We start from the raw sequence: 64,558 nt of genomic DNA, 5'->3' as shown, positions 1-64,558 counted from the left end.
GAAATTAAAGTTAGTACAAGTACTTAAAACCATACTTTACAAATGTAGTTTACAATTTAATTATTCATTAATTTAGTAATGAGATTGAGATTTCTTTCACATTGTAGTAGGCTACTGACAATTGTCATTAAAATAGTCACAACGCCAAAAAAAAAAAAAAAAAAAAAAAAAAAACCCAAGGCTTCATTTTCATTCATCACAAATTCTTATTTTCTTCTATTAATTTTGGAATAAAATATGACCCAGATGTTTCTTTATTCAGCACATTTTAAAGAGTTTTGACAAGGATTGTTCTTGGTATAAATGAAGTTCCTTCCTCATACCAAGTATCTCCAAAATGGGTGATAGGAAGTGGACTGCATCAATCGCCCATCAATTGTCCACAGAAACAAATTCCTGTCTCAGTGAAACCAGAACATTGAGTTGACCAGTGTCAAAGAACCCTCTCAGCTCTGCTCCCACTCACCCCCAACACCATGTTCCTATCAATATTCATATGTCTCACAGCTGTAGGGACGTTTGTGACTGAACAAACATCCAGTTCTCCTATAATATGCACACTGGAATCTAACGCCCCTCACTAGATTAAACTGTACAGTGGCTTCCTTTATGATGGGCAGTTTGTAGACATTGAAGTCTTTGTTTTCAGCACATAGAGATGTTCGGTTTTGCAGCATCGTGGCTTGCAACAATCATATTTTATTCAACAGTCCTCTGACCCAGCCGGAGTGAAGTCACACAGTTTCTGAATAGTTTTTCCATGAGACAATGGAAGAACAGCAAGGACAATATCAGACATGATTTTGGGATCAACAATTGATGAAAATGAATTCGGTTCATAATAGTAGCAGGTTGAGTTGTGTCAAGCTACAGTTTCATCAGAATCTATTTATTAGGCAAGTTACGAGCATTTAAGAGGATGTTGCTCCCAAGGTCAAAATAAACTTACCATATATGCAAATATATGTGCAGTATAGAGTTACAGAAAGTACAAATGGCAGCAATGTAACAAATGCTGAATATCTAAATAATTTTTGCATATTATAGAACAGAATAAAATGAAAATACACAGAACTAAAACTTCAACTATTCTAATATCCATACTGTATTAACCGTGACATACAGAGGCCTAAATGCCATTGCTTAAGATAATATAAAACCATAATCAGCGACAAGAGCAGTTCAGTATTTCAGATGTTGCATTTTTCCCTCTAACATTACATTTTTACTCCACTGATGGTTAGGTTTAGGGTTTGGGTTGGGGGGTTCTGTTTATAAAACATACATTCCTCTTCACCCTTTTACAGCCTGAACAGCTGAAAACAACTCACTTTACAACTCACTTTTGGCGCCCCTCTGTGGACATTACAAAAGGAAAATGGAGCTCACACGTGCCTATACGCCCAACAACAGTTACTGCTTTGGCCACTAGGGGCAGTATTTTACATTTTGGTAAGCAAAACCGATTTTAGAATAAAAAAAAGTCAACCTACTGTTTCCGATTTCACTGTACACCACACAGACAATGGATTGAGTTTATTAATCTGCTAAAGCTGTTTGAAGAATATATATTAACCAACCTCTCCCTCTGGATGTATGTGAGTATGCTGAGTGAGAAATCACTCCTATCCACAACTCACTTCATACTGTCCACTTTCTCAGAAACCTGCAGCATCTTCACATACTTTGGGCATGTCCAGCAGGAAGAGGAATAACAACAGCAGACAAGTCAAAAATGTCTCAGAATAGGACTTCCTGTTTAAGGTTCATGGGCAATTAGCACTTTTACTTAAGCTGCCAGAGTTTCTCATATTAAACACAACATGTTTGATGTATTTGGTAGCTTGGCAACTTAAGGTAAAGGTGAAAGTCAGCACACTTCAATTTTGCATTTGATAATGCAGCTGAGTAGTAACTGTTTTTTTTGGCAACCTGTTATCAAACACACGCATTCACTCCCTGTTTGCTTGCGTCAAAAACCCTTGTGACGGTGTTTCACTCTCTGATAGCAGGAGAATCTGAAGTGGACTGAAAGGTACAGACAAAACACAAGGCTTGGTGGCTAGATAAACAGACATGCAAGTTCAATGGACTGGATGTTAAGATCTCTCTCTTTATAGTATTTAAATGACTTAATATGAATGCCTTTAACAAACCAGATTGTTTAAATGCTCTCATATAAAGCAAGGTTTCAATGTGATAGACCAAAAAGGCTGAAATATCGGCTAAGCTGATACATTTTGAGATTGCCCTGATAGCACACTTACATCATCCAGACGTTTATTTGATGAGCGTGCTTACATCTGGTAGATGTATTTTTTGAGTAGTTTGCTCACCTGCAATACGTCTATAAGACGATTCTTCTTGGAAGTCAATAAGACATTATGATTTAGAATGTTTGAAAATCGGATCTTTTTAAGATGTTTAGCAGATGTTAATTAGAATGTGATGCTTTCCAGATGAAACGCTCTTAAACAGACATCTCGGAGACGAACGTGTGCAATCTGGGTGGCTGATAGCTGTGCCAGCTCGGCCAATAAGCAGGATTGGTAGTTCCCTTTTGTGTCAATTTCAAAATCTAATGATGCCATCTATTTTGTGAAGTGCACCAGTCCCTCCTGCAGCAAAGCACCCCCACAACATGATGCGGCCACCCCATGCTTCATGGTTGGGATGGTGTTGTTCAGCTTGCAAGCCTCACCCTTTTTCCTCCAAACATAACAATGGTCATTATGGTCAAACAGTTAATTTTTTGTTTCATTAGACCAGAGGATATTTCTCCAAGATCTTTGTACCCATGTGCACTTGCAAACTGTAGTCTGGCTTTTTTATGGTGGTTTTGGAGCAGTGGTTTCTTCCTTGCTGAGCAGCCTTTCAGGTCATGTCGATATAGGACTGACTTACTTAGGTTTTACTGTGGATATAGATACTTGTCTACCTGTTTCCTCCAGCATCTTCACAAGGTCCTTTGCTGTTGTTCTGGGATTGATTTTCACTTTTCGCACCAAACTACTCTGATCTTTAGAAGACAGAATGCGTCTCCTCCCTGAGCGGTATAATAGCTGCGTGGTCCCATGGTGTATACTTGCGTACTGTTGTTTATATAGATGAACGTGTTACCTTCAGGCATTTGGAAATTACTCCCAAGGATGAACCTTGGTCTTGGCTGATTTCTTTTGATTTTCCCATGATGTCAAGCAAAGAGGCACTGAGTTTGAAGGTAGGCCTTAAAATACATCCACAGGTACACTTCCAATTCAGTACACCTCCTATCAGAAGCTAATTGGCTAATTGTCTAAAGGCTTGACATAATTTGTCTAAAAACCTGACATAATCTGCTTAAAAGGCACAGTTAACTTAGTGAATGTAAACTTCTGACCCACTGGAATTGTGATATAGTCAATTAAAAGTAAAACAATCTGCCTGTAAACAGTTGTTGGAAAAATTACTTGTGTCATGCACAAAGTAAATATCATAAACGACTTGCCAAAACAATAGTTTGCTAATATTAAATCTGTGGAGTGGTTAAAAAATTAGTTTTAATGACTTCAACCTAAGTGTATGCAAACTTCTGACTTCAACTGTAGTTCTGAAGGTGGGTTAATGGAGGGACATGTCATCCCTAATGTTAACATGAACTAGTTCAATGGCAGGTTCCATTGTGACAACTTACTCCATATAGTGTGACAACATGCCCTGCTATAGGGGCAAAATGTGTTCAATTAACTTTTTTTTTTCTTGGCAAAAACTGTGAAAATCTTCATATCTTTTTTTTGTAGCCTAGATTTCAAGTTATGTGGTTATGCAGAAATTGACTTGCACTAATAAACTTACCCTGCGAGATTTATCAGTATTAGATCAGATATTAGCATAAGGCACTGAAAACCCAATATCACTCCACCAGTGTTTCAAACACTTTAAAAAAAAGTAAGCTTTAAAGCACTGACTTTCTTAAGTGTATTGTGAGTGACAGCAAGCAACTTATCCAGTAATTTCTAAATGAAATCCTCACTCAAGTTTCTCATTTAATAGGACATTTATTTTCATGTCAGCAAAAACATAGTGTGTAACACAGCTACACCTGAAAAGCAAAAAAACTAATTCAATGCTGTCGGCACAGTAATCTGTTTAAAATCGTGGCAAACTTGCAATATCACCAAATAAAGAAACATTCTATGTGTTGTAAAGTTTACAATATGCATATGACATATAAATGTATAGGCCATATTCAAATGTAGGACAAATGACCAAAATTTTTCCTTCTGTAAAAAATACATCTATCTGTGAGTTAACATACATGTTTGGAGGAAGAAGAAAAAAAAAAGTATAAAGAGATTGTAAATGCTTTTTATTACAACAAAACATAAAAAAGCAGTATTAGAATTGCACCAACTCCAAATGTATATAACCTTTGTTATAACAAAAGGAGTTCAAAAAGCACATAGGGTAAATGTTCTGTCAAATTCATCCGTTAGAGAATTTTCTGACAAACAAGCTCTCTATACAAAATGTACATGATCAAATATAAATTTGGCAATCAGTTGTAAAAAAAAAAAAAAAAGTTTTATATAATATATATCTATGTATACATTACTTTTTGTTATCATAACCTTGCCCTCCATCCCAAACCATAATTACAGAAATGGAGGTTTAAAAATTCTCAGCAAGACGCTCTGTATCGCATAACAGATCATAAATTCTGGTCCTAATTGATAAGAAAGGACTCCAGCATTGATTCAGTACAGAAATTACTTAACTACAGCTAGTTTAGCCAGCTAATTATTTTTATTTTTATTTTTATTTTTTTTAAAGCAGGTTTACATGTAAAACCACAGTTTAAGTCCATTGTCTATGTGGATGTCACAAAAGGCAGCCATTTTTGTTTATTTCTTTCCATTTGTTAAAACCATCAAGAGCATTCCCTCATCTCACAGTTCTTTATCTCTGTCCTCTCCACAGTAGTGCTTTAATAAAGCATATTCACATTGTTTATGAATGCTCTGTCCCATATATGGTTGTCTACCAGCATTGTGTACTGTTCTGTTTAAAGGCAGGCTTGCTGCACCTGTGTCAGAAGATCCCCGAAGCGATCGAACAGGCCCTCTACCCACACCCTGTTCCCCATGCAGGTCTGGACCGTCTGCTCCTGACCCAAGTCTTTACCCCGTGACTTCAACAACTCAATCTGAGACATGGGAGAGAACCGCAAAGGAGAAACATTCTTTCATAAATCTTTATCCAGTTTATACACTATATTTGTAAATTGTACTGTAAATGCAAACTACAATTTTGCATTGTATACACATGCAAAAGTCACTGACATGTGGGTTATTGCCACGGCATTGCTAAGTGGTTGCTAAGAGGTTCTGACTGTGTTTTTTAGGGTGTTGATAGGGTGTTCTGGGTGGTTACTAGGACGTTCTAAGTGGTTTCTTACTGGCCCAAGTCAAAAGAGTCCACTCCAAGTCCCTATGGTATTCTGGCCCCAAGATATGGCTTCGGGTTTCAGGAATTTAATGATTCCGGTTCTGATTCCTCTCAACGATTCCTGTTCCTTAAAGGAATATTCCGAGTTCAATATAAGTTAAGCACAACCGACAGGATTTGTGGGATAATATTGTTACTATAAAAATAATTTTGACTTTCTTCACCAGAACACATTTGAAGAAAAATAGAAAAACATCTCAGCTCAGTTAGTCCTTAAAATGCAAATTCTCTTTTGAAGCTCCAAAAATCAGACAGTCAGCATAAACGTCATCATACGACAGCAGCTGTTAAATTAATGTCTGCTAAAGTGACACGATCGCTTTTGGTATGAAAAAGATTAATATTTAATACTTTTTTTAAACTCTACATCATCTTTTCCGGTCAGCAGTGGTATGCGCGTGTGACGTAATCACGTTGGTATGTGAGACACGTGAGAACTGACGCAAGTGTGTCACAGCCAGAAGAGCAGCGCTGTTTACAAGTGAGTAGGAGGAACGCTGTACAGTAGCTTTGTTGGTTTTGGTTTAGATCTGTATTTGTATCTGTTTGTTTACTCACAATGGTGTGTTTGTGTGCATATCCTGGATATCTCAACTGAGTGGAGAACGTGAGATTACATCTGTATCATGGTAATGCGAATATGTCACGAGAGACCACGTGATCTCCACCCTCTCGTGAGTTGTGAGGCTTACCGGAAGCATTGGATTCTAGTTAAAAAGTACTTAAATATTAATATTTTTCACATCAAAAGCGACTGTGTTGCTTTAGAAGACATTAAATTAACAGCTGTTCTCGTACTGATGACGTTTATGCTGACTGTCTTTTGATTTTTGGAGCTTCAAAAGAGAAATCACTATCCAATTGCATTTTAAGGAACTACTGAGCTGAGATATTTTTCTATTTTTCTTCAAATGTGTTCTGGTGAAGAAAGAAAGTGATACACACCTGGGATATCATGAAGTGTGAGTAAATAATGAGAGAATTTTCATTTTTGGGTGAACTATCCCTTTAACTTGTACTGAACATGGAATATGGCTTTAACGGTTCAGTTAACGATTCTTTTAGTTGGATTTACAGGAAACAGCGGCCTATTGCCAAATAAAGAGATCATTTCAGATTTTGACATAGCAGATATTACAAACCAGACATAAATTTAATACAATTCTTGTAAAAGGTGTTCAAAGAGACTTTTTAGAGGCATTAATTCAATCTAATAATTGATCCTAAATATAAATTAAAAAAAGTTTAAACTGATTAAACCAAAACTCATTTGTATATTTAACTACACATTGACAGTAACTGCACTGCCTGATTGAAATCTCACAAGTCTCAAGTATAAAACAGTATAAATTCTGATTTCATTTCGAGTTGGACATGATGAAATTCATTACTTTCGCATCAGTAAGATTAAATCAGTAACTATTCCGACTGATGTTTTAGTGTTTTTGATTCACTAAAAAGAGTTGGTTCATAACGGTTATTTGTTCAGGAATCACACTACACTGGTTACACTGTCTGTTTTTGATTCACTAAAAAGAACCGGCTCATTAGAGTCATTCGTTTGGGTATTGGACGCCACTGGTGGTGCTGTATGTTGCATGTTGTAGATTCAGTAGCGGCAGGAAACGCTGCAAGAAACACTGTCAAGAGTATTTTAGTGCGGTTTTCCATCTGCATTGGTGGAAAAATACACACAGCAACAGTAAACGGAACTGCAAGTCATGAAAATCATGTGGTTCCAGTTTATTAAAAAAAACTGAACTGGTTCTGAACCTCTTTCTTGTCTACTAGGTGAAAATCATGACTTTGACTGCTCTGAGTGTGAGGTGGAGTAGTTTACCACAGTAGAAAAATAAGGTACAACACACGTCAGCGCTGATTGTGATACAAACAAAACTAGTCAAAACTACATTCTTTCAAAGAGTCCAAGATCTTGGCAACAAGGACCTCTAGATAGTTTATCCTTCCACACACACAGCTGTCTCACCTCCTCCATACACATCAGGTATGTGTGGTACTTGTAGTGTTGTAGAGAGTGATAAAGGGAAAACCACTTTGTTTTCTGCTGATCCACTGTGTATTCCTAATTGAGAAGGACACAGAGAAATATAAAGACAGATAGAGAGAAATTTAGTTGCATCTCAAGTGGGGTTAAAAAGCAGTATGGCATACCTCCTAGTGGTCAACATTTTAAAATGCAAACCAGCTGTTAAAGGGATAGTTCACCCCCTCATGTTAACTTACTTGTTCTCGAGGAACCTAAAAGGAGATGTTAGGCAGAAAGTTAACCTACTGAAAGATGAAATGTGAAGTTTAGCACTACTACTAGATCTGGAATACTAACCAATGGAAGTTTGCTGGAGGATTTCGAGGGCTTCATGGTTTTCCTGTTGTATGCCCTCCCACTTAACCTCACTTTAAAGACGGGGGTCTCGCAGTCTTTTTTCAGCTCGTTGACCACGGACAGCTCAGGAAAGTTGTCTAATGCATTCTGCCGAGCAAAGTAGAGAAACATTGTACCACTGTAACGAATCACTACTAACCAACAAGAGACTTCATTGTTTCTGAGTGTAATATGTCCTGAAACCAAATGCAAACATATCAGCAACTATATTTACATGCACTGATTTTCATCATTCCGGATCAATTCAATACGACTGCAGATGTGCATCACAAGTAATCTGAAAAAAATGTTTGTGGATACGAAGAGCGGTATTTGCTGTCTTGTTACCGTGACAGTTTTTCTCACGGTAATCAGATAGAAATTTTATTTAAGGCCCTGGCACACTCCCGACGAAGTTCTTCTTTGTTCTTCGCTCAGAGCTAAAAAGAAGTTTGAAACAGCTGAGCAATGACAAACTGTTTGCGAACATTCAGACACCAGCCACACCATTGGAAGAGGTGTTTAGAGGAACATTTAAATATGAGGATGCACAAGACTACATGTAAAACATCAGCTATGACATTAAAATGTGTTTTCAATGACTCCATGCTTCATTCTATGAGAAGAATTCACACAAGATCAGTAAAAGAAGCTGTTATAACCACTCGATGATGATTTAAAGTCAAATATTCAGGTATGCAGTAGATAATATGTAATTTGTAATGTTTGCCTTGTGCATTCATGACACTAATGCACTAACACGCTATACGTGGCCATAATATGCACTGATTATACTCTGATTTTGTCATTTATTATGAGTGTTAATGGGTAGAATACAGACAAAAGAATGATGATAGGCATATCTTAATTTCTGTGAAAGGCTTTCAGCAGCAGAAGGCACATGAGTGAAGCAGCATATCAAACAAAAGAGTGAATGGGCACTTAAGAGAATCTGAGTAGATCTGATTCATTTTTAGACTACCGGTAATTAAACAACATAAAAAAATTTTTTTTTAAAAATGGCATGACATGTTCTTGGAAAATGTCTACGTGAGAATCGTACAGATTTAGTCCAATCTGCACCAGCTCGAACCTAAACAATTGTAATAGAGTGATTTAGGGTGTTTTTAGACCTGTGGCTTGCTTGATTTGTTCCGAAACAGGGCTAAGATCGTTACAACGTTGCAGTTTCTTCATGGTTCAGTTTGCTTTTACAAGGTTACATTTTACAACGGATAAAAATTGTAAAATTTCCATTTTGGTTATTTTTATCCGTCATTAGTTGCTTTTGCATTATTTCTGCATTGAAAAGTACCTGCAGGGTCACAGAGTTCTCTATCCCTCCCACGCCCACACACTTGCAGACACACGCACACAGAAAGAGTGAAGCCACATTTTTTATTTTCTCCCCAATTTGGAATGCCCAATTCCCAATGCGCTCTTATGTCCTCGTGGTGGCGTAATGACTCACCTCAATCCGGGTGGCGGAGAACGAATCTCAGTTGCCTCCGCGTCTGAGACCGTCAACCCGTGCATCTTATCACGTGGCTTGTTGAGCGCGTTACCGCAGAGACATAGCGTGTTTGGAGGCTTTACGCTATTCTCCGCGGCATCCACGCACAACTCGCCATGCGCCCCACCGAGAGCGAGAACCACATTATAGCGACCATGGGGAGGTTACCCCATGTGACTCTCCCCTCCCTAACAACCGGGACAATTTGGTTGCTTAGGAGATCTGGCTGGAGTCACTCAGCATGTCCTGGATTCGAACTCGCGACTCCAGGGGTGGTAGTCAGCGTCTTTACTCACGGAGCTACCTAGGCCCCCCCGGAGCCATGTTTTTATCTGTCAAAAATTCTGACGTCGCCCTCTGCCACTATCCAAAAGAGAGAAGCGATTGTGAAGATAGACCTATATCTAATATAGTCACCAAAAGTATATATTAGATTAGATTCAACTTTATTGTCAGAGTACAGGTACAGAGCCAATGAAATGCAGTTAGCATCTAACCAGAAGTGCAAATAGCAATGTGAGTATATATACAGTGCATCCGGAAAGTATTCAGAGCGCTTCACTTTCTCCACATTTTGTTGTTACAGCCTTATTCCAAAACTGATTAAATTCATTATTTTCCTCAAAATTCTACAAACAATACCCCATAATGACAATGTGAAAGAAGTTTGTTTGAAATCTTTGCAAATTTATTAAAAATAAAAAACGGAAAAAAAAAAAAATCACATGTACAGTGGTGTGAAAAAGTGTTTGCCCCCTTCCTGATTTCTTATTTTTTTGCATGTTTGTCACACTTAAATGTTTCAGATCATCAAACAAGTTTAAATATTAGTCAAAGATAACACAAGTAAACACAAAATGCAGTTTTTAAATGAAGGTTGTTATTATTAAGGGAAAACAAAATCCAAACCTATATGGCCCTGTGTGAAAAAGTGATTGCCCCCTAAACCTAATAACTGGTTGGGCTACCCTTAGCAGCAACAACTGCAATCAAGCGTTTGCGATAACTTGCAATGAGTCTTTTACAGCACTGTGGAGGAATTTTGGCCCACTCATCTTTGCAGAATTGTTGTAATTCAGCCACATTGGAGGGTTTTCGAGCATGAAGTGCCTTTTTAAGGTCATGCCACAGCATCTCAATAGGATTCAGGTCAGGACTTTGACTAGGCCACTCCAAAGTCTTCATTTTGTTTTTCTTCAGCCATTCAGAGGTGGACTTGCTGGTATGTTTTGGATCATTGTCCTGCTGCAGAACCCAAGTTCGCTTCAGCTTGAGGTCACGAACAGATGGCCGGACATTCTCCTTCAGGATTTTTTGGTAGACAGCAGAATTCATGGTTCCATTTATCACAGCAAGTCTTCCAGGTCCTGAAGCAGCAAAACAGCCCCAGACCATCATACTACCACCACCATATTTTACTGTTGGTATGATGTTCTTTTTCTGAAATGCGGTGTTACTTTTAAGCCAGATGTAATGGGACGCACACCTTCCAAAAAGTTCAACTTTTGTCTCGTCAGTCCACAGAGTATTTTCCCAAAAGTCTTGGGGATCATCAAGATGTTTTCTGGCAAAAATGAGACGAGCCTTAATGTTCTTTTTGCTCAGCAGTGGTTTTCGTCTTGGAACTCTGCCATGCAGGCCATTTTTGCCCAGTCTCTTTCTTATGGTGGAGTCATGAACACTGACCTTAACTGAGGCAAGTGAGGCCTGCAGTTCTTTGGATGTTGTTGTGGGGTCTTTTGTGGCCTCTTGGATGAGTTGTCGCTGCGCTCTTGGGGTAATTTTGGTCAGCCGGCCACTCCTGGGAAGGTTCACCACTGTTCTATGTTTTCGCCATTTGTGGATAATGGCTCTCACTGTGGTTCTCTGGAGTCCCAAAGCTTTAGAAATGGCTTTATAACCTTTTCCAGACTGATAGATCTCAATTACTTTCTTTCTCATTTGTTCCTGAATTTCTTTGGATCTCGGCATGATGTCTAGCTTTTGAAGATCTTTTGGTCTACTTCACTTTGTCAGGCAGGTCCTATTTAAGTGGTTTCTTGATTGAGAACAGATGTGGCAGTAATCAGGCCTGGGTGTGGCTAGAGAAATTGAACTCAGGTGTGATAAACCACAGTTATGTTTTAACAGGTGGGGCAAACACTTTTTCACACAGGGCCATGTAGGTTTGGATTTTGTTTTCCCTTAATAATAACAACCTTCATTTAAAAACTGCATTTTGTGTTTACTTGTGTTATCTTTGACTAATATTTAAACTTGTCTGATGATCTGAACCATTTAAGTGTGACAAACATGCAAAAAAATAAGAAATCAGGAAGGGGGCAAACACTTTTTCACACCACTGTACATAAGTATTCACAGCCTTTGCCATGACACTCAAAATTGAGCTCAGGTCTATATAAGGTCCCACAGTTAACAGTGCATGTCAGAGCACAAAACAAGCCATGAAGTCCAAGGAATTGTCTGTAGACCTCCGAGACAGGATTGTATCGAGGCACAGATCTGGGGAAGGGTACAGAAAAAATTCTGCAGCATTGAAGGTCCCAATGAGCACAATGGCCCCCATCATCCGTAAATGGAAGAAGTTTGGAACCACCAGGACACTTCCTAGAGCTGGCCACCTGGCCAAACTGAGCGATTGGGGGAGAAGGGCCTTAGTCTGGGAGGTGACCAAGAACCCAATGGTCACTCTGACAGAGCTCCAGCGTTTCTCTGTGGAGAGAGGAGAACCTTTCAGAAGAACAACCATCTCTGCAGCACTCCACCTATCAGGCCTGTATGGTAGAGTGGCCAGACGAAAGCCACTCCTCAGTAAAAGGCACATGACAGCCCGCCTGGTGTTTGCCAAAATGCACCTGAAGGACTCTCAGACCATGAGAAACAAAGATTGAACTCTTTGGCCTGAATGGCAAGCATCATGTCTGGAGGAAACCAGGCACCGCTCATCACCTGGGCAATACCATCCCTACAGTGAAACATGGTGGTGGCAGCATCATGCTGTGGGGATGTTTTTCAGCGGCAGGAACTGGGAGACTAGTCAGGATCGAGGGTAAGATGAATGCAGCAATGTACAGAGACATCCTTGATGAAAACCTGCACCAGAGCGCTCTGGACCTCAGACTGGGGCGAAGGTTCATCTTCCACCAGGACAATGACCCTAGGCACACAGCCAAGATAACAAAGGAGTGGCTACGGGACAACTCTGTGAATGTCCTTGAGTGGCCCAGCCAGAGCCCAGACTTGAACCTGATTGAACATCTCTGGAGAGATCTGAAAATGGCTGTGCACCGACGCTCCCCATCCAACCTGATGGAGCCCAAAAATAGGTGTGCCAAGCTTGTAGCATCATACTCAAAAAGACTTGAGGCTGTAATTGGTGCCAAAGGTGCTTCAACAAAGTGTTGAGCAAAGGCTGTGAATACTTATGTACATGTGATTTTTTTTTTGTTTTTTATTTTTATTAAATTTGCAAAGATTTCAAACAAACTTCTTTCACATTGTCATTATGGGGTATTATTTTGAGGAAAATAATGAATTTAATCCATTTTGGAATAAGGCTGTAACATAACAAAATGTGGAAAAAGTGAAGCGCTGTGATTACTTTCTGGATGCACTGTATATATAGTATATACAATAAAGATTTTTATGGAGTGCAAAGTTATGAGGTAGAGAAGCAGAGACCAGCTCAATGCAAATGTCTATGAATACAGTACAAAGGTGCAAATGAAGAAGTATAAACACTGAAGGTGCATTGTACAGAATGAGGTATAAATATGTAAATATATATATATGGCCGGTGACCATAACAGTGCAAGTGGCATCAAGAGGTAGAAATTATGTGCAAAGAAATGTGCAAGGGAATGTGCAAAAAAATATGTAGTCTGAGTGGGATGTAGTGTTCAGCACCTGAGTTTAGAGTTCAGTAGGCTGACAGCTGAGGGAAAGAAACTGTTCCTGAGTCTGCTGGTGCAACAGCGAAGACTCCTATAGCGTCTCCCAGATGGGAGAGGAGTAAACAGACCATGGTTGGGGTGAGAGGTGTCTTTGATAATGCTTCTCACCCTCATTAGGCAGCATCTGTGGTGAATGTCTTTGATGGAGGGTAGCTGAACACCAGTGATGTATTGGGCAGTTTTCACCACCCGCTGGAGGGTCTTCTGGTCTGAGACAGTGCAGTTGCCATACCACACTGTGATGCAGTTTGTTAATATACTTTCAATAGTGCAGCGGTAAAAGTTCAGCAGGATGTGGGGGGACAGATGAGCTTTCCTTAGCATCCTAAGGAAGTAAAGGTGCTGTTGCACCTTTTCGATCAGAGTGGAGGTGTTGTAGGTCCAGGAAAGAGCTTCAGAGATGTGGACACCCAGGAACTTGAAGCTAGTCACACGCTCCACTTCGTCCCCATCAATGCAGATGGGAGTGTATGTGTGGCCCTTCCTAGTCCGCTGGTAGTCCACAATCAGCTCCTTGGTTTTCTGGGTGTTGAGTGTGAGATTGTTGTTGGCACACCACACTGCCAGGTGCTGTACCTCTTCCCTGTAGGCTGTCTCATCATCGCCGCTGATCAGGCCTACCACCGTGGTGTCATCAGCAAACTTGATTATGGAGTTGGAGCCATGCTCAGGTATGCAGTCGTGGGTGAAGAGGGAGTAGAGGATTGGACTCAGCACACAGCCCTGTGGTGCACCAGTGTTCAAAGTGAGGGTGGAGGAGTTGTGATTGCTGATCCTAACAGACTATGGTCTGTTAGTGAGAAAGTCCAAGGTCCAGTTGCAGAGGGAGGGGCTGATACCAAGATCAGTGAGCTTGGAGATCAGCTTAGATGGGATCACAGTATTGAAGGCAGAACTGAAATCAATGAATAGCATCCTGACATATGTGTTGTTTTTGTCCAAATGAGTCAGGGTGGAGTGAAGAGCTGAGGCGATGGTATCCTCAGTTGAACTGTTGGGTTTGTAGGCAAACTGATATGGGTCCAGTGTTTGGGGCAGGCATGTTTTCAGGTGGGAGAGGACCAGCCTCTCAAAACACTTAGCGATGATGGGAGTAAGAGTAATGGGGCGGAAGTCGTTGAGGGCCGCAGCAGCATGTTTTGGTACTGGTACAATGGTGGCTGTTTTGAAGCAGGTGGGGACAATGGCCTGGGTGAAGGAGAGGTTGAAAATGTTGGTGAAGACATCTGCCAGCTGTTCTGCACAGGCCCTGAGCACTCGGCCAGGGATGCCATCAGGGCCAGTAGCTTTATGTGCATTCACTCTGCTAAGGGTGGAGCACACGTCATTGGTGGAAAATGTGAGCGGCAGATCATCAGGTGGGAGTATTTCCACGATCAAAGCGAGCATAAAAGGTGTTCAGTTCGTCTGGGAGGGTGGCATTACTTGTTTGGGGGTCATTGTTCTTAAATTTGTCCACAATCCGCAGTTTGTAATTGTGTTTGGCTGCTTTAATTCCCCTCTTCAGATTGGCCCTGGATAAATTGTAGGCTTCCCGGTTGCCAGCTGTGAAAGCAGCATCACGTGCCTTCAGCAGGAGTCAGACTGCCTTGTTCATCCAGGGTTTCTGATTGGGGTATGTTTTAATTGTTTTATGGGTGGTTACCATGTTGACACAACTGTTGATGTGTTGCAGAACAGAATTTGTGTAGGTATTAATGTCCGTGTGTGAGTCCAGGTTGGCCTGAGAAGCAAACGCATTCCAGTCTGTGTTCTGGAACTCATGCTGTAATGATGAGTCTGCTCCTTCCAGCCACACTTTTACATTCCTCTCTGTGGGTTTCACACGTTTGATGATGGGGATGTATTTGGGGAGTAGGAACAGGGATAAGTGATCAGATTGTCCAACATGGGGGAGGGGGGTGGCTTTGCAGGCATCAGAGATGTTTGTATAAACATGATCAAGAGTGTTGTCTCCTCTTGTAGGGCAAGAAATGTTTTGATAAAATCTGGGGAGTGCTGTCCTCAAACTGGCGTGATTGAAATCCCCAGCAATGATAAAAGCTCCGTCCAGATGTGTCGTTTGTAGTTTACTAACAACAAGAGTGAGTTCCTTCATGGCTAGCTTAGCATTAGCATCCGGGGGTACATATACTGCAGCGATTATGGTAGATGTAAATTCACGGGGCAGGTAAAAGTGTCTGCACTTGATAAAGAGGTACTCAATATCAGCAGAACAGTGGGATTTGGTAATAACAGCATCGGTGCACCAAGTTCTGTTTACATAGATGCAAACACCCCCACCTTTGCTTTTACCTGAGTCCACAGTCGTTCTGTCGGCTCTATAGATATTGCGCCCCTCTAGCTCAATCGCGCTGGTTGGAATGGTGCTATTAAGCCAAGTTTCCGTGAAAACCATAACGTTGCAGTCCAAAAACATTCGCTGAGTAATCCGGAGCCGTAGTTCGTCGATCTTATTTGCCAGAGACCGTATATTAGCGAGGAAGATGCTCGGTAGCGCTGGGCGATGTGGGTTGAGCTTTAAGTTAGCCCACAGGCCGCCCCGCTTACCCAGTCTTTGTTTACACTCGCGGCGCCGGCGATGGGCACTTCCTGTCGGACTGGCTGGCTTACTCGAGTCCGGGGACCGGAGTAAATCTGGAGGTAGCAGATGGAGGTCTAATGTCATATCCACTGCGGTGTTTGTGCAGTGAAGTTTCATGTCCAATAGTGTGTGACGGCTGTATGAAGTTAATGCAAAGTTGTGACGAACAACTGAGCTGAAAATAACTAGGTAAATAATAACTAATTTGCAAAAACTGGAGAGATGCTGAGCCTCTGCGTTGTGCACGCGCCGCCATCTTGCTCTAAATCCACGTTTAGATGATGAGTTACAGTGATGAGCTGACCTACACATTTATTCTCCATCCAGGTGTTCTCGGACAGACTGTTTTAGTGTGGATCCGAGTGTGATTGCCATGTTCATCTATGCCTATACGAACCGAACCAAGGGAGAAAACAGATCAGGTTGTGAAACAAATGCTCCAAACAAGCCAGGTGTGAAAATGCACTTAGGATGTGATTTATGGAGTAACTCTTATCCCATCGAGGCTTGATGAAGAACACGTATGTTCATATGCAGCTTCCAGTGAGTAAAGAAATTACGTTCAACATAAACAGAATGTTGTGGCTCAGCTTTCTGATGTCATTTTAGTGTAGGAAAAAAAGGCAGGAAAAAATGCTTTGTGACAGAATCACTACAGATTAAGATCAGCATTTGTGATGACATGCAGCTGAGTGCGATGGAACGTTCAGATCAGCTTGTCATCTTAGTTCTTCAGTAAAAGCTCATTGGTCACTTGACGAGAATACAAGACCCCACTTCGGCAACAGAAATATTTTTTTCTAACAGTTTTGATGTGCTTTTCTGTTGCTGGAACTATGAACTCAGCAGTTAGTCCCGATGGTCAAGTGATTAACCACGTCCGGTTACGAATCACCGAAACGAACTCAAAAACACCTTTTTAGCCAGATTTTGTTCTAAATAATGCCACACCCATTCAGTCTTCAATTTCATAGGAAGTGAGCAGGGGCCTTTAAACTGAGCTCAGTTAAAATCTTTTTCTGATTCACGTGTTCACATAAAGGAGTTACCTTGACTGCAATATACGGTCTGTTATACTGTATGCGAAATGGAAAACGATGACTCATGGACTCACTTTGAAGATCTGACCCATGCACAGTTTTGGCAGCAGTCTCCGCCTGTTGTCCCTGATCATTCCATCAACCCTCTTCATGTGAGGAAGCAGCAGCTCATCTGCATAAAATCAGACGGGTCAGCTTCCTTATGTGACAATCCTGTTACAGAGCAGACATTTTCATCCTATATTTCTCACCGTTTTCTCTCTCTAGTGCATTCATGACATCTTCGTCCAGGGCTACACTGATCAGCAGTTCTACAAAGCTCTTAAAAGTCTCCTTCATTGTTCTGGTGTTCAGGAAGCGGGCTGCGAACGGAACCGGAGGTGTAAATTCTGAAAATGAGAGATAGGGACAGATGGAATTGGACAAAAGGATGAGAGTGTGACAATAGCAACAAAATCGACCAACAGATCAATTAATAGATGGACAAATACAAATCAGACACTTTCAGTTTAATAAATTAAGAATGGGAGACAAATAAGCCTCAAAATATGAGACAACTAGACTGTATGGCATCTTAACTGAAAAACATTTGCTTATGTGTGATGCTGCATCTACATCAACAGGTGTCAGTATACAGTTTTTAAAAAAGACCTGTCGTACAGTCAGCCAGCCATGATCACAAAATAAACCCTAGCAGGGTGATCTTGGTAGCATTGCAACAGCTGTGCGTAAGTTCTCACGTAAGTTGGGATGTAAAGTTCACACTAAGGGCTTAGTAACTACTAGTTAGTTTGTAACTAAATCAGTGCTTAATTTGGTTGCACCACCTGGTCTTAAGGCAAGACTTAACTAGTAGGTCGTAAGCTCTCCGTAAAGTAATGCGTAGTTGCAGAATATGCCGTTTACCTGTATTGATCCAATAAGTAGCCTTAAATTTGTACAGAGAAGTGTTAAAAAGCCATGAATGTCCGTTTGTTGCTATGGTTGATGCTAAAAACCTTGTTTGCAAATTGTGATTTAGTGCCATTTATGCCACAACTAGGCTAAGCTGTATCTTACTTATAGCTGGTGCAATCGTCCCCAGGACCCCAAAACAGAATATTTGTAATAATTTAACTGAATATTTTAACAAAACATCCTTCATAATAGAGGTAGACCGATATATCAGTTTTGCCGATTAAGTGGTGCCGATAGTTGCTTTTTGGAACTATTGTTTATCGGCAAATATCTATGACAATAGTTTATTTTATTTTTTAGAATGGCTTGCTTCTACTGTATAATAGCGGTAGGGCTGGGTGATATGGTAACAACAATTATATCTCGCTATTTTCAGCCGATTGATGATATTCAATATATATAATTATGTATTTGCTCTGAAATGGCTCAAAAATGATTTTATTTTAAATAAGAGTAACCATCATTTCATCCAAAGAGCCACTGTAGATTAATTTTATTAAAAGACATTGATTAAAAAATCTATTTAAAAATAATAGATGTGTTTCCCCAGTTTTTCACAAAATGAACACAAGGGAGAATTAGATCTAATCATTTTCATTGATGCGCACTTTTATATTTATATTCCATATACAATGATACAAAGTAGGTTTATAGAAAGCATTATTTACCTTCATATATTTTTACAAAAACAAGGTGTACAAAACCTCACTCATTTTTGAAACCCAGTTGAATACTGCATAATGCATAATTATTACTGTGCGACCCAGTCAATTTTATTATTATAATATAATACTGAATTATCATTATTATTTTTAGGATTAGTTTTGTTTTATACACAAGTAATATATTACTGTTACTTGAGCTTTCATTTTGTCACTTGAAGTGCTGTGTATTTGACAATATTCCGCTCGTGAAACTTTGTCATCTCCACCTTTTCTGCTATACTGTGTTTGAGAATTGTGTAATGACTTATAGCGGTTACTAATGTTTGGAATGGTGTGAATGCTTGAACCTGCAATACTTTGATTTTACAATACATATGAACTGCTCTGAGAGCGCTGAAGTATTACTAGCCCCAGGGCATCACTGGTTTATTCTGAAGCACACACAGACCATGTTTATCTGTCTATAATAGCAGCCTTTTGCGGTTTAATAATCACATATGACCGTATCGCCATTTTTATGTTATTTTTATTAATTGTGCAGCCCTAAAGGATCATGAAATTAGTCTACTAGATGTGCTCTTTAAGAAAGTTAATGGCAAAATACAAATTGCATTAAAATCACTGCAATATTCACAATATTGCTTAATTTTATGTCGTCAGCAAAATCATTGCGATTATATAAAATGGCGGCCTCTAGCGGTGAAATAAAAACAATCACCAAGGGATTTGCAGTCACTAAATCTTTCATTGACAATATTCATCCATATTTTTATCCTCACTTCAATGCATATTTGTAATTGTAAAATTTGATAGTCAAGTGTTCTAAGGGCAACTTAGTTATCATATCAACCAAAATCTACTATCGGTCGACCTCTACTTTATACACATGAAAATTCTAGAAGGCTAAAGAACTGACCAAAGAAATGACTGTGTAAGATATCCCACAACCAATTTCTGTGCTTAATTGTTGCAAACTCTGCATATTTGAACACTAAATATCTGTCATCTCCAGCATCTGAAAAATATATCAATATGCTAAGCATGTACAAGCAATCCATGGGAAAATATCAAAAGGGCAGGTGTTAGCAGGCCTGAGTCACTCTCTGACAGCTGTAAAATGTCTCACCATCATCCTCACTCACAGCCTCTGGTGAAGAGTCAGAGGGAGATGTCCTAAACTCCTCTTTCCATTTCTTTCTCTTTTTGGGCGGAGGTTCTGCCTTGGCTTTCGGCTGCTTGGGTCTGGGTTTAGATAGAGCTTTCTGTTGTGTTGTTTTCTGTGTGGGAGAATCTGATACTGTCACAGCAGTGAATCGTTGGGCTAGAAGAGCTTTAGCCTGGAAGCCTCTGTGTATTTGAAACAAATACAAAAAAATAATATATAAAAAAAAAAAATCTGATTCATTGTAAGGACCTATTCTATTAAGGTTCATTGGACAGATTTGTATTTTGAAAAGTGCAATACAAATAAATATGAATTTAACTGACATTATTACTCTTTGTAAAACCAGAATATTGAGTATGAAGTTTACTGCAAGTTGATTGTTCATATTAGATTAAAGAGTGTCTGGCATGAGAATGAAGTTCCATGGAAAAATATTTGGCTGAGTGGGATTGCACAATAGTGGCCTGTGTCTCAGCTTGACAGTGAAGAGAACAGTACTGCAAACTCTTCTGAGCTGTTGTTTTTGTTGTCCATTTATATATTTGCTCTTACATCTTAGGGGTGTAACGATCCATCGATCTGGATCGATGCATTGATCCAATAATCAACGATCCAATGTTATCAATACAACACGTAATATAGATATAGAACTTTTGTTTTTTTGTAATTAACATTTTTTTTAAATCATAAAATAACAAGATGCAAAACATCAAATCACTTTTATTGTCACACAACCATATACACAAGTGCAACAGTGGGTGAAAGTCTTGGGTGCGTGACAATGATGAGACATATACCAATTTACAATAAACATCAGATTAACACAACACAATTTAAACATCTGTTATACACATAATTACACACAACACAATATACAAATAACAACATACACTGTACAGTATACAATACACACAATATAGATACACATTATTCAATAAAAAAAAAAAGTATATATAGAATGTACAGTAGGTTGTATTGTACTGTATTGACATTCAGGCTGTCGGCTGATAGTCAGTTGCCAGTGTGTTGTTAAGAGAGATATAAATAAGACAGTCCAGTGTGAGATAATAAGAGTAATAAAGTGCAGTGCTGATGTATATTGATCGTGGGAGATCAAGAGTTCAAAAGTCTGATTGCTTGGGGGAAGAAGCTGTCATGAAGTCGGCTGTTGCGGGTCCTGATGCTGTGATACCACCTGCCTGATGGTAGCAGTGAGAACAGCCCATGGCCCGGGTGGCTGGAGTCTCTGATGATCCTCTGAGCTTTTTTCACACACCGCCTGGTATATATTTCCTGGAGGGAAGGAAGCTCACCTCCGATGATGTGTCTGGCAGTTCGCACCACCATTTGCAGTGCTTTGCGGTTGTGGGCGGTGCTATTGCCGTACCAGGCGGAGATACAGCCAGTCAGGATGCTCTCTACAGTGCAAGTGTAGAACCGTGTGAGGATGTGGCGGTTCATTCCAAACTTCCTCAGCCATCTCAGGAAGAAGAGGTGCTGATGAGCCTTCTTCACAACGGCCTCAGTGTGGACAGACCATGTGAGTTCCTCAGTGATGTGGACACCCAGGAACTTGAAGCTGCTGACTCTCTCCACTGGTGCTCCATTGATGGTGATGGGACTGTGTTCTCTGTCTTTTCTTCTGAAGTCCACCACAAGCTCCTTTGTCTTACTGACGTTGAGGGAGAGGTTGTGCTCCTGACACCAGTGTGTCAGAGTGTGCACCTCCTCTCTGTAGGCTGTTTCATCATTGTCAGTGATCAGACCTACCACCGTCGTATCATCAGCAAACTTCATGATGCATTGGAGCTATGTGTTGCCACACAGTCATGTGTGTACAGGGAATACAGGAGTGGGCTGAGAACACAGCCCTGTGGGGCTCCAGTGCTGAGGTACAGCTCAGCATTCAACACCATAGTGCCCTCCAAGCTTGATGAGAAACTCCGGGCTCTTGGCTTAAACAGCTCACTGTGCAGCTGGATCCTGGACTTCCTGTCAAGCAGACGCCAGGTGGTTAGAATGGGCAGCAACATCTCCTCATCACTGACCCTCAACACTGGAGCCCCACAGGGCTGTGTTCTCAGCCCACTTCTGTATTCCCTGTTTTACATATATATATAAATAAACAACATTTCATCCCCACAACCCCCCCTCCCCAACCCAGCCCCCCCCAAAAAACAACCCTGTGGTCAAACATAAATAAATATATTAAAAAAACAACAACAACAAAAAAAAAGACACACACACACACACACACACACACATATATATAAACTATATATATATATAAACTAATATATATATATATATATATATATATATATATATATATATATATATATATATATATATAGACACACACACACACACACACACACACAACCGGTCAAAAGTTTTGAAACACTTATTCTTTATTAAATTTTTTTTCACATTTTAGAATAATAGTAAAGCCATCAAAACTATGGAATAACATAAATGGAACTATGGGAATTATGTTGTGACTAAACGAAATCCAAAATAAATCAAAACTGTGTTATATTTTAGCATCTTCAAAGAAGTCACCCTTTGCCTAGAATTTGCAGACATGTACTCTTGACATTTTCTCAACCAACTTCTTGAGGTATCACCCTGGGATGCTTTTTAAAACAGTATTGAAGGAGTTCCCATCAATGTTGGGCACTTATTGGCTGCTTTTCTTAATTATTTAAGTCATCAATTTCAAAAACCTTTTTTTTTTTTTTTTTATTACATTTTAGATTTATAATGAAATAAATTAATATGGTGGCACAATTATATTTTTGTCTACAAAACAAATTTAAAACATTTAAGCATACGCCTTCAGATCAAAAGATTTTTAAGATCGTGTGAAACATTTCAGTCAAGTGTTTCAAAACTTTTGACCAGTAGTGTGTGTATGTATGTGTGTGTATATATATATCTCTATCCAGATAAACAAATCCAAGCCACCCCATCTTCCCGATGACATCTCCTCATAAGCCACCACCCTCCCCACCTCCGTGAACCTCTCCGGATATGGGGGCACACCAGCTGACCTCCAACTTCTCAAAATAACCTGCCTGGCGATCATCACACAGGTCAGAACCCAATTCTCTATATGACTATTCCCCACATCAATGACCGCCCCATTGCCCAGAACACAAAGTCTGGGGCAAAACGAAACCCGAGTGCCTACCACATCAGACACAAAATTCTGAACCTTTGACCAGAATTTCTGGATCTCAACACACCACCAAAAAACATGGGCCATGTCTCCATCCTCTGATTGGCATCGCCAGCAGGTGGGTGTGTCTTCAAGACCAAGCCTAGTGATTAACATTTTTATTAATTTTCAAAACAAAGAAAAACAAAACATATATACAATGATTCAACATTAACTCCCACTACTTCCCCTCCCCAATCAAGAACCCCACCCGACCCCAAACGAACATCCCAGTGGTCTTACATAAGTACACACATATACAGAGAATAAAATAAATAAATATATATAAATATATACATACACATATACATACATATACACACACACACATACATACGTACATACACATATACATACATACACACATTATATATATATATATATATATATATATATATATATACACACACACACACACATACACCTATAATAAACATACAACTCAAAACTATACCTCTCTCTCCATAGACCCACTGCAAGAGCCCCCCAAAAACATCAAATATCTATCCCATTTCCCAATAAAAGAATCCCATATCCCCAGCCTTCTACATGTTACCTCTTCGAAGGCTGCCACCCTTCCCATCTCCTCGCACCACTCCCGAATTGAGGGTGCTCCCACCGACTTCCAACCCCTTAAAACAATCTGCCTGCCTATCATCGCACTGGTGAGGACCCAATTGTTTATGTATTTGTCACCTACGTCGATGACCGCCCCATCACCCAAAACACAGAGCCTGGGGCAAAACGAAATCCGAATGCCCAACATGTCACACAGAACACTCTGTACTTTCAACCAAAATTCCTGAATCTCAGCGCACCACCAAAAAAACATGGGCCATGTCTCCATCCACCGATTGGCATCGCCAGCAGGTGGGTGTGTCTTTAAGACCAAGCCTATACAATTTAGAGGGGATCCAATAGAACCGATGTAAAATCTTGAATTGTGTAAGGCGCACCCTTGCATCTCTTGATGCAGTTATGTTTTTTAAAATCCTAGCCCATTCTCTCTCCTCCAGTTCCAGGTTTAAATCTTTCTCCCATAATCTCTTGAGAGTGGTTGAGACTCCGCCCCCCAGACTCTGAATTAATAAGGAGTAAATACACTGATGCCTCATGGCCCTTTCCAAAAGCAGAAATCACCTCTCCTAGAGTATCTGCTGCTTTAGGGGGGTGTATGCTATTCCCAAAAATAGTACAGAGCAAATGGCTTAACTGAAGATACCTAAAAAACTGAGATCTGAGGATCCCAAAATATTGAACCAGATTTTCAAAGGATCTCATCACACCGCTCTCGTAGAGATCACCGAGTGAATTAGCCGCCCTCGCAATCCACTCTGACCAACAAAAAGGGGACTTATTAATGCATAGTTTGGGGTTTAGCCATAGGCTCGAGGCAACATTTAGATAAATATCTGAATTAAACACTCTGGACACTTTTGTCCATACTGAGTGCAAATGTGAAATAATGGGGTGTGATTTAACTTCTCTATTTAGTTTGATGGAAAGGCTTTGCAATGGCAAAATAGGGGCAAGAAGTTCTTGTTCAATGCAAAACCAGGGAGGGGCTCTTTCAGGTGGAAGCGACCAATGAGCCAAATGTCTGAGACCGAATGCATAATAATAAAACAAAATCTTGGGTAGGCCTAGCCCACCTTTGTCAATCGGCCTATGTAATTTATTGAAATTCATGTATTCTGGGGCGCTTACCACTCCAAATGAAAGACTTCGCTATGCTATCAAATTGCTTGAAATAAGAGAGGGGGACATCTACCAGGAGAGACTGTAGCAGGTAGTTAAATTTTGGAATACAGTTCATTTTAATAACATTAACCTTCCCAATCATCGATAAATGTAATGAAGCCCACCTGTCTACATCGCTTGAAAACCGTTTTATTAAAGGGTCAAAATTAACTCTGGCTAAATCAGATAAATTTGTTGGGAATAAAATGCCCAAATTCTTAATGCCCTGTTTGGGCCACTGGAAGGCACCTGGCTGGAAGGCCGTTATTGGACATTACGCTGTCAAAGCCAAAGCGTCGGATTTAGACCAGTTGACTTTGTATCCTGAGAACTTGGAAAAGGAATTAATAATTCTGTGGAGGCAAGGCATAGATCTAGTGGGGTCAGAGACAAATAATAAAATATCATCTGCATAAAGCAGAAGCTTATGCGCCACACCTCCCGCAATCACCCCTGGAAAATCATCCTCCTTTCTTATCGCGGCTGCTAATGGTTCCAGGGCAAGACAGAACAATAATGGGGAAAGAGGGCAACCCTGACAGTGCCCCTATCCAGAGTAAAATAATCTGAAATTAATCCATTTGTTTGTACCGCTGCTACAAGGTGTCTATAAAGTAACTTGATCCAACCAATAAACGTACTCCCGAACCCATACATTTCCAAAATCTTAAAAAGATAATCCCATTCTACCATATCAAATGCCCTTTTGGCGTCAAGTGAGATGGCAGCGACCGGAGTCCGATCATTCGCCATTGACCACATGATATTGATGAAACACCTAATATTATCAGAGGAGCTACGACCCTGAATAAACCCCACCTGATCTATATGTATAAGTGATGTCATAACTTTATTTAATCGGTTAGCCAAAATTTTTACATCTAGATGGATCAGGAAAATTGGACGGTAACTTTTACACTCGCTTGGATCTTTGTCCTTTTTAAGAATCAGACTGATCCGGGCTTGTGTCATGGTTGGCGGAAGCTTTCCATTCTTTAATGATTCAGTATAAACTTCTAACAAAAGTGGAACCAGTTCTGTAGCATAAGATCAAAAAAATTCTGCGGCAAAACCATCTGGCCCCGGAGCCTTGCCAGTAGGTAAGGACTTAATTACCTCGTCAAGTTCCTCCAGGATTATCTCAGAATCAAGAGAGTTTTTTTGCTCATTCGTCAGTTTAGGTAGTTCTTATGGTTCCACAAATTTTCTAATATCCTCATCAGTATACGAAGACGTGGAACTATAGAGATCAAGATAGAATTCTTTAAAAGCATTATATCAATGGCTGAGGTAAATATTTCACCACCAGCAGATTTCACTGAGGGAATAGTAGAAAAAGACTCTTTCTGCTTTATATATCTAGCCAAAAACTTCCCTGCTTTGTCCCCTGACTCAAAGTATGACTGTCTTGCCCTGAACAACCAAAACTCCACTTTCCGCAACAAAATAATATTATATCTGTATTTCAATCGGGTCAATTCTCTGAGACCATCAGACGACATTCAGCGCTTCAGCTCTGCCTCGGCACTTTTAATATTCTCTTCCAACTCCACGAGTTCTTGTGCTTTGGATTTTTTGGTGAATGAGGCATACTGTATGATCTGACCCTTAAGAACAGCCTTAAGTGTCTCCCAAGCCATGCTCACAGAGGATACTGAGGACCAGTTGATCTCCATATAAACATTGATTTCAGTCTTTAACATTTGTTGGAAATCAGTATTTTGCAAAAGGGATACATTAAAGCACCAGCTATATGATTTCTTTTTCTCCATATGTGGCAACATCTCTAAACTCAACAGGGCATGATCTGAGACTGAGATGTTTCCAATTGAGCAATCCACAAAAAAAAAGAAAACATGTCCACCCCATATCTTCCCAAATTTTTCTGCTTCCTGCGGGGAAAGATGCGTTTCTTGAAGAAACACTATATCATATTTCTTACACTTAAGAAAAGAAATAACCTTCCTTCATTTTATGGGGTGCCCCAACCCATTCACATTCCACGTGGAGAGATAATCCACTCATATTAACATTTGACATATTGATATAATAAAAATAAAACAAAATTGTATGTCAAAAACAAGATTATACAGACCACATTACCCATAAGTGCAACAATCAAACCCCGAACTTCCCCATGAACAAAACAAACAGAAAAAAGAAAAATGTGCGCACGACAGCGCCAACTGGCATCAATCCCTCTAAACTCAAAGAGTCCATGTATGCATGCGAGAGTTCCCGCGGCAACTTTGCCATCGGATTGCTCAAGTCCGGTGCCTCTGCACAATTTTTGTGAGGCAAAATTACATAACAGAAAATACTTTGTAAAACAGACCCCAGCCAACAGGCAGAATAAACACAAAAAACATGTAGATTCATTCACAGAACTGTCTTGAAGGTGTGTTCCTCCACAAAACAACTTCCAGCTGATATAAAGCCGCTCAGTTTCCTCGGACAGACAAACAATTGTTCAGTGAGCCGGCTGTTATAAGTGCAGCAGATGACGAAATCATTCTAATGTTCCTTAAAAATTCTCCACAAAAACAAACTCCAGCCAACAGGAGGCATAAGCACAAAGAACGAACAGATTCATCCACAACACTGTCCCGAAGCAGTGTTATTCCACAAAACAAGCTCCAGCCACTAGGCGGAACCAGCATGAAAAGAAACAAAATAGGCATCTTGGTTCCTCGGATGATCAAGTGTGTATTGAGCGAGTCAAATTCACTCGGAGGCCACGTAAAAAATAAAATAAAATACACCATGACTTACTCAGTCTGTCAACTTTATAAAAGACGTCATTTATGTGAGCATGTAGATATTTTGCGGTCATCCAAAGTGTCCATTCTCAATCTGGCCGGGAACTTCAGTGTAATGCGATCTTCTGTCAATGCAAAAGTTTCTTGAAGGAAGTGTCATTCTACAAAACAAACTCCAGCTGCTAGGCGGAGCCAACGCAAAAAGAAACAAAAATGGTGCCTAGCTTCCTCAGAAAATCGAGTCACTGTACAGCGAGTCAGTCCACTAATATAAGAAACATCAAATGCTTACTCCAATGTATTTATGAAGGAGATTGCCAGTTTTGGACATATAAATACTTTACTGCCATCCTTGGTGTCTATTCTCAGTTTGGCCAGGAACATCAGTGCAAAAGCGATCTTCCGTTGATGTATGAGTTTCTAACATTCCTTGAACCGATCGAGTTTCTCTCGCCGAATTCGCAAAGTCAGGGAACAAGAAAATATTGTTATTCTTCCAAGAAAGTTTTCCTTTGCTCCTCGCCTGGTGCAACACGAGATCTTTATCGGATGATCTCAAATATTTTGCCAGAATTGATCGGGGCCTGTCTCCCTCAGCAGATCTGCGAGCCTGGACTCTGTGAGCTTGCTTGATTTCCAGTTTATGGCATTTATGTCGAGCAGACTCGGGAAGAGCTTGTCAAGGAATTTCACCATATTTCTGCCTTCTTCATGCTCAGGAATTCCAACAATTCATATGTTATTCCTTCAGTTCATATTTTCGAAATATTCAAGTTTTTCCAAAATGTGTTCCAAGTCTGTTTTGGACACGGGCGGATTAGCGGATAATTCCCTTTCCGAAGACTCCAGATAATCGATTCGTCTCTCAACATCCGTCACTTTTGTGATCAACTCAGAGAATTTTGTTTCCATCACTGTAATCGATCAATGTATTACAGCGAGATCCTCCAAGTCAGCAACAACCTTCGTCAGCATCACCGAGATGTTGGACAGATGATGCTGGATTTCATCTCCCGACGTGCCGTCCAAATAGAGTCCCCGGCTCGCAGGCCCACCAGAGGTTTCAACTTGAGCACGTAAGTGTCTTTTAATGTCTCCAGAGCCTGAGGATTTTCTTTGCCATGTTTACCTCAAAAAGCAAGTATGTAACTGGGTGTATCGAATCTCACCGGATTATAACATGAAAATACTTAAACTAGCAAAGTGCGCAGAGCTCGCAATCACACGTCTGCTTCTCGCATGGCATCACGTTGATATAGAACTTTTTTAAGATGCACCTTTATTTTAATACTCACGTCAGCCACATCCGTACGCATTTCCATCAGGTGATAAAGCAACCTTATTACATTCATTTCACTTTACGAGCGCTAAATATGCTTTTCATGTGGGACAAGTACGTGCACAGGGTCTGTGAAGCCAAATTGTGCTCTGCTATCAGTGCACGCGCATCAACAGAGCTTCCCGCGAAACGCGAGCTCCAGACCAGTGACAGGATCAGTGCGAGCACATCAACAGGGCACTCCTTAAAATGTGAGCTCTCGTGACAAACACAGAGCAGCTCACATGCGCGATTAATTCAGGCTTCCATTGATATCGTTACGCATGCGACCCGTTTGAATTTTACATGAGAATTTGCTATTTAAATGTACCATGGAGCAGTTCAACCATCATGTGAAACGTCTTGACAACGCCGACATTCTGAACAGCACTAATGAGGGAAACAGAAATCACCTGCTGCCCAGCACTAGCATCAGTTATAAGACTTTACACATCAACACACTTACTAACATTTAGCCCAGTTAACTGTAACAGAATTTTTCATTACAACTGTGGAAGTTGTAGCCAAGAAAACTGCAGATAGCACGGATAGTTGGAAACAAGTTATGGGTATGTAAGCATTTTGAATTGGATTAAACTGAAAAATAAACTATAATCAAACAAGCGATGATCACTTGTGTGTGATGTTACATTATTATCTGTATAATTTTTTTCCAACATCTGAAGTACCTTATTTTGTTGTGGATGTCCCAATGTGGATACTAAATTTGCACTTTTCAGAGAGCTCAATAAAATATTCAAATTATATTTTGGTTGCATTTGAGGGCAAACATTTTTTAATTGATTGTGTAAAATAGGCATATAATATCAGAATATCGATCGCAGGGCCCTGAATCGAATCAAATCGAAATTGTATGGCGGCAGACTTTGAAGTATTGGCAAATATCGGATCGCAAGCCAAGAGAATCGATATAAGATCGTATCATGATGAAACGTCCGATTTACAGCCCTACTACATCTAAACTAAATTCCATTGCAACTCACAAGAAGCGTACCCAAAGAATGAGTTCTTCTGCACCGGATTCAAAATTCTGTTAATCAAAATGAATGTTCCCGTTTACATCGTCAAATGAAGATTTTTTTTTTCAATGATTTCTGTCATAACTGTCCAGCCATAGTCTCCTGAGACTTTTTAACTCGACATGTATCAATCTTGGTATGAGATGTTGAAAAAATAGTGAATGACCCCATAAGTAAAAAAAAAAAAAAAAAAAAAAAAAAAAAAAACTGACATCAAAAGTGAAGCCAGAATGTGACACAGGTGTACAAGTCTGTACCTCAGTGAATGCATGATCTTGCTTCTTGGTTTCCTGCTGCAGACTCGAACATATTCCCGCTTGTTGACGGTGTCAAGAAATTTGACATGTACTCTCCTGTACATGGACTTAGCATCGCCAAAGTACCCCAAATACTGTAAAAAGAATGTGACACTACCTTTAATACATAAAGTGGCAAGAAAAAGTATGTGAACCCTTTGAAAATAGCTGGTTTTCTGCATTAATTGGTCATAAAATGTGATCACATCTTCATCAGTCAAGTATAGTCAAACACAACGTGCTTAAGCGAACAACACACAAACAATTATAATCTTTCATGTCTTTAGTGAACACATCCCATTAAGCATTCACAGTATTGTGGAAAAAGTAAGTGAACCATTGGATTTAATAACTGGCCGATACTATTCTTAGGATGTCTGGTGTGAACAGCTCTCTTGAGGTCATTCCACACTATCCACAGTATCTCTATTGGGTTAAGGTCTGGGCTCTGACTGGGCCACTCCAAAAGTTGGATTTTCTTTTTTTGAAGCCATTCTTTAGTGTATTTACTTTGATGTTTAGGGTCACTGTCCTGCTGCATCACCCAGCTTCTACTGAGCTTCAGCTGGCGCACAGCCATCCTGACATTATACTGTAGGATATCTTGATAAACTTGGGAATTCATTTTCCCTCTGATGGCAAGCGGTCCAGGCCCTGAAGCAGCAAAGCAGCCCCAAATCATGATGCTCCCTCCACCATACTTCACCATTGGGATGATGTTTTCACGCTGGTGTGCAGTGCCCTTTTTACGCCATACGTAGTGCTGTGTGTTCTTCCAAACAATTCAACTTTAGTTTCATCAGTCCACCAAATTTTTTTCCCAGTAGCATTGTGGAGTGTCAAGGTGGTCTTTGGCAAACTTCAGGAGCAGCAATGTTTTTGTTGGAAAGCAGCGGCTTCCCTTTGTGGTGTCCGTCCATGCCCATTTAATGTTTTCAGTATTGCAGACTCATGAACAGAGATGTTAACCAGTTCCAATGATTCCTTCAAGTCTTAATCTGTCACTCTAGGGTTCTTTTTTACCCCACTGAGTATTCTGCGGTGTGCCCTTTGAGTCATCTTTGCTGGAAGGCCACTTCTAGGGAGAGTAGCCACAGTACTAATAATCTCCATTTATAAACAATTTGTCTAACTGTGGACAGATGAATATCTAAGCTCATCAAGACAACTTTGTAACCCTTTCCAGCTTCATGCAAAGCAACAATTCTTGATCGTAGGTCTTCTGATATCTCTTTTTTGTGAGGCATGGTCCACGTCAGCAGATGCTTCTTGTGAATAGCAAACTCAAAACGTTTGAGTGATTTTTTTTTATCGAAGTAGCTCCAATTACGGCTGGGTGATATGGGCAACTATATTTTCACGATTTTCTTTTTCAAATCGTTCGATATCGATATTTATCACAATATATATTCACATTTGCACATTTCTTTTAATTCAAAGAAGAAAAAAAACAAATAATGCTAAACAGTCAAAATAGTCTCTACAAAACTGCATTGGGGGCTCAGAGAAAGCCAAAGCACTGGGGTCTGAGGGGTCTTCTACCTAAATATTTAAACATTTTAAAGAGTTTATCAATCGAGTGCAGTTGGATATGACTGTTAAAAGTTCATCTGTTCGTTTTGAAGCATAATGACAGCAGTCCAGTATTTGTATGAATAAATTATATATTTTTACATTTCTATACATTCAGATACCCAAGTATGGGGGCATAGAAGCCCTTGTGACTGAGGAATGATACTGTATGGGGGTTCAGGGGTATCCCTTGAGAGAAAATTTAGAATTCCCTCTGGTCTGAATGGACCATTTTTATATTTTCATTGAAGTAAGAAAGACTTGGCTACCAACTAGTAATTCCTTGTCATCCATGCCAGAGATGATGACATCGGATACATTTCCACAAAATTAGAACAGAAATCTATTTGTTTATTATTAAAGGCTCGTAACAGGCTGATTAAGCTAAATTTAGAAGGAAAAAACTTTATGGTCTAAAAGCCGCTTTGGAAACACGTTAACTTGCGGCTCCTCATGTCTACTCACATGCGGGGAAGAGGCAACACGTGCAGAGCGGGACAGGGCATTAGTGAAGCGCGTTCGGTGCTAGAGAATTTTTTTCAAGAACACAGTGCAGAAAGATCAGAGCTTTTGTTTTGCCGTGCTGCTCACTAGAGACGATAAGAGGGCGCAAACGTCGTCATAATGTCTTGCAGTCCGGATGGAATAAATCTGGGGTCTGGACCCAGACCATCGTAGCCTAACCGTTAGCAAGGAAGCTAAAGTTAGTAACTTCATACAGTCCGAGAAAGCTGAACTGCGAGATGCATCTGATCGTCTAGATGTAGAACACTGGCTAAATATCGAAAATGACTCAAAAGCTTATCATCGATATTGCAGATTTTTTTATCACAACAAACAGAGATTGTTTTATCGCCCAGCCCTAGTTCTAATCCACACCTCCAATCTCGTTACATTAGTGGGATGCCATGTTTGCCAAATCCTGACTCTAATTAGCTTTTGTTGACATCATTAGCCTAGGGGTTCACATACTTTTTCCCAACCTTCACTGTGAATGTTTGAATGTATTTCATATATAAAAAAACAAAACAATAATTTGCATGTTATTAGATAAAACAGATTGTGTTTGTTCATTACTGTAACTTAGATGAAGTTCAAACCACATACTGTTGCCACATATATTCATGTTCTGTATTAGCACTTACACTGTTGGTAGCAAAGAACACTCGCTTCCCATCTCTTAGTTCTGGTACAAATTTCTGCAGCAGGGCTTTCTGAACCTTCCAGATGGCTGGTGGTTCCACCCCTGCTTTCAATGTGATCTGCACCCACAAACATACAACAGGGCACAAAGTAGATCAAAGGCTTATAGAGACAGAGCCTGATGAAACACAGTCTGCCTAATGTCTGTAATAGTTGACAGGAGGTGGGTGAAAATATTTGGACTAATTGCCCAGCCTCATCTGATACTTCAAAAACGTCATGGGAACAATTTAATAACTGATCATTTTAATAAGCTGATAAGGGCATCAGTGTGTAATTTCGAACAACTCGTACAAAGTACATAATCACTGGCTTGAAACTGCATTGCAATCCAAAACTACAATAAAGGCAATAAAATTATGAAACTAGATTTTAACATTTACCGAAGAAAATGTGAGTGGTGCTAGCCCATGCAAAAGTCGACACCACGATGCTACGGTGTTGTGCGAGGTTGACAGGGCGTTCCTATGTGGTTGCTAAGGTGTTCAAATCCCTAACCCCAAGTATGAGCAATAGTAATAGTAGTTGGGTTTCCATGCACATATTTTTATGCGAATGTTGGGATATCACATAAAAAAATGTTTGATGATTCAAATAAAGTTTACAAAATGCAAATAAAAGACTTACTCGATCGAGGTGGATACACTTTTTATTCGTTGAGATGATATGCACATAAACTATGACGGAAACATTTCACAGAATACATTCCCATAGAATTTATATAGAAATATACTGTAGATATGCTTCAAAAATGTCATTTGACTAAGCCTCAACACGCCATATCAATACATAATTTGCTCAAAGAATATCTTCAGTATCATCGCATAACATGTTATTCTGGTTGTTCTGGCTATTCCGAAATGCCAAAGCCTGCATCAAAATGATTGTTTACTATTACCTCCCAGAACTGCCTGACACGCTTTCACTCTCAGACATAAGGTTTTTGCCACTGACATTAGCAAACATGAAGCTCGACAGAGTTTGTCTGCAAACTCTATACTGCAAGTAATATTAACTTCCATTTTCATTCCATATTTTGTGCCAATTTCTCCAGAAATGACTATTTTGTTCCTTGAATATATGGATTGAAATGCTGCTTTATTTTCTAATTGTTTTTGCTATTTTCAGGTTTTTTTTGCATAAATGAAATTAGTGGTCCACCGATATATCGCCGAGGTGATAAATCAGCCAATATTCTGACTTTTTTAATTATCGCATCGGCTGATAAATTTTCCCTTCAGGCCGATTTGTTTCTTGAGTGCGCTGAGAATCGCCTGCTCGCATGTGAAGCGACTGAGACATGTAAATGACCAGTCACGGTTCATTTTGTTGTTACGTGCCATCGTGTTACTACAATAGACCGGGGTCATTTAAACGGTCCGCATATCAGAGCAGCGGCAGACCCATTTGAGCTCATAATGTTAAAGTGCTTGCCTGTTTCATTCTCCCTCTCTCTTCTCAACAGCTCCCTGTAACTTTTAACAATCCAAGCAGGTGATCCAGGCCGTTTAAACTGTCAGGAGATTGCTGCTCGCGCTGGATCCGCATGAGTGCAACTTTCAAGTAAATGTGCTTCACGTGTGCTATAAGTTAATGTCTTATTCACTATGCATTGTATGTACAATTGGTTTGATTCTAAATTTTTCTTTTTTTTTTTTTTAAATGCGATTGTTAATGCACACATGCCATCCATAGTTGCTGGACTACTCTGTGTACTGTTCTTTCCTTCTTCTCAATATATTAATTTCTTCATGTGCAAATTAATTACTAAAATTTAATGACTAAACAGAAATCAGAAGAAACTGCTATCTACCATTTAAAATACAACATTATTTTATATTTTTATTTTAATATAAGTTCAAGTTTAGGGTGAAATTGAGTAAATATAGTGCTAAATAAGAGTTTATTCATTATTTAGCAATTTTATGTTTATGTTATTAACTATATTAAAATATGATATATCAGCATTGTATCAGCCACACTGCTCTCTGGATATCAGCATCGCCCATTAAAAAACCCATATAGGTCGATCACTAAATGAAATACATAAATTGAATGGAAACATACAGTAGCCAGTGATGCTTGTCTAAGTAAACACCGCTAATTACAAGCTTGTGCCTAATATACATCAACATACCTTCAGCCTTTCAATGTCCTCATTCTTAACCACAAACTCATCCCGCTCCCGGTACATGCCCTCCCCACCACTATCTGAGAGCTCCTCGTCAGTCAGGCCCTCGATAGCAACAGTGGTCAGTTGCATAGCTAGCTTGTCAGGCAGGACATCCTTTACTAATTCCTCAGCAGACATGTTCTGTACAGCTTTCAGTTGTTCCTGTGGATTCGCATTGGTAGGCTGCATGCTAGAGGCCTGAACTTGCTTTGTGTTGTCATCTAAAAGGTTTGTTTTTTTGAAACAGGAGAATATTAACTAGTGTTGTCACAATCCCAAAATGTATGAAGTAAATATCAAAACCAGTAATGAATTGCGATTTGGAGACATGAATGAGCCTTAAAAATAGGAAAATGTGTAACTCAGCATTAACAATGAAAACAATCAATGTGTTTAAATGGAAGAATAACACAAACATAAGGTAGCAGCCTCCATACCTATTTTTTGTTTTTTGTCTGAGGGCTCGTCTAAAGATGAGAGTGCAGAAGTGATGCTCTTCTGAAGATCTCGGTTTTTCCCCACTGAATCATCTTCATCAGAGGAAAACGATGGCAGTGTTTCCAGATTCCTCTGAAGATCCTCATCAAGTCGCTTTGTAGAAATGACACTATGAGAGTCTGGAGACATCAATGGGGTTGAAGGAGGTGGAGGTTTGAGAGGTATAAGTATGGATAATGGATGAGGAGGCCTCTTGGAGACTGAAGGCTTTCTAGAGCGACTAGGTGACCGTATTGGTGGAGATGAAAGGTGCGGTCTGGGTCCGGATTTAAGGAAGTCCAGGAAGGAGCCTAAGAATCCAGTTTTAACCTCTGGCTGTTTCTCCTCAACCTCCCTTAATTTCTGACGCATCCTCTCCTGCTGTTGGTAGATATCATGGCAACCTTCCGAGGTGGGGGTTGAACTTGCATCACTAGCACAGGAATTCTGTCTCTTAGCTTGGGAGCTTTTCTTCTGAGGTTTGGGTAGACCATTTTCATCCTCAACAGTTTGCTTAGATAAACCTTTTGATCTGGATCGCTTTTTTGGAAGGTCACCAGTGGGAAGTTCAAAGGGGCCATTATCTGTTTTAATGCCTTCTGTTCCCTTCGGATGGGCCTTATTATTTGATGGCTTTTCAGTTTTCACATGTCCTGATGGATTATACTGCTGGCCAGCCAACTGAAAGTCAGAGGAGACTGTATTGCTAATACTAAGTCCATTAGCATTCAGAGCAGAGTCATTGCCGGAGTTCACAAAATGTCCTTTGGGCAACAGGTTGTTTTTCTCATGGGAGTTTGCTACATTGTCGGATATCTCATGGGCAGAGTTGTTGCTACCATCTTGCTGGTTATGAGAGTTTGAAGGCATAAACACCTCTTTTGGGTACAACATTTGAGCACCATTTACAGTCATTGTTTGTGAGTTAGAGATGATCATATTCTGAGAAGGGAAACTATTATGTCTGTTCTCAACTTTCTGAAAATGGCACTTGGAATCTGTAGGATTGGATACTGATGACAATTCTCCATCAGAGGATGTGGATTTGACAAATTCCTGTGGCGTGACGCCACAGGCAGCTGCAGTAGCAGCTAGAATGTCATCTACATTTGAGAGGATGTGCCTCTCATCTGCCAATAGCATGGACTCAGGAAAACATACAGAACTTAGGGGAAAGTTCTGCTTTGCTTCATGAGGATATAATTGGCTGAAGTTGTCTTTTTTAGGTAGGTTCTGTTTAGTGGACTCTGCGTAATTGAGTACTTGGTGTTGAACGACTTGCTGGTTGTGATGCCCATTAACAGTCAAACTTATGGTGTCGCTATTCATTTGGAGATACTGGACTGGTACAGACTGCATGTACATGGTTTGCTTGGGTTGATTCTGTCCTGAGGTGAACACAGGCTGTTGAAGAACAATCATGTGAGATGGCTCCAGCAAAACTTGGGCACTGGGAACCCGAATAAACTGTGTTTGGTCCTCAGACAGCTGTCTGTGATCTGCCTGCTGAACTCTGCTGATCCGATTCTGATGGTTCTGCTGCTGAGAGCTAGACTCTTTCAGAAGCAGAGTTTGCTGTTTCAGCTGGTCAGCTCTCAAGGGTGCATGGGTGGAGTGCATCAACAAAGGGTTACTCTTTGGGTCAGTGGGAGTGTTGGCACTGGTAACTAGCTGAGCATGTTGTCTTGGAGAAATCATCCTTTCTTCTTTTGTTGTTTCCAAATGTGTTATGCCTACTATCTGCTCCTCGGACCGGGAGTTGCTACGAATTACACTTTGAGTGTTTTGTCTGTCTTCTATCTTTGAAAGGACATAAACATCATTGTTCTGCGTCCCATTTTCATTGCGTGTAAAGGTTTTAGGGGAGCTCCCAATAGAGCCTTTCTGTAATGCCTGCACATCCTCAATAGGAAGCTCTCCAGAGCCCTCTTTGGAGGAGAGAAACAATCGTTCATCTTGTTCACTTTTGCCATAGGCTGGTTTTAACTCAACCGAAGACTGGTCATTTGGTAAGGCTTGCGTGTGAGTGGCAGGAGAAGTTGATGACTGGACAGATAATAAGTAATTCTGTTGTATTAGGGCACTATCGGTCTTGCTACTTGAAGAAGACTGCATTAGAATATAGTCTTGGGTTGGGTTAGTGGATGATGAAGTCCGGGCATGACTGGGTGAGAAGGTTGGGCTTGGGGTTAGGGGTTGAACCGACACAAAGTTCTGCAAGGGAATGCTAGTAGATGCTGGCCCCTGGGTGTAAAAACTAATGGTTGGCGGGCCCTGAGAGCGGCTGGAAGAGTAGCTTTGAGAAGGACTTCCCATGCAATGTGTTTGCACCTGCGTCTCATACCCTTCCCTGTTTCCTGGAGATGGCAAATCCTGCTGCTGACTAGAAGAATAAATAGGAGTCTGGCTCACAGATGTCTCAGCTCCAGACTGACTAGCAAATGGTGAAACAGTCTTGTAAATTGAAGGTAGCTTCCCAGACAAACTAGAAGAGAAGGCTTGTATTTGGCTGAGGTTGCTTGTCAGGCTTTGAGAGGTGACATAAGCATGTGAGGCACTAACAGACACCAGCCCTGGAAGCAGATGTGCGGATGTGTATGGTTGCAACTGGCTAGCAATCACTGAGCTTTGTTTCTGGGCTGAGAAGGCGTAGCTCTGCTGCTGCAGTCCTGGAGAGCTTGCCTGGGCATGAGTGTCTGTGCTCTCACTGGGATGTTGAGCCATTTTGGAAGAGCCATCTTTAACCTTTATTCCAGATGAGCCAGAAAACACAGGGGAGGGGACAGAAGTAGTGTAGGCCTGAGTTTGCTGCAGTGCTGCTTGAGAAGTCTTCTGCTGCATACTGCCATTAACAGTATGCGAAGGGTCAGCCACAGGGCTGCAGGGTACTGGTGTGTGCGGGGAAGGGTCCTGTTGATATGAAACATCACTATCATCATGCAGGTAACCCTGTAGGGAGTGCTGAGCACCACCAGTCAGCTGCTCCTGGACCGGCTGGGTGCTGGAAGGCCGCTGGTGGTGCTTGATCACACTACATTCACGCTGTAGTGCTCTTTCAATGGAGCCTGAGAAAACTGGGGCACCGTAAGGCTGAGGGGCCTGCTGGGAGGTGCCCAAGATGGTGGGCAGCAAGCTGAACTGAGGCTGAAGGAGGTGTGGGGCAGACTCTTGTGCCGAGCGATATGTGGAGGACTGGGGTGGCAGACCAGCACCTAGAGCCGTACCACCAAGGCCGTCAAAAGCAAGTGCGGTTGGCACAGAGCTCTGGGTGGATTTGAGCTGGAGAAGAGGGTCGTTAGGTGATAACAGACCATTTGACGAGCTCAAAGTGCTGTCCTGAACAGTAAGTGCTGATGTTGTGGTGAAGCTTCTGGTAGGAAAGGCAATGGGGTGCTGGTAGGATGAGAGTGCAGATGGGGTTGGGTTTGTTCCTGATAGATGAAGGGCTCCGGTAAGAAAGAGTTCTGTTGAGGTGTTGGCACCTATAGCATGAAAAAAGAAGGTTTGGTCAATTTCAGGTGGCATTTACACATAATTTAAAATCTTATCACTGAATTTACCAGTTTGCCATGAGGGGCTTCTAAATGGAGGGAGAAGAGTAGAGCCAGCAGGTCCAGCCTGAAGGCCTCGTGATTCAATAGCGGAGAGGAAATTCATGACTGAAGATTCAGTAGTGTTGCTGCTGGCTGTGCTGTGCTGATTTGGGTCAAACACTCCTGATAGAGAGGGGCCACAGGAAAATAAGAGGGTGTGTCAATGATTCTGTACCTATGATGTTCCTTTCTAAGACAGCATCCTAAATTAAATGGAACCTCATAAGTGACTGATTTTAAAATCCTCTAGATAGACAGAAACTCACATGGTCACTCACATGCATCACACAAATAAAGCTCCTCATGTGAAGTGCATGGAGTTTAGATTAATTCCAAAAGGGTTTGACATTAGCATGTTGCTAAGTTAATGACACAGTGCTCTAATAAGCAAATGTAGCACACACTAATATTGGGTGAAGTAGACCAATTTTAAGTCGATTGAAGTATTGTTAAGTATAATTTTGGCATTAAATGAATTAAATGTCAGCGGATTAGCCTGGCATTGACTGTTTTAAAAGAGTATCATAAAGAATCGAACACATCGGTATAGGCTTGCGGTCAAAAGAGTATACTTTTGAAAGGCTAAGCGCTTGATTGTGCATGGGTCGGAACTGCACGCGGAAAAACAAAGCATACCCTAGCCTTTGGGATTTGGCCAAAATGAGTTATGATAGAAGGTAGAATAACGCTCTTGCCTACTGTTAGGAACAGTCTTTGCATCAGGAGCACAGCTAAAATTCTGTCACGGTTGGCAGCTCATGAGGTTATGACAGAGTTTGTGTCTCATAATAATCAGAAAAACCACTGAGGGCTCACCTGTGAGGTGGTGTGATGTGGTAAACGCTGGGGGCTGGTGACTAGAGGCAAAGGTCTGCCTTTGGAGAAGCTCAGAGTCCAGATGTGTAGAATCATAATTCAAACTGTAAAAAGCAAAAGGTAACACTCACATATAGTGAGATAGCATGAGTTAGAAATCAATAAGCAGCAAGCCAAGTTGGTTCATATCCCTAAGGTGTCTTAGAATGAGAATAATGATGTGCAATTTTACCTGTCGTATTCTGAAATAACAAATGGTGTATTCTATTACAGCAATAAGCCAAAAGAAGGCATACCAAGTATAAGGGGTGCTGTTAGGCACAACGTGAAGCGGTGGCAATAGCAATATGATAAAAGACATCAATGTCCAATAAATAAACTTAATTTATGAATAATAATAATTATAAATTCTTCTGCCAAGTTTTATAGTTCATCAGCGCAGTGGTTCTCAACAGGATTTGCTTCATAACCCAGATTTTACATTGGAAGTCAAGTGGTCACCCAACAAGGTACCAAAACAGTTTGTTTGGCATACAAAGTGTCAACAAAACTTCAAAGTCCTTAAATTCAAACAATGACATTTATTAATTTTACCATGAACCCCATAACTGTTAGCCCCAACAACATGCAAAATTATTAACAATAACCTAGTTTCCATCCACTTTTCGCACTATTTTGTTATTGACAAAGTGAAAATGTGAAAAAAAAATTTTTGGGAAATTTGCTGTCTTCTGCCTGTTTCCATTCAAATGGCTTTTTATCGATAAAAATGGTGTGCGTGATGACGTCATGCCTAAAAAAACACTTTGTCGCATAAGTTTTGGTTTATCACAAAAGAAATCTGCCCTTAAGCCGTTTCCATACAGAAATGTGTGTTTATTGCTAGTGTACCTTTCGCCTCCAGATGTCCATGATTTTTTGCAATCAAAAGGGAGCAGTTGCCCTTCTGATAGGACTGTAATATTGGTCCTGATGCTGTGCCTATCGCAGGTTGCCACTGGTTCCGACCCAAAAGCAAATCGCCATGGCCCTGTTCAATCTGGCAACCTGCACCAAGTAGTGGGGGAAACTTTCGTTTTTTTTTTTTTTTTTTTTTTTTATTTTGGGCTAATTCCATGACTGCCATCTATTATTCTGAATGGTGTGGAAAAGCAACTGTAATAAATAAACGGATGACTACCGTAATTTAATTAATCACAAACAGTGGCCATTAATTTGTTCTCCGTGCACTTGTCGATGTGCACGATAAGAGTCTAAACTATTCCTTTTAAAATAAGGGGTGAAAGCAGATCCTGCTATTTCTTTTGATGCAATACAAATGTACTTCAAAGTCCTAAATAATAGGCTGTATAGGCCTAGTTCATAGCAGGTATAGCTGATATCCTATTTTCTAAAATATGTGCATATTGTGATGTAGTTTGCATTTTGAAACTGGCAAAACAATTTTCTTTATAGACTGTATATCATCACAATGTAAACTGTGCTAGGTATACTTCCTATTTAAATAGACAACAAAGCACCAGCTACAACGACAAGGAAACCATAAATTAAAGTCGGTGAGTCTGTCTGTTATTAGTTTAGCAAAGCCACATCTCATGGTAAATAGAGAGGCCAGTCTGCACGATATGTTTAACCAAGAGACAAATGGTTGCCTTAAGGGAGTGTCACAGCTGTGGACATTTCTAGCAGTTTTTGATGGCTTCAGTGTAGAATGGATGTGTGTACAGAATACCACATAAGCTTAGCCATAGACAGTTTAGCAGAAATGAACCACTGGGAGAAATTGGAAGATGTTAGACGTAAAAAGGAGCTGTTCTTTCATGCCGCTTGTTTAAGTTCCAAAGATGGCCGCTGAGTAGACTGACTTGCCTTGAAAGGGACTTTGGCTTAGCTCACCAAGTCAGAGTGGGCATCCAACAACCAGCTGCCATTCTAGTTTGTTTGTTTGTTTCCTATTCATTGATCTATTTTAGTCAGTAATACAGACAGCAATTATGGAGATTAGGGAAACCAAAATCCAGCTTTGGGGAAGCTAAGTCCTCTCACTGTTACAAGAGTGAAATTGACAAAACCATGACTGGATGATCCATCAATTGTAGCTTGCATATGAAACAGGAACCCGTTTCTAATGTAACTCAGCTGTTAAAAGTGAAAGGTCGTCTTCTTATCTGACAGTCAATGCAAAATAGTGCTAAACAAACCCCTAGGTGTATGTTAAACAACTTAAGGGGAAAGTTTGCACCATCAATTAAAATTCTGTCAGCATTTACTCACCCTCATGTAGATGCTAAACCTGTTTGCAACCATCATCATAAAATCATGAAGATACACTCTACATATACAATTTTTTTATTAACTTTTATTAACTTCACCAAAATATTAGCAAAATTGGCAAGCTAGAAACAACTAAAAGCAATATAAGTTACCTTGGCGTTGGTAAACTGACAATCGTGAGTCGCCACGAACTAAAGCCCTCACGGTTGAGTACTGTTAGCTAATTGTGCCAAGAATTCCGGGCGAGAATGGTGGAAATGCTAATGTAACCATTCCGTACCATGCTCAGAACCATTCGGCCTGATTTTGGAAAAGCGGCTTAACTGTGCATGCTCGTGAAACGGTTTTAGTGCATGGGGACTCACGATTGTCAATTTGCCAGAGTAACTCAATTGTTTCTTGGAAGCTGCCCAAGTTCACTACTCTTTGGGTAAAGTTAATAAAAATGAATGTACGTTTAGTGTATCTTCATGAATTTATGACAATGGTTGAATTAGTTCAGTACATTATTTTTCTACATGCATTTTTTTTTGGAGAGGTAGATTACGCTAGCTATCTTATTAAAACTCTTATAAATTATCAATATATTACTCATATCATATTTAGTCAATAAATGTCTTTTTGGCATGGGAAATTTAGTGTGGGAACTTTTACCTGTCTGTGTTTGTTCGTGTCCGGGGGAATACACAATCCCTCAGCATATGATGGTAAACCTCTTTTGCGACATGGTCATGTCTGTCCTAAAACTGGAATATGTGATCATCCTCCATAGCGCACTCGAACCAATGTTTACCTCTCACAATTTGTTTTTTTTTTACTGTAATGTACAGTGACAAACTAAAAACTTTTTACTGTAATGCATTATGGTAATAAGAATTGGGGAGGTAAATTGTGCTTTGTCTAAAAAGTGTCTTGAAAATAATGTCACAATTTAAAAAATCATAATGGTCCTAAAATGTAGGCTTTATTGTCTTAATGCAAAATATATATATTTTCGTAGGCTACTGATTTAGCGTATATGATCAGGACATTTTCTTGACAGTTAATAGGAATAGAACAGGCATGATCAAGGTCAGCTATATACTGACCCTGTGTGTATTGCGATGACTCAGAATGATCCAATGATGGCCAAAAATGCTGTCTAGGTAGGCAGCTCACTAGGTTTTGTGATACCACCATAATCAGTGTAGCACTTCAAGTGAATTTGTCATATGCACTTCACCGTTAGTTTTCTTTAAAAATATTGATGTGTTCAAAGATGTGACCTGACCTGATGTGACCTGATCATGCTTGCTAAATGAACCAGTTTTATGCCTTTAAAATAATGCATTAGCGCCATATTTTTAACTTTAAACTCACGACAGTAAGACAAATCTAAGCAAGACATATTCTTCACAGTTGGAGACACGTGGCCCTTCTGCAGCACTGATCGATCAATTGTTTACAAATTTCCTCCATGTCTGAAAAGAGACACTCTTGACAACTTTAAGTCTATACATGAGAACAAGTTGACACAGTTCATGACCTGCACTCTGATTATTCCGGTGATAGATATATATATATATATATATATATATATATATATATATATATATATATATATATATCCATAATGAATAATAGTGTCAACTATTTTGCAAGTAAACCGAGTTATTAAACGTGATCAGCCAGTGATTTGTGCACATGCCACAGAGGTACAGACGTCAACACTTTTTATTATTGCACGACAGACTGAAGCTATAAACGCATTAACTCTGTTATAACTGCATTTACACTTGTTTTATGTTTGTGTTGCACTAGGCCTCCCATCACCGGAGATTTCTTCGAGAGGTGACCCGCCCTCTCTCCCTCATGCACGTACCTGGGTTTGTAGGCCCAGCCCGCGCTCTGAGCCGCTGCAGTGACCGGCTCGGTGAAGCTGGAGCTCGGGTAATTCCTCTCCATCGTCCACCGGGGTTTGGGAGTGAAGCGCGTCCCCGATCCAGCTACACATTCAACCGAACATGAGAAAGTCACATACTCCGCCAAACGCTATTATGTGCAGCCCGGCGGAGATCTGAGCGCTGGTCCTGGGGGGATCGGACGGCAGCGGTGGTTTGTAATGTGGATTAAGCGCAGGTTGAAATCACTACTCGTGTCCCCCCTCTAAAATCTATTAGCGCTCAAATGGTGCATGATAAAAGCTCTGCTGGATCAAGTCCCCATATTGGCGTTTCTCCTAAAGATTCACTCCCGACAAACTTTATGTTGCTAAGTGTTTTGTTTTTCTCTTTTCTCCCCCTCTGCCTGCCTGCCTGCCTGCCTGCCACTCTCTCTCTCTCTCTCTCTCTCTCTCTCACACACACATCACACACACACACACACACACACACACACACACACACACAGTCCCGACAGAGTTAAAACTTTTCTTAGAGCTAACTTAATTTTACTGTTATCGCCATTTTTTCCCAATTATTTTTAAGGAGGGCTAACACCCTGTCTACACCAGTGACTATTAATTTTAAATCAATATTTGTTAAAGATTAGGCTATTCAATTCAGTTGTATTATGTTATGAAATTTAAATGCGTACATTTTAAAAGTAGTTTTTTTTTTGGGTGTGTGTAGTACATAAAAATAACAAATAAAGTGGCACTAAAGGCCAAAGTATACTAAGCACTCGCGAACATGGTCATCGTCGGTGCATGCGCCGGCCATTGACTATTAAAAGAGTATCACAAATAAGTTGTAGTGCGCATGCGTCAAACGCGTTCGTATTCAGAACAGTATACTCACAAAGGCAACGCGGTCAACCAGGCGCGAGCCGATCCGGAGCATGCAAAAACGATGTATACCTGGGCATTTATTTGAAAGAAAAATTTCAAAACATTTTAAAAGCAACAGACCCCATTATAATCAATCATGCTGTCTACACTGACAATAAACGGGTGTCACATACCATTTTGCGCTGCACGAGCTGGTGCTTCTACACAAATTAAACATTTAGAAGGTTTGTGTCAAGTGTCCAGTGTAGACATCATCAAGCCGCTGCGCTGCGCCGCCTGGTGTAGACTGAAATGTTTTGCTTGAAATTTGAATGTGTGCTATTTTTCTTTTAAATAAGTGCCACTTTATTTGTTATTTTTATGTACTACACCCATTTTTTTTTTTTTAAATGTGCGCATTTTAATTTCATAACAAAATAGCATTTAATTGAATAATCTTTACCAAAATAAAAACCGTAATATTTTAAATATGAATATAATTTTGATAATTTTTTTTAATAAAATTTAAATGTGAACATAAAAAATAAAAGAAGAAAAAAAATCAGGTTAAACATTTTTATATTTTATTATTTTACGTGTACAATGATATTCATACATTGTCTTAAAGGTGCACTCAGTATTTTTTTCTCATTTAAAAGTTTCATTCCTAAAGAAAGTAGTTGTAATTTGAAAACATATGTTTCATATGATTTGAGCACTCAAATTAGATGAAGACTTCAGTCATATCAGTAACCTTATAAAAGCTGTTTTATTCTACATGGAGAGGGTCTCCTCATGGGGGCTGCCATGTTAGAATCACATGACCAGCTGAAAACTACTCTTAATCTCAGTAACCGCCCTGTTATTGGACATTTTCACTCATGGATTAATTTAATCACGGCTGAAAGTGAATTTCTACAATTGCATTGGTCACTAAAAACGATTGCATTTGAATGATGCTGCATCCACACCACTAGTTGTCAGTGCAAGACGACTTGCTCAAAAAAATTACTGAGTGCACCTTTAAGTATCAAAATATTTATTTTTTCAAAAGCTACACATTTTACTGTATGTAAAACTATAACAAACTGCAAGCACCAATGCTATTATATTTCATATCATGAATAGGCCTGCTGTACATTTTAATTTATCAACGCCTTTGTAGTCAACCCTACTAAACTGCCCAACATTTGCATGTGATATCTGACTCTAAACTCAAATTTTTTAAACTTAAATGTAAAACTTAAATTACTATAGTTAATCAAACAATAATAAATAGGCCATGTGTTTTCACGTCATGAGCAAAAATGTAATGAGACAATACCGATGTTCAGAAATGATCAAAACAAAGAAGGAAGTTTATTATAAGGTCTATTAATATACCTATGACGATAACACCAGTCCAGGCACTATCTTGTAAAACACATAAAAGGGATGCTTCAGCCTCCAGAAACCGCTAGTGACTGTACAGTCTCAGCCCCTTTGCCATTAAATGCCAATAAAAACATATCTTAACCTTTCTGCATGTGCGTCTGGCACCACAATTATAAGAAATTCTAAAATAAGATGAAAGGAACAGAATTAACTTATCAATATGCACAAGGCCTAGTGCAAACAACCTGACCTCACTTGATAGTCATGATGACATTAGAATGTGGAGGTAATCTTGGTTTTGTAGTGTGGATTAAAGATTAACAGGACTTTGTGAAAAAGGCCTGAAACAGTTCACTGATCATTCAATCATTTGCATCTATATAACTGACTAGAACTTGAATAAAAAATTTAAAATGATACATTTTCCTTAATAAAAAGCCCAGAATATTATATATATATATATATATATATATATAGATCAGTCTTCTTATTGCTACAATAATTAATATCTAAACTAGTTTTTCATTTTTAGAGTTACGCTGTAAATCTACAATTTTTTTAAAAAGATTTACAAAATGAAAAAGGCAATTATTTATTACATGTTATTATTCCATACATTTTTATATTAGCAGTTTATTCCAAGGAATTAAATACAAATGGAATGCCTTGGCCTTAATACTTCTCCAGTTTTTAATCCAAGAAAGAAATGGCTGAATCCATCCTGATGCAGTCCAGAAAATTATGTTATCGACGGACACTGCCTGGCCTCGAACTGTGGATAGATATTACTAGAATTAAAAATCTGATAATTTCACAGGAATTACACTATAAAAAAATATTATGCCACTTATGGATAAAGACACAATGGATGATTATGTAGAATATACACTGCCACCAGTTCCAGCAATTAGTGTGCTATAATTGGTTTTTGATGACAAGAGCTGCTAAATAGATGGTAACAGGTAACTAAATGACATAATAAAGGTGTGATAAAAATGACACGGCAGTTGCATAAGAGAATACTTTAAAAGAGAGGTGTGTTGATACCCAGGATATGGTGGAGGTGGAGCATCATGTGGTCCAGTGATGGCAATGGCCTGTTCGTAAGAAGGTAAACCGTGAGCATCTGGTTTATCATCCGAGATTGTACGAGGAATAGGATACAGAGAGACCTCCTCTATTCTCCGGATTATCACTGAGGCATTGCTTCGGGTGGAACGACGTCTGATGGAGCTAAAATTGAGTGAAAACATGAAGCAAAACCAATGCAGAGACTTGGATAGCTCTCCACCACTTCAAATTAAAAATGACAAACACTCAAATAATAAATCCTTACCCTCTAAAGCCATAGTCTTTATTCCTTCCCTGGCAGAAGTACCAGATTAGGAGGCCCACTACAACAATAAAGACTCCAGCAGAGATGATGCCCACCAACAAGGTGGTTACATCAATTTTTGATGAACTTTCATCTTTATCTACGAGTGCATGTAGAAATAAGACAAATGTTATCAAAGAACATCAAAAAATACATATGTATATACTGTATATACCTATGTGTATATAAGTGTTAGTGATAGATTTTATTATGGTCACGACACCACAATTTCAGTAGTCGGTACTGGTACCAGTGAAATTTCACAGTTCTCGATACCAACTTCGACACCACAGCAAAAATGTGCTAATATTGTAATGTGCTATAGAACACAATCCTTTAGCCTATTTAAAGTTACATTTCAAATGTAAATAATAAATTAAAAAATGTGCATGTTTCCTTCAAGTGTTTCTCAATTAAGCATGCATTGCTTGCGTGTTTTAAGGGCACGCTATTGAAATCTGTTTTATATTTTCCCCAAATCATTTTTTTCATCTTTTTATTATTATTTTCCCAGAACTCCTTAAAGTTTAATTTCATCATTGAAACTGTGTCTAATCAAATTAATTCTTAAAACTTAAAAAAAGAAAGAAAATTAAACAAGTAAATACTTTAACATACCATTGCATTTTGAACAAACTTTTATTCAGAACAAATGCACTCTTGCTTGATACATTGCTTAATTTTTTTATTATTCTAATTACTAATTATTATTATTATTAATATTACTAAAGTGAATATTACATTTTACGATACAGTTGTAATATATTTCCATTGCAATTTCTTCAATATCAGGCGTCTAGCTTTTATTTTGACGTGTGGTTTTGACGTAAGCTTCAATTGTTCTTCTGACATAAAAACAGTTTGCTTCATGGCCCAGTGTTATCGTTAAATCGCAAATGCTGTGATTTAATTATATAAATATATAGTCTACATGTAATACGCACTTCATCATCATCTTATACAACGTGAAAGATTCTCAATGTCTGTGGAGTTTCCAGTGTACAAGCGGTCTGCTTCACACATTCATTTGAAGCACGCAGCTCATGCAGACTAAGATTACAGCTTTTTGCGGTTTAATACTTACATTAGGAGATATCATGATTTAAATTTGATTAATTGTCCCTTTCGTGTAAAAGGAATATCAAAGAACACACTCAATTAAGCATGTGAGCATTTGAAAGCAGTTGCGTGTCAGTAAGACAGTGAGTGGGTACTGAATTAAGTCGGTGCTTGGTACTACCGGCAGAGGCGGCCTGGCCATCGGGAGAACCGGGACTTTTCCTGGTGGGTCGGCCGTGAAACGGGGCCACAATATGCCGAAGGGGGTATTGTTACATATCTTTTATTATAGTACCGACTTGATACCTAAGTACTTTTGACAACACTAATATATAACTCCGTGCTCTACTTGTATTCTATTTGTAAAAGGAATGTTGGGAAAACTAAAATTGATATTTCCTCTTGACAATAAAGCAGAAGATAATAAATAACCATCTTAAGACAAATTTTTTTGTTAAGCATCTAATGTGCCCAAGACTTTTACACAGATCTGTATACTAATATTGTATATTGATCATATTACTGTGGCAATTACAAAGATTCCTCAATTATGCACTCAGTTACCACTTGTAAGCAAACTTGCAAGGTTTTAAAAGTTCTTGTTACAAGTTGTAAATGCAAATAGTCAAGCATAATTATAATCTAGAAAAAAGTTCTCTTATATCTAGACAAATACAACATGGACACATCCAAGAAACTGTTTAAAGGAACAGTTCACCTAAAAATGTAAATTCTCTCATCAATTACTCACCCTCATGCCATCACAGATGTGTCTGACTTTCTTCTGTAGAACACAAATTAAGATTTTTACAAGAATATCTCAGCCCTGTAGGTCCATACAATGCAAGTGAATGATGGCCAGAAACTTGAAGCTTCAAAAAGCACATAAAGGCAGCATAAAAGTAATCCATAAGATTCCAGTGGTTTAATTCATGTCTTCTGAAGTAATGTGAGACACAGATCAGTATTTAAGTCCTTTTTCCACAATAAATCTCCACCTTTCACCAGCCCCAACCAGTAGGTGGAGATATGCATGAAGAATGTGAATCGCCAAAAAAAACAAAAAAAACAAGAGAAGAATGTGGAAGTGAAAGTGGAGAATTTATAGTAAAAAAAAAAAAAAAAAGTACTTAAATATTGATCTGTTTCTCACCCATACCTATTACAGTATATCGCTTCAGAAGACACAGATTAAACTACTGGAGTTGTGTAGGTTACCTTCATGCTGCCTTTGTGCTTTTTAGAGAAAGTTCTGGTCACCATTCACTTGCATTAAATGGTCCAACATTCGAGTCGAGATATTTTTCTAACAATCTTAATTTGTGTTCTGCAGAAGAAGAAAAAAAAAATCACATCTGGGATGGCATGAGGGTGAGTAAATTGTGAGAGACTTTTTATTTCTGGGTGAATTATCCCTTTAAAAACGTGTGACACAAACAGGAAATATTACAATCTTATGCTGAAAACTCTGGGTTCTGTCAGTATAAAAATATTTGACTGAGAAGAATAAAAAAGACCACAGCATGATTTCAGTGTGCAGTCTCTTTCAGATTCTCTGTGCTTTCATAAATCTATTTTCAGTCCAACAGGTGGAACTTACCCGCTCTATATGTACTCCAAAAAGCATTCTGTCAAACCAAAAAGAGCAAGCAAATTAAATGAATATCCAGAATTGAATCAACAACAGTGTTTGTTACTGTAGATTAGGAACTGACATATCACATGTATTTCTGCATATGCTGCACACACATTACATCACGTTTTGTTAGTAGCCACATTTTATAGTAATTGTTCTCATTTTTATTATACATATCTGCCTAAAACCAACCCATGGGCAAGTACATAAACAATATCTTTTATTGGGAGTGGTTGTAGTGACCTGTATAATTGTCAATAAGTTTTGTTAGTCAATAGTACTCATTAATAATGAGATTACTCAACCGTATCAGGGATATTCTCAAAGACTTCCCGAGCCTCCTCGTAGTTGCATATCTCCTCGTTACACTCCCTCTCCAGATTACCCGGGGAGAAGATCTCAAAGTCGAAGCGGTTGAACAACAGGTGGCGTCCCAAAAATGTGTTGGCCTCCTGGTCCACGACAAACACTAAAAGCCACCAACATTTGAGATATCAAATGTGACTGAAAACATTGTGTTTCCCAATAATCAAAGCTAATATAATACATCATTGCATAATAGTATACATATTTAACATCATTGTAGGGCTGTGTCTTCATAGACCTTAAAAATACTTAATGAATGGCTGTAGCTGAACCAAACTGTCTGGTTTGGTTCAGCTACGAAATCGGATATCAGAAGACTACGAAGGACAGTTCGGACTGCTGAGAGGATTATTGGTTGCCCCCTGTCCCCCCTTCAAGAACTATACACTTCCAGAGTGAGGAAAAAGGCTGGAAAAATCACTCTGGACCCCACTCACCCTGCCCACTACCTTTATGAACTGTTGCCTTCTGGCTGATGCTTCAGAGCTCTGAGCACCAGAACTGTCACGCACAGGAACAGTTTTTTCCCTCAGGCTATCTATCTCATGAACAGTTAAAACTGCCCCATTGAGCAATAATGAATGTGGAATACACAGCTTAGTCTTTTTATATTATCCAACACATCAAACCTCTTCTGCCATTACATTCCCTTGCACTGTACATATCCAATTTCTATTTAGATTTGTGTATGTGTGTATTTATGTATGTGTGTGTCTGTATGTATACATATGTATATGTGTGTATGTGTGTGTGTGTGTGTATATATATATATATATATATACACACACACACACACACACACACATATGTATGTGTATGTATATATGTATATGTATATATGTCTATTGTGTATTCTATATATACTTTTTTCTTTTCAATAATTTTCTTTTTTATTCAAAAAAAAAATATATAAAAAAATTTTTTAAGTCTTGTTGCTGTATTGTTGTGCACTGGAAGCTCCTGTCATTAAGACAAATTCCTTGTATGCGTAAGCATAATTGGCAATAAAGCTGATTCTGCTTCTGAACTCTGTACTATTTTTTAAAAATTCATAAAAAAACAAAAACAAAGGGCATCATGACATAAGGCTCATATTAGGTCATAATAACATTTTAATACGTGTACATCTTCAACTGTATATAAAAGCATTGCTCACCTTTACTGTGTTGATCAGTTTCTGTTTGGAGGGGTTTCCTCATACACGCACAGTGTCCACACAAAGTGAAATGACACAGCAGGATGACAAATATAAGCATTTCTATGGGGAAAGAAGACAAATATTAGGCTATTCAGCAACATAAAGCGATGACAGTCGGACTGAGTTCCACAAACGCCCATAACAGCTCTTCCTTTTCAGAGAAATGATTACATTTCTGTTTTAAAGGGAAAAGCCAAATAAGACGTCAAAATGGTTTGACTTTTGAGCTGTTCTTTCATATGTTGTAACCATAAGACAATTTCATTTCATTTTAATAAGCAGGTAAAGCACGCATCAGGTTTAATCGTCATAACTAAAGGTATGTGAAGACAAGTATCAGGTGACTTACCTTTGAATATTAGTTTATATCCCCAAAGTTTAAGATTCAACTTTTCTTAATTTCCAGACAGCACCCGAAGGCATTCATGGTTTGGCCGAAATGCCATTTGCTGTTGTTCCGGGAAATAAGTTTCTGTTTACAACACACAACAAATGTCGACGCCTCACCTCTTGTTGAGTAACGTAACACCTGTTAAGACCTGACAAATTAATCGTCTTTATGGGCGGATTTATTGTAGAAAGCGAAAGAAATGCTGCTTCGCGAAACCTACTATGGCGAAGGTTTGGCTCATAAATATTAATGTATGACGTTCGCCCAGTGTGCTTACCTGATTTTAAAGGAATAGTTCACCCAAATTCACTCATCATTTACACACCCTTTGCCGTCTCAAACAAGTATGATTTTCCTCCTTATGCGATACACAAAGATGTTTTGATGTATTTGTCCATACAGTACAGTGCAGTGCAAATTGGGTCTTTCATGCTCCAAAAAGGACGTAAAGGCAGCTTAAAAGTAATACAACCACTTCTGGAGCACTACGATTGGTTTTGGATGAGAAATAGACCAAAATTTCCCTTGATAAATCTTAACACCTGCAGTCAACTTAGCACATTCATGAGAGAAGCTCGATTACAGGCTCTGCTGCATACATATATACACCTAGATGCCTCGTTCGGCTGGTTTGGATACATCAACTGCGGCGCCATCTGGGAATGGTCAACAAGGAGAGCTGTTTGAATGCAAGTGAATGGAGAAGCCTCAGATCTCTGCATAAACTGCTTTGTTGTGGAAACAGCTCATCATGTAACAGAATGACAGACTGGGTGCTAATTTTCAGTATGTTTGCCATGGTATATTCATTTGAAGAGGACTTTATTTACAGTTTACTACAAAAAAAAAAAAAAAAAAAAAGGAATTTTACATCATCTATATTGCCCAATGTTTATGGAAAATCAGATAATCTGAAAGTTGGCTGGAAAAGACTCCAGACTGTTACATTACTTTAATTTATTGACGGATGGCTCTTGCCAGGGGAAGATGAAGCAGTCTAAATCAGCCTTTGACCACTGGATGTACAGAGATCATTTCACTTTTAAGGTGACATGGGAAAACAACATCACTGTGCAATGTAAACTCTGCCTTCCAAAGGTTAATATCCTGTCAGCTGCAAAGGATTCAACATCAAATTTAAAGAAGCATTTAAAGAATATTTGCATGTTTTCTAAACTTTCTTAACTCCTGACTTCTTAACACATTTGATGTATTATTTGAATTATCACTCTCTGTGTTAAGCATGTGTCACTATGTGTTTGGAAGGTTTTGTCCATTAAACGCATCAAAATGCCCAAATACACATAATTTCATATTCACAATGTAATCCAGTTGCATTAGTGGTGTAAAAATAGTTTTAGTTTTGTGAATTGCTTTTGTACTCGACTTCAAAGCGATAACTTTGAGTGATGTTTTTGTGATGTTGATTCCCAAAATATAACTGGTGTGATCTCTAACCACAAGGAAATTGCACGACCACATTTATATAATGCTACCCGGGAACCTGTCCATATTTCTAGAAACTTCCAGATAAAATGCAAGTGACAACAAAGATTATGTTACTAATTGCAATTTTTTCACGTAATTTGTAATCAGTAACCGATTACAATTCAGAAGTAATCTGCCCAGCACTGAGAATTCATACCCAGGACAATCATCATAGAAACGTTCTCACAAAAAGACACCATCTCTATCCCAAAGCACACCCAACTGAGTGAGAATTGCCTCATTATTGTCCTTTCCCTTTACCCCCTCTCCTCCTGTCCTTCAACAGAATTCCTACAGAGTTACCTCAAACCCACCTTAGATCTGTATGTACAAAAATACCATATCTAAAGTATACAAAGAATGTAACTATTCATGTTTGATTTCATTCAAAATGTCTCAGTGTGAGTGGTACTATGGTCTCATTCCCACAGTTGTAAAATACATGCCAACACAGTTTTAAGAATTTAGAGGAATACTGATCACTCCTGGGGGTGTGCCTCCCTCCTTGGTATTTATCTCCTGTATGTAGATAAGGTGCCACCCCAGGACTTCGAAACCTATTTTTCCCCAAATCCTAATTGTTTACCCTTTTGGCCTTTGATGTTTATTCTGTCTGGATATTTAAGGAAAGCTGGCAAAAGCATTCGGGGAGAATCTGTAATTCAGAACTCCCGCACGGGTACTGTGTGTTATGCTATTGTCAGGTATGTTTCTCTGACTTGCAACCTATTGTATGTTCATTCTGATCAATTATGAATAGGCTTTGATTGAATTTGTATTGATTGATTCTCTGATGTAAAGCTTTATTTCTACCTGGCAAATAAATTGTTAATTTTGATTATTCTGGAGTCTTCTAAACTCATTATTTCCAGTAAATTAAGCGATAGGATGTTACCATGAGTGTATGGTCAGGATATGATTCCCCTGCTGGAAAATCCAGCTTAAGATGGTAGCTGTGTTTTTGAACATGGTAGCTGGTCAGATCGTGTCAAGAGCTGGTCCAAATTGGTCATGAGCTGGTCCAAGTTGGTCATGAGCTAGTCCAAGCTGATCTTTAGCTGGTCGACCAGCTACCATGTTCCAAAAACCAGCTTGACCACCTTGAGCTGGTATGACAAGCTGGTAGCTGGTCTAAGCTGGTCTCCCAGCTTGGACCAGCTAATGACCAGCTAAAGACCAACTTAGACCAGCTCATGACCAGCTAGAAACCAGCCACCATCTCCCAAAACACAGCTACCAGCTTAAGCTGGATTTTCCATCAGGGACTGCGGGCTATGAATGAGAGCAAACCCTCTGGTACCGCAGTCACTGACATAACACTCACTTAAGCAAGTTGTATACACATGACCAAATTAACATCATTTGATTGTGAGCCAGCCTGATTTAATGATATTAGTAAACCCTGCAACCACTGACTTAAGCTTGAAACTGACCACCTTGTGACCGTGGGATCAATGTATTATCCAGCCGGCATAAGACCCTAATTGACATCGCCACCTAATGAATGAATAATGAGACTGAGTAATCAAAAACACCAAATTATTATTATATCTAAAGTGATGACCAGAAACTGATTGGAACCTTAGTCCAAATTCTAGGTCTATAAATTATAGTCAGATCAAATTATTAATGGATTCAGATCAAGTCTAAACTAAACCAAATAGTTTAAGACATAAAACCAAACACGTGCCAGAAAAGACAAACACGCGCAGTCCTTCATCATCCAGCTGGAAAATGCCACTGGACCAGCGGATTGGCCTCTTACAAAACAGATGGTTCTTCACAAATACTGTATTATCAATAAAGTCAAAAACAAACGAACAAAAAACCTAAAGATTTTACATACTATAATGCCTTTGTTGCTAAATATTCTGACAGTTTCAGTGATTTATATATGAATTGCCTTTAGTAAGAATACATCTCAGACATTGTGAGTATGGTTAACACTCCTGGGACTATTCTTGATTAATAATTGAGGCTGAGCCACAAATTTGGTATTAACCACTAGATGGCATTGAAAACTTGCTGTCAGCAGTACTTGTGGTTGAAAAATTGCTGCAAAACCTGGATCAGACAACTCCAGTGGTTAAATCAATGTCTTTCGAAATGATATGATAGGTGCGGGTGAGAAACAGTTCAATATTTAAGTCCTTTTTCACTGTACATCTCCACCTTTGATCAGTGGTGGTATGCACGAAGAATGCGAATTGCCAAAAATCAAAAGAAGAAGAATGTGGAAGTGAAAGTGGAGATTTGTAGTAAATAAAGTACTTAAATATTGATCTGTTTCTCACCCACACTTATCACGATGCTTCAGAAGATATAGATTAAACCACTGGAGACTTATGTATTACTTTTATTCTGCCTTTGTGCTCTTTGGACCTTCAAAATTTTGGCCACCATTCACTTGCATTGTATGGACCTACAGAGCTGAGATATTCTTCTAACAATCTTCATTTGTGTTCTGCAGAAGAAATATATTCATGCACATCTGGGATGGCATGAGGATGAGTAAATGATGAGAGAATTTTAATTTTTGGTTGAACTGTTCCTTCAATAGGAAGCTGTAAATCAAGCATGCGTTCCACTGTCCCATAAAATAGACAGAGGCAACAGAAAATGGAGTGCTAGTGTCAAGGGACTATTGCACTGGCTTTGATCCTTAAAGATTATGGTGCATATTACAGACCGTTTGTTTGTAATTAACCTCTTGTATTTTGGGATGGTGGACCCAAAGATTCCCAAGAGCACAGTTGAATGTAATGAGGAAATGTACCTTTTACTATTCAAAAAATCTGGTCAACACTTATAATTGTTAAGCTATGTATTTTCATACAACTGCCCTTTACATGTCATATTAACAAGGCTCTGGAAAACGTGATTCTTATTGGTCAATCCCTTCATTCTGAGGTCAAATATTTTGCATAATGAATGCGATACTGTATATTTCAACATTGTTCGAGGCAACCAATTTCCATTTCATGTTTCTCGTAGCACTACACACTCTTTATTCACATATAATAAAATAATTTAACTTAAATCAATATTTCATGTACTAATATTTATTTATTTGGTAAGTAGTTGTGTAATAAGCCTTCACTGTGTGTCAGAGACCCTGTTGGCTTTATTTTGCACTAATAACTGGCTGACATTATCCCTTACTAATCCACAGACAGTGCTGGGTAGTAATGCGTGTAATCTGTATTATGTAATCAGATTACAAAAATCAAGTACTGTAATCATATTAAATAAAATTTTAAAATAGTCAGAGATCAGATTACAGTTATTTTTTATGGATTACAAGAATACATATTAATCAGGCAAAGGCAGTAAATTGTTCATCATTTACTGATCCCCTTAATTCTTCTTTTTTTTAAATCTTTTTAAAATCAGACTACCAGTGATATGTGTTAGACCATGCCTTCTCATGATGAATAATTATGCAAGTTACTAAACTCTGCTAATGAAAAACGGGGAAGATGAAGTAAGATGCCTCCTTAAGAACAATGTGCATTTACTTTATAAATTGTAACATAAATAGATATACATTTAGTATGTACAGGATGATGATGCATCATCCAGTATATTATCAAGGGAAATAAATAGAAACATTCACTAATTTAGTTGTCATAGTCCAAAATTAAAAATTATTAAAAAGGGGCCATCTTACCTCAATTCTGGGGCAAGATGACCCCCCACCTGGTGCAAGAAGCCCCCCAGGGTAAATTGGCCCCCATTCACTTCCATTATAAGTGCCGCACTGACACCTTTGCTTTAAAATAAAAACAAATTGTTAAAAAAAAATGTACTTTTTTTTTTCTTTTCTCCCCAATTTGGAATGCCCAATTCCCAATGCACTCTAAGTCCTCGTGGTGGCGTAGTAATTCACCTCAATCCAGGTGGTGGAGGACGAATCTCAGTTGCCTCTGCGTCTGAGACCATCAACCCATGCATCTTATCACGTGGCTTGTTTAGCGTGTTACCGTGGAGACATAGTGCGTGTGGAGGCTTCACGCCATCCACCGCGGCATCCACACACAACTCACCACGCGCCCCGCCGAGAGCGAACCATATTATAGTGACCACGAGGAGGTTACCCCATGTGACTCTACCCACCCTAGCAACCAGGCCAATTTGGTTGCTTAGGAGACCTGGCTTTTGAACTCTTGGTCTCCCACGATCACAATACATCAGCACTGAACTTTATTACTCTTACTCTTATATCTCACACCGGATTGTCATAAATTATATTATTATTATATTATATTCTCTCTTAACAACTTACTATCAACCGACAGCCTGAATGTCAATACAGTACAATACAACATACTGTACATTTTATATATACTTTTGTTTTTATTGTATAATGTGTATTCTATATTGTGTGTATTGTATAATGTACATTGTATGTTATTATTTGTATATTGTGTTGTGTATATTAGATTTTAAATTGTGTTGTGTAAATATGATGTTTATTGTAAATTGGTATATGTCTCATCACTGTCACGACTACTATGTTGCTCGGAACTGCACCCAAGAATTTCACACACCATTGCACTTGTGTATATGGTTGTGTGACAATAAAAGTGATTTCATTTGATTTGGAATCACTCAGCATGCCCTGGATTTGAACTCACAAACTCCAGGGGTGGTAGTCAGTATCTTTACTCACTGAGCTACCCAGGCCCTGAGTTTTGCTTTTTTTTTAAAGATAAGGAGGGACTAGTCAAAATATTTTTTGTGGTAATCAATATTATGCCACAAATGCTGTCGATTGAGCTTAACTTGTATTTAACCTGGAATATTCCTTTAAGAGAAGCACAGACATTCAGTAAAGGTGTTGAGATGAGATTTAGTGCCATCTATGGTCAGGAGAAAAAGTTAAGGTGGGAGGGTCATCTTACTCTGGGTCAAGGAAGTCTGGACAATTAAAAAAATAAAAAATAATACCTGGAAGGCAATAATATATATATAATTTTTTTAAAAAGAGGATGCTCTTCTAAATAAGAATAAATATTTTTCTCCCATATTGGCTAAAACATAAATATCACTTAAAATTTATTTTTGTGTTTCATGACCCTTTACGTTCCTTTTGTTATTTAGTAACAGACAAATAACACAAACATCATATCAATTCTCATATTTTTATCCATTCAGATGGTTTCTAATCCATATAAGCAACATTGTCAAAATTGTTTAAATTATCCTGCACATATACAGTACATCAAAATAAACAAGAGTTAGGTCAGAGCAGGTAATACAGAAGTAATCAAAAAATGATCAGATTGGATTACCTAAAAAAATACTTCAAGGGATTACATTACTGATTGCAGTTTTAGTCACGTAATTTGTAATCAGTACCGGATTACTATTCCGAAGTAATCTACCCAGCACTTCCCATAGTGCACTTGAAAGCTTGACTTCACATAATCTCAATTTACCTCATTCCTCATGTTCCCTGGAAACCATTAAAATATATATATATATATATATATATATATATATATATATATATATATATATATATATATATATATATATTTTTTTTTTTTTTTTAAAGTAAATATCTTAAAAAATATCAAGAGAGCATCCCAAACAGCTCAGATAAACCTAATTGTTTAATAACATGATCGTCTCATATCTACAATATCTCTGGGAAAATCAGCTCCTTTTGTACCTCACCTAAATCATCTCCAGCCAGGAAAAGTCCCTACTTTATTTAATGGCAGTGATGTATTTGTGCTCCTGCTGGAGACTGGTGCTAATTGACCAGTAATAGACTGCAGTATTTCAGCACTGTCCTTCAGCAGGGGTCTGGACATTGTTGCAGCAGTTGAATCCGGTGAAAGAATTCTGACACAGTTAAGCAGCCTGGCAGAGAGGTGTGTGGTGATATAAAAGTATGAGTTCCCCTCTTTATCTTTTGTGTGTAAGACCAGATGATGTTGAACTCATCAGAACCCCTGAGGATTTTAAACTAGATGAATAATGATGGATAACTGGGGCCTGGAAATGTCATAATTTCTCTACAGTGGGAAAATACCTCCTTATCTGTTGCTGGATTCAAGTTGGAGCCATGCCACTTGTGTTTGGGAATTTAGTTATTCAGTTTATTTTCAGGGCACGTACAAGGATGCAATCTTTGGTGGGGCACTTGTATGTTTAGGGGGGCAACGTTGATCTTTTCGTCATCAGTTGAGGTAGAGTTTGTTCCTTGTCAGTCGGGGGGGGTGGCCGAAACAAATCTTGGTGGGCAACGCCCCCCAGCCTCCTCTTAGACCAGGCCATGTTCATTTTTCTCGAAAATTAAGATATGGATTTTCATCAGCTTTGGTAAAACTTTTTCCAGAATAGAAAATCACCTAAAATAGCCCACAGGCTTTTTAGTAAAAACATAAAAATGTTTTTACACTGAGAATTGTGACATAGATACAGTGGCCCCATACACTTTGAATATACAGTACACCCAGCACTTTATTAGGAACACCTGTACACCTACTCATTCATGTAACTATCTAATCAGCCAATCATGTGGCAGCAGTGCAATGCATAAAACCATGCAGATCCAGGTCAGGAGCTTCAGTTAATGTTCACATCAACCATCAGAATGGTTGATGTGAACCGTGGCATGATTATTGGTGCCAGATGGGTTGGTTTGAGTATTTCTGTAACTGCTGATCTCCTGGGATTTTCACACACAGCAGTCTCTAGAATTTACTCAGAATGGTGCCAAAAAAAAAAAAAAAATATAAAAAATCCTGTGAGCGGCAGTTCTGCGGAGAGAAACACCATGTTGATCAGAGAGGTCAACAGAAAATGGCCAAACTGGTTCAAGCTGACAGAAAGGCTACGGTAACTCAGATAATCACTCTGTACAATTGTAATGAGCAGAATACCATCTCAGAATGCACAGCATGTCGAATCTTGAGGTGGATGAATTACAACAGCAAAAGACCATGTTGGACACTTTATTAAGACCATAATGTTCCTATTAAAGTGCTCAGTGAGTGTATCAATGTCATTGCATTGGATAATAAAAGTTTGTTAGGATTTAAATGGTAAAATAGCACATATATTTTTTAAAAGTTAAAATTATGATGCTAAAGTATTTGAACACTTCTGGTTGTCAAATGTTAGTGTGTACATGTGGTTACTCTGCTAGGACACCCATGTAAATTTGAGAGGAACTGACTTTATTCATCCATCTTTGAAAATGTAAATCATCTCAGGACCAATTGGTAAAAATCACTGCAAAAATGGCTGTGAAATGTGCAGTTACTTTCGAGAAAATGCTACTTGGTTTGATGTTGTTACCTAATGCAATGACATTCATACATTCTTAAGTGTGACGTAATTGTCAGTTTTGTGGCCACTGCTTAATGAAAGAGATAAGAAACCTCAGCTATGACTTTTCTCAGAGCAGAAAATTTTTATTCTACCTGTGTCAGATAATAAGATGTGGTCATGAAATTGGACACAGTGAATAGAGAAAAAGAGACATTACTGGCAAATCTCACACAACACATCATTTAAGTATGAACTGTTAACCTGAAATTGTGAGTGCAAATGGAGAGGGAAAAAAACTGAGTTTTGCAGTTCATTGAAATCATGTATTTTTCATGCAATTTATCACACCGTATTCCAATGTTCAGTGTCAAAAGCAACTGTGCTTAAAACAAAGTGATAGCTGACTTATGTTTTATGAGACACAAGTACTTAAGTGACAGTTCACCCAAAAATAAACTCATATGATTTTTTTTCTTCTGTTGAACACAAGAGATGTTAGGCAGAATGCCAGCAACAGTACAAGCCCTGTCCTTTTGTTTGATTTTCAAATATTTTTACCCTCAAAACAAAGTTTCTTCACTAATGTTGTATTTTTTGGACTGAGGCTAACACTATGCCTCACATCTCCTATTGTATTCCATGGAAGAAAGTAAGCCATACAAGTTTGGAACAACATGAGGGTTAGTAAATGATGACTGAATGAAATCTTTTGGGTGAACCGTTTTCCCAGACAACCAATTCCTCTACATAACCGTGCTAGTTTCATGTCTCATTCTTATACTAAAATCAAGATTTCATGTCCATTTATTTATTAGCTAAGTAGCAATGTAATAAGCAAAAAAGTAGTCAGCTGGACATTTTTGAAAATAAACCCTTCAGAGTGAGTCGATACCCTGATCACTTTATCCTTTACATAATGCTGCTAACAGTGAAGCATGAACAGTATATAAAACAACAACTGCACAATAAAAGATGGTCTTTGTTAGTCTTTTATTGTATTTATATAAAACTGGAACGGACGCAGCGGTGTCAGGCAGTGGGAGAGAGTGTCTGCAGGCTGCTCTTTACGGTGACCAGATTCTGTTTCCAGGAGCTCAGTGTGTCATACAGCTGCTGCCACTGCTGTTTGCCAAAGGTGCGATGTGTGCTGTGACTGCAGGAAGTGAGACAGAAGCACAATCATGTTAGTATAGTAGTAGTATCTGCTAACAAAACTATTTAAAAACTCCTTATGAGAATGGAAAATGTTATATACACTGTACTGCGTTCACAAAGTCTGAACTATATAAGACAAACTACAGCTCACCAACACTAAAACATACCGCATACAACTACATTTTGTTTCTTTAGAGGGGAAAATACTTTGAAAACATCTATGTTTAAACTCTGGAACATTCAAAGTGATAGGTCATGACCTACCTCACTACAACCTTCCGCTGTGTCTGGTCAATCTTGCAATACACCATTTTGGTCCGAACAGCTAAAAATTCAAAGAAGAACTCATTAAGTACATGTAAAATCACTATTTTCATCTTTGCTCAGTCTACAACCCTGTTTGCACCTGGTATTAAGATGCGTTTCGGGTGATCTGATCACACGTTGTCACGCTAAATACAGGTCTAAAACGTTTTGTGATCGGATCACAAAAACGACATATGAAGGTAGTGAAAAACGCATGCGACCACATCGCATTTGAGGTTTGAATGCTAATCCGTCCTGTATGCGTCCCGGATATCAGCGGAGTACCTCCCCTCACCGGTCAATCAACCGCTGCACTAAAAATAAGAGTTTAACGTTGGTATAAACGGGGTCTAGAAGGGTGAGAATACAATGGTGCAACTGAGTGTATCCCTAATGAATCCTTTTTGGTCTAATTTTGAGATCAGGGTGTCAAAATAAAGCCATGACACTGAGCCATACCATCAATGACGAAGGGCTCCACATCATCAGCACCGATCTGTAGCTCCTGCTGCATGGTGTCAAAAGAGATTTCCTTCATCTCCACCGCCATGCCCATGAACGTCAACAGCCTCATTTTGGCCATGTTCTGCTCGTGCGCTAAATCTGAGAACACGACAACATGCAGCACAGTTTGTTGGTTGATCCTTAAGAACACCGTATTGGCATTCAACAACAGTCAGGTGATAAAAGAGATGAAAACGTTGTAAACAAAAATAATAATAATGAAAAATAGTTGTTAGTTTCCTCATTAAATATGTACAAGTACACAATCTGGTAATTGTCTTTTATCCCCTGGTTTTCAAAGACATTTTGGCTATGAATCACATGTTGTAGAGTTTGATTAAGATCTCAGAGCTGGTAGGTGCAATTCAAGGCTTAGAATTCTAATCTTTATTGTAGAATATTTCTGATCCCTATAAAGAAAAAAAAAAAAAACTTCCAGAAAGCAGGCTGCTGAAAAAGTGGGCTGCCACACTTGCGCTCTGTTGGGATGTTACTTTGCAGTAGGTGCAGACTATTGCTGACTTTTCACCCTCTCAACAGAAGATCTGTTTATATTTACAAAATAATCAAAATGAGTAAAAAGCCAATGACCCATTACCTGTAGGGTTCAGAAGGAGGTATTGCGATTGTACAACTCACAGTAACATCAACACTTTATTAGGATTAGTCTGAATTGGCTGTTGCTGGTTAGTGGCAGGGAGGATCCTGCTCTATTTAACATGCCTTTTAAAAGAAATTAAACTGCTGAGTCTCAAATTCCACCAGTGCAGTGTCACCCATGGCAACGTGTGTGAGCGTGCTTGTGCTGAACAGTCCAGTGCATTTAAAAACAAATAGCCATGAGCAGCAAATGGAGAGAGAGACAGAAAAAAAAGATAAAATCACACTTATTTTAAAGAATGTTATTTTAATAAGGAACAACACTACAGCACTTATAACAGTGCCCACCCACTTTTTCAACCATCTGGGTTCTGGAAGTATTTTTCCCATTTTTCTTTTTTTTTTTGCATAGACTTTCCATAAAATATTCCATAAAAGAGTTGTAAGCCAAGAACCAAACCAACCAGCTTCGAAGTGAATCAAAACATTAAAAATTTTTTTTTGAGGGTATAAAGCTTAAAAAAAAAATAATAAAAAAAAAATCGGACAAAAAGACAAAGGTGCAAGACTGTGTACTTGCCGTCTTTCATGAGGGCACGAACTATAATCCCATGAAGCACTGCGAATTACGTAATCAAATAAAAAACGATGGGAATATATCAAACTATTGATTTTAGGTTGTTGATAAGTATAGAAACAATATATTTTACATTTATGGCAAAATATTCCGATATGTATATGGGAGTGGGCGGCCAGTCCCGGGCTTGTTTGGTGGGCTTTCTTGGCCGCAGTTCTCTGATTAGTGGATCTCTCTTGAGGATCATGGGTAATGTAGTTGTTCACCA

The 64,558-nt window shown here is 39.0% G+C and overlaps 3 protein-coding genes across 4 annotated transcripts in view; all 3 read right to left on the bottom strand.

Annotated features, from left to right (window-relative positions):
• Positions 1 to 4,021: 4,021 nt before the first annotated feature.
• LOC127416945 (glutamine and serine-rich protein 1-like) lies at positions 4,022 to 44,531 on the bottom strand. 2 transcript variants are annotated; one of them, XM_051656549.1, is made up of 13 exons: positions 44,090 to 44,531; positions 39,955 to 40,058; positions 39,106 to 39,261; positions 35,506 to 39,027; positions 35,033 to 35,289; positions 32,838 to 32,954; positions 30,082 to 30,215; positions 19,709 to 19,929; positions 17,212 to 17,349; positions 17,035 to 17,132; positions 7,832 to 7,978; positions 7,475 to 7,570; positions 4,022 to 5,185 (listed from the first exon to the last, which is right to left on the bottom strand). In XM_051656549.1, the coding sequence occupies exons 1-13, from the start codon at positions 44,170 to 44,172 to the stop codon at positions 5,045 to 5,047; spliced, it is 5,214 nt and encodes a 1,737-aa protein (XP_051512509.1). In that variant the 5' UTR covers positions 44,173 to 44,531; the 3' UTR covers positions 4,022 to 5,044. The 2 variants fall into 2 exon arrangements, with proteins under 2 accessions (XP_051512509.1, XP_051512510.1); XM_051656550.1 differs by lacking the exons at positions 4,022 to 5,185; positions 7,475 to 7,570; positions 7,832 to 7,978; ... (1 more) ...; positions 17,212 to 17,349; positions 19,709 to 19,929 and adding an exon at positions 20,483 to 21,739.
• A 1,005-nt stretch (positions 44,532 to 45,536) lies between these two features.
• On the bottom strand, positions 45,537 to 52,587 carry LOC127416966 (transmembrane gamma-carboxyglutamic acid protein 4-like). Its single transcript, XM_051656622.1, has 7 exons — positions 52,332 to 52,587; positions 51,941 to 52,042; positions 50,724 to 50,887; positions 50,383 to 50,410; positions 47,685 to 47,823; positions 47,396 to 47,581; positions 45,537 to 47,120 (listed from the first exon to the last, which is right to left on the bottom strand). Exons 2-7 carry the CDS (start codon positions 52,038 to 52,040, stop codon positions 47,093 to 47,095), a joined length of 645 nt encoding a protein of 214 aa, XP_051512582.1. The 5' UTR covers positions 52,041 to 52,042; positions 52,332 to 52,587; the 3' UTR covers positions 45,537 to 47,092.
• A 9,532-nt stretch (positions 52,588 to 62,119) lies between these two features.
• The window catches only part of LOC127416963 (eukaryotic translation initiation factor 3 subunit M), an 18,728-nt gene continuing 16,289 nt past the window's right edge, over positions 62,120 to 64,558 (bottom strand). The window contains exons 9-11 of the mRNA XM_051656619.1: positions 63,069 to 63,212; positions 62,568 to 62,628; positions 62,120 to 62,301 (exon numbers count right to left, since the gene is read on the bottom strand). Coding sequence (XP_051512579.1) covers positions 62,178 to 62,301; positions 62,568 to 62,628; positions 63,069 to 63,212 — 329 coding nt within the window. The 3' untranslated portion in view covers positions 62,120 to 62,177. The remainder of the gene's footprint in view (positions 62,302 to 62,567; positions 62,629 to 63,068; positions 63,213 to 64,558) is intronic.

The sequence above is a fragment of the Myxocyprinus asiaticus genome, chromosome 26, assembly GCF_019703515.2.
Source record: "Myxocyprinus asiaticus isolate MX2 ecotype Aquarium Trade chromosome 26, UBuf_Myxa_2, whole genome shotgun sequence".
Taxonomy (NCBI): Eukaryota; Metazoa; Chordata; class Actinopteri; order Cypriniformes; family Catostomidae; genus Myxocyprinus; species Myxocyprinus asiaticus.
Note: the sequence above shows the minus strand (reverse complement) of the source record. Positions and strands in the feature narration are given on the sequence as shown.

Coding starts and splice junctions, on each gene's coding strand:
- LOC127416945 (XM_051656549.1), bottom strand. CDS start 44,172: ATGGAGAGGAATTACCCGAGCTCCAGCTTCACCGAGCCGGTCACTGCA. Junction 39,028..39,105: donor AAGCCCCTCATGGCAAACTG/GTAAATTCAGTG, acceptor TTCATGCTATAG/GTGCCAACACCTCAACAGAA. Junction 5,186..7,474: donor ACCTGATGTGTATGGAGGAG/GTGAGACAGCTG, acceptor CCCATGTCTCAG/ATTGAGTTGTTGAAGTCACG.
- LOC127416966 (XM_051656622.1), bottom strand. CDS start 52,040: ATGCTTATATTTGTCATCCTGCTGTGTCATTTCACTTTGTGTGGACAC. Junction 50,888..51,940: donor AACTGATCAACACAGTAAAG/GTGAGCAATGCT, acceptor GGTGGCTTTTAG/TGTTTGTCGTGGACCAGGAG. Junction 50,411..50,723: donor TTGAGAATATCCCTGATACG/GTTGAGTAATCT, acceptor TTGGTTTGACAG/AATGCTTTTTGGAGTACATA.